The 61,907-nt window shown below is 37.1% G+C and overlaps 1 protein-coding gene across 5 annotated transcripts; it reads right to left on the bottom strand.

The window, feature by feature from the left end:
• Positions 1-9,075: 9,075 nt before the first annotated feature.
• st3gal3a (ST3 beta-galactoside alpha-2,3-sialyltransferase 3a) lies at positions 9,076-61,296 on the bottom strand. 5 transcript variants are annotated; one of them, XM_053497827.1, is made up of 12 exons: positions 61,076-61,296; positions 51,419-51,564; positions 44,645-44,698; positions 39,640-39,682; positions 35,791-35,883; positions 29,779-29,873; positions 26,840-26,903; positions 26,611-26,706; positions 26,071-26,257; positions 17,061-17,207; positions 13,954-14,100; positions 9,076-12,576 (listed from the first exon to the last, which is right to left on the bottom strand). In XM_053497827.1, exons 2-12 carry the CDS (start codon positions 51,534-51,536, stop codon positions 12,487-12,489), a joined length of 1,134 nt encoding a protein of 377 aa, XP_053353802.1. In that variant the 5' UTR covers positions 51,537-51,564; positions 61,076-61,296; the 3' UTR covers positions 9,076-12,486. The 5 variants fall into 5 exon arrangements, 2 of the variants coding, with proteins under 2 accessions (XP_053353802.1, XP_053353804.1); XM_053497829.1 differs by lacking the exon at positions 44,645-44,698; XR_008360783.1 differs by lacking the exon at positions 9,076-12,576 and having other exon boundaries at positions 17,061-17,559.
• Positions 61,297-61,907: the final 611 nt, after the last annotated feature.

Below are 61,907 nucleotides of genomic sequence, written 5' to 3'. Positions count from 1 at the left end.
AAATAAAATGGAAAAAAAAGAGGATTAAATCTGCATATATCAGAAGGCCATGGCCTTCAGGTATTCTGGAAATGGGCAAAAAATTATCATTATTATTTTATTATTATTATTATTATTATTATTATTAATTTTTATTATTATTGCTAAATGATGCATAATTAGATCAAATACATAATTCTGAAAGTGAGCAATAATTAAGCGACAATTTGTTTTTAAAATTTAATGTAATTTATATTGCTTACTTTGTTTCCCTTCCTTGTAAGAAGCAGGTTGGAGGATCTACCGGTTTGTTGGAAAAACTGTTATAATATACCAGGTAATACAGTAAATCAGTTCTGTAATTATATGGTAGTTACATTTACATTTACATTTAGGCATTTGGCAGACGCTCTTATCCAGAGCGACTTACAAAAAGTGTTTGTGTAGTTTGTGCCTTTGATGTTTCCTCGAAACTGTTATACAAGAGTGTAGTATACAGGTTAAACTGTAAAAATGAAATATTAGTTTAATTTAACAGATGTTATTAATGAGATGAAAACGGAAAAGGTTTTCTTGTTCATTAAAAACAATATCTTGTCTGTTCAGGTCACTTTCAGGAGTAGATATTAGATTGGGGGTGTCACTTTCCAGCTCACCTGAATGGCTCTGCAGTACATCAAGTAGATTTAGTTTCAAACAGCTCCAACTAGACTAAGTATAAATCAGTTATAAAACATCAAAATATTTAAGACATCCTGTAACTATTATAACCATATCAGGTCTGTTTATCCACTGAACAGAATTAAGTAATGCACTTTTGTCTACTTGTATGATATCACTGACTTAAGTGAAAACTCGATTTCTTGTAACTGTAATAAAATTACACTAGTCAAAGTTGAGACCATATTCACGCTATGGGAATATTGGCTCATCAAACATTTCAGCACAGAAAGTGTGTCAAATCCATCCAGCTGTACATTATACATATTCTGTGTAGTGTCACTGGCTCCAATTTTTTTTTATTAATTTAATTTTTTAAATTGTTTATTGTAAAAAAATTGGCACAAAAGCAGATTTTTTTTCTAAATAATCTCTATTTTAATCAGTTCAAGAATCCCCGCTAGCTTGGTCTGACTATCTGCTGCTGAAGCACAGGCTGAGGTGCTCAAACTGGCAGAGCAGATGTTAACTGACTGAAAAAAGCTGGGGGATAAGAATGACTATTTAGGTTACACAGTAGCCAAGTAATTTTTATTTAATAAAAATAGAACAAAAGTAAAGCAAGATAGGCAAGGCAAGGCAAGGCAAGTTTATTTGTATAGCACATTTCATACACAGTGGTAATTCAAAGTGCTTTACATAAAAGAAAATAAAATAAACATGAAATGAAATAAAAGATAATAGCAATAAGACATTTTAACAAAAGCTTTTACATTTCATTTAAAATAAAAATAAATGCAGTTTGCAACAAAACTTTAAACTAATTAAAATTTAATAAAAAAAATAAATAAATAAAAGACTAATTAAAACTAATAAAAACATAATTTAAAATAAAAATAAAACAGTAAAAAAATATATATATATTTTTTTAAACATAAAATAGTACAGTCAGTTCGGACGTAGCACAGTGCCCATTAAATAAATGCACAGCTGAATAGATGAGTTTTGAGTATCTGTAATGTATTTAGGTTCTAGGCCATTAAGTGACTTATAAACAAGTAAAAGTACTTTAAAGTCTATCCTAAAAGATAAGCAACTTATCTTCTGTTACACCTATAAAAGATATTTTTTAACTGAAACCAATAAAACTGGCTGAGCTCTAGTGATTAGTTTAGGTCATGAACATACTGTACATTGCTGTAAAATCCAACATGCACTATATCATTCAAATAATTATAATTATAAAACTATATATTTTATTATAAATTATATAAAGAAAAATTTCGAGTCCTCTTCCAAGGTAACAATATTTTAGTTTGACACCACCTAATTAAACTGTTTCTGGGTGGTCAGTGCTGCTCAGATGCTCAGATGTGCAGATGTCCTGGAGTGAAGGCCAAACTATTACAGGATGCCTTTCACGTTCTGAATTCCTGCAGGATGAGATGAAGACCTACCTTTATCTAGCCAGAGATGATTTCAAAAGCATTAAATTTGATTCAAATAAGCAAATATTTTATTGGATAATTACAGTAGTTATGTTTCAGGCAGCAATTATGAACTGAATAACTAACTGAAACAGGGAGTCATTTCTCAAGCAATCAATCAAACAACAAATAAACAAAATAAATAAATAAAATCAATTAAATAAAAAAACAACAACACATAACTAAGGAGATTGTTGAAATTAAGGGAACCTGGATGACCATTGCTAAACAGATTAATTGCCTTAATGGTGTGATCTAACTTTCCAGTCATCAATAAAAGATTTCAATAAAAATAATCAGTTAACATATGGTTGTAGAAACTGTGCCATGGTGAATACCCGCCATGATGACAGATAAGGGTGGTCCAATTATATTGTAGAGCGTGCACCATGTTTTTGGTAAGGAAGTGTACCATTTTCACATTAGAAGTATCTGACAGGAGTGTGCACTTGGTAGTGAAGCAAGATTGATGTAGCTCAAGCATTTTCTTTAGGAACTTACCAGCAGAAGAAAGTAATTCAGTGTGTCTGCTGTCATTTAACAGCTCAAATTTATTTCAATCTGCATTTTCTCGCATGCAAAAATGCTTCGTAAGTATGGTTATGCCATGTTATTGAACATGAATTCACACAAACACAGTGGCTGTCGTATGAATATTATGTGATCACAAGAAAATAAATGAGTGGTGCAACAATCACATGATTAATGAATATTGGAAAATATATGGATTTTTAGATCAAAGTCACAAATGGGTTACATAAAAAAAATCAGGTGACAAAAACATACACATAACATATACACAAAAACATAATGTGTATAAACCCAGCATTGTGAAGTTGATATGCACTTAACCTTGATTTCCCACTAACCCCTTAAAATCAATCAATACACACTGACATGTTAGATCTGTTGTGTGTTCTAACCAATATCAGGTCATGTTAGAGCACAGAGCTTAATATCCCCAATTTGTCATAGTGACCTGAAGAAGCACAATTATCCTCTACTGCCCAGATCTTCTGATGTTTCACATCTGCGCTGTGAATAGATGGACACAAAAACCCCACATGTATATTGTCAGTGTATTATTGCCGAGCTTTCCTCAGAGTAATGTTACACAGCTTCACTAATCAACAAGAGAAAAATATTTAGTGTCTGGTTCCTCTCAGTGTTTCTTCCTGTTGCCATTTCAGGGAGTTTTGCCTCTGCTGTTCTTTCCTTCAGCTCACACATTAGCAGTTGAGTTCCTTTACTCTGTTCTAAACACACTATACAAATAAAATGCAATCAAATACAATTTAACAGGAACTCAAAGGAATTGAATTAGTGCAAATTAAGAGGCAATGCAAGCTGATCTTAGAACCACCAGAAAACACAAAAAAATATTATAATGGCTATAAACTAGTAGGAACTAATAAAAAAACAACATAAAACTCATTCAGGAATTCACTGAAAGATCTAACCTGGCAGACAAGGAGAGTGAAGCGAAATGCACATATAGTAAATGAACAATGACGACTTCAAATTTAGCATTAAGTGTAAACAATACTCCATGAAAACTATTATACAATAAAAATGTGGCACAAACACTTCTAAGATGGTAGAGAATCTTAATCATAGTGTATTCAGGGTCACGGGGGGCCTGGAGCCTATCCCAGGAGGTTTAGGGCACAAGGCAGGGTACACCCTGGATCTAAGGGCACACACACATGATGCGGGCAACTTGGGAATGCCAATTGCATCCTGCAGGTCTTTGGACTGTGGGAGGAAACTGAAGTACCCGGAGGTAACCCACCAAGGAGGGGAGAAGATGCAAACTCCATGCACGCAGAGACAGGAAACCTTGAACACTTTATCAAAGCCTGGAAGTACTAGGCTGAAAAGTAAAAGAAAAAAATGCTAAAAATATTTTATATATACACTCACCTAAAGGATTATTAAGAACACCTTAAAAGGTCTAATCAACCAATCACATGGCAGTTGCTTTAATGCATTTAGGGGTGTCACGCCAGGACGCCAAGACAATCTCCTGAACTCCAAACTGAATGTCAGAGTGGGAAATAAAGGTGATTTAAGCAATTTTGAGCATGGCATGGTTGTTGGTGCCAGACGGGCCGGTCTGAGTATTTCACAATCTGCTCAGTTACTGGGATTTTTACTCACAACCATTACTAGGGTTTACAAAGAGGGCCGACTGATTCAAGCTGATAGAAGAGCAACTTTGACTAAAATGACCACTCGTTACAACCGAGGTATGCAGCAAAGCATTTGTAAAGCCACAACACGCACAACAAAGACCCCACCGGGTACCACTCATCTCCACTACAAATAGGAAAAAGAGGCTACAATTTGCACGAGCTCACCAAAATTGGACAGTTGAAGACTAAAAAAATGTTGCCTGGTCTGATGAGTCTCGATTTCTGTTGGGACATCCAAATAATCCCAGTAAACAGAATGAGAACATGGATCCATCATGCCTTGTTACCACTGTGCAGACTGGTGGTGGTGGTGTAATGGTGTGGGGGATGTTTTCTTGGCACACTTTAGGCCCCTTAGTGCCAATTGGTCATCGTTTAAATGCCACGGGCTACCTAAGCATTGTTTCTGACCATGTCCATCCCTTTATGACCACCATGTACCCATCCTCTGATGGCTACTTCCAGCAGGATAATGCACCATGTCACAAAGCTCGAATCATTTCAAATTGGTTTCTTGAACATGACAATGAGTTTACTGAACTAAAATGGCCCCCACAGTCACCAGATCTCAACCCAATAGAGCATCTTTGGGATGTGGTGGAACGGGAGCTTCGTGCCCTGGATGTGCATCCCACAAATCTCCATCAACTGCAAGATGCTATTCTATCAATATGGGCCAACATTTCTAAAGAATGCTTTCAGCACCTTGTTAAATCAATGCCATGTAGAATTAAGGCAGTTCTGAAGGTAAAAAGGGGGTCAAACACCGTATTAGTATGGTGTTCCTAATGATTCTTTAGGTGAGTGTATACACATGTAATATATATTTAAAAAATATGGACTATTTAAAAGCAAAATAACTGGTCTTTGAGGGTCAGAAATCTGGCTGATAAGCAAGTGATCAAATACTTATTTGACACAGTAATTCATAAATTAATTGTTTAAAAAAATCATACAATGTGATTTCTGGATTTTTCTTTTTAGATTCTGTTTGACACACACACACACATTATATATATTGGCCACATCTTATTCAGTGCATTTTCTTTATTTGAATTTTCTTCAACATTGTACAGTATATTACTGCTGAAGACAATGATATAAATGGTAAATAACCCAGAATTTATATATATCATATGATATTTATGTAATTAGTCACATTAATCAGTAACATCATATTTCATGATTAGTTTCTTAGGTTCGAGAACAACACAAGTTAAAGCTGTTTGTGCAACACTAGTGATTATGTTACATGGCCATTTAGCTAAAGCTATTCTGTGGAATTGCGAGTGCCATGAGGCCAAGGACGCAACAGACCTTTCATTACCGTAAGGATCTGCTGTGTGTGTGTGTGTGTGTGTGTGTGTGTGTGTGTGCGTGGTCTAAGAATGTGTCATAAGAAATCAGGGCATCGAGCAGTGAGTCTGCACAGACACACACAAATCTCCAGATAAACCCAGCAGACAAAAACACATCCTTGATTGAATCCAGTTCAATTGCTCTTGAAAAACAAAAGAACTCATCAAAGACTTCGGCTGTCACACTGGGCCACCAACATGGACACACCTGTTAATGGACAAGTCCCTTCCCCCCACAACGAAGTCAAAGTACACACTGTAGTGTCTGTATTGTTCTGATTATGCGGTGATACAACAAAACAAAACAATGTACAACATATGGATTTCTGCATCATAAATCACTTGCATTTTTATAATATAATACAGCAAAGAGTCACAGGAAGCCTGGAGCCTAACCCCGGGGGACTTGGGGCACTAGGCAGGGTACACCTTGGACAGGATGCCAGTCTATTGCAGGGTACTCGGTTAACTGTAAAATCCTTTTGTCTCTTGCTAAATATAAGACAACTATTCCAAATATTAATCTCATAATATAACTGCGTACTATTTATTTTAGCCAGAAAGCTTTTTGTTCTTGAAATTTCTGCCAGCAAAAAAACACATTATTTATAGCCCCTTTATGTTGTGAACAGGATGTCACAGCTCAATGGCTAAGGCAATCATACAGTAACCCACCCTCGCACATCTCACACTCACTCACTCACTCACACATACACACACACTTGAAGTGCAGAGGTCAAGGCTCTATCCTGAAATAGGATCCACCTGCTTGTTGTGTCCATACCTCAACTGTCTCTGATCTCACACCACTTTCTATATCAGTATGTTATTTACTGCAGACAGCACTCTGAGCACATTAAACGTTTCATCAGCTACAGTGAATGGAGAACTGATGGGGAAGAAGAGATAGATGGAATCGTACGTGTTCTGTGGTGCACATTCTCACGCTTGGGGTTTATGTTCACACCAAGCTTCGGACAGATTGTTTCACAGTTTCATATCCCACCATCAGATGTCCGTGGCTTTTATTACTCACAGTGCATGTTATAGTAGTTTGTTTGAATAATCTATTGAATAATATGGATCAGGATGCTGATGAAGGAATAATTCAGCAAGATATTATCCCATTACATGTCTTGTCAATGAGCCATGGTCTAGATTTGCACTGGGGCAGACTTTCTAGATTTGCAGTGCCCTTTACTGAACAACTCCGGAGATTTCTGAAAATTCTGACACAGTCGTGGCCAAAAGTTTTGAGAATGACACAAATATTAGTTTTTACAAAGTTTGCTGCTAAACTGCTTTAAGATCATTTTTTTCAGTTGTTTCTGTGATGTATTGAAATTTAATTACAAGCATTTCATACGTTTCAAAGGCTTTTATCTAAAATTACATGACATTTATGCAAAGAGTCAGTATTTGCAGTGTTGGCCCTTCTTTTTCAGAACCTCTGCAATTCGACTGGGCATGCTCTCAATCAACTTCTGGGCTAAATCCTGACTGATAGCAACCCATTCTTTTACAATCACTTCTTGGAGTTTGTCAGAATTAGTGGGTTTTTGTTTGTCCACCCGCCTCTTGAGGATGGATCGCAAGTTCTCAATGGGATTAAGATCTGGGGAGTTTCCAGGCCATGCACCCAAAATTTTAACGTTTTGGTCCCCGAGCCACTTACTTATCACTTTTGCCTTATGGCACGGTGCTCCATCGTGCTGGAAAATGCATTGTTCTTCCCTTGGATGAGAAGCAACCCCACACATGAATAGTCTCAGGATGCTTTACTGTTGGCATGACACAGGACTGATGGTAGCGCTCGCCTTTTCTTCTCAGAGTCTTAACTTCTAAAGTCTTCGCCTCACTGTGCGTGCAGATGCGCTCACACCTGCCTGCTGCCATTCCTGAGCAAGCTCTGCACTGGTGGCACTCCCGCAGCTGAATCCTCTTTAGGAGACGATCCTGGCGCTTGCTGGACTTTCTTGGACGCCCTGAAGCCTTCTTAACAAGAATTGAACCTCTTTCCTGAAAGTTCTTGATGATCCTATAAATTGTTGATTTAGGTGCAATCTTAGTAGCCACAATATCCTTGCCTTTGAAGCCATTTTTATGCAATGCAATGATGGCTGCACGTGTTTCTTTGCAGGTCACCATGGTTAACAATGGAAGAATGATTTCAAGCATCACCCTCCTTTTGACATGTCAAGTCTGCCATTCTAACCCAATCAGCCTTGTGCTCGTCAACATTCTTACCTGAGTTAACAAGACGATTACTGAAATGATCTTAGCAGGTACTTTAATGACAGCAATGAAATGCAGTGGAAAGGTTTTTTGGGATTATGTTAATTTTTATGGCAAAGAAGGACTATACAATTCATCTGATCACTCTTCATAACATTCTGGAGTATAGATTATAAAACTATTATAAAAACTTAAGCAGCAACTTTTCCAATTTCCAATATTTATGTAATTCTCAAAACTTTTGACTGTATACTTGTATGAGCACCCAGTGTGAGATTATTGTCTGGCAAAAAAAAAAAAAAAAAAAAGGCATGTGAACTTGTGCTTGGCTCATTGTGTTTGAATTTATAATACCACCAGAAGTAGCATTTAGTTACTTAATCAGCTGGAATGATGTTATTAGACTATATATGCTAATTCAACTAGATTTATGTTACTGAGATTTGTGTTATTGAAACACACCATCAATTAAAAATCATTCTGGAATGAAAAACTTGTATAGTTCAAGGAGCTCATTTATATAAACATACACTACCAGTCAAAAGTTTGGACTCATCTTCTAATTTCATGGCCTTTCCAGATTATTATTTCTTTAAAATTGGGAAGCAATGCTGAAGGCATTCAGAATATGCAATATTCTCTTTTGAACAGTTGATATCGACATGTATGTGCTACTTATGCTATATATGTAAAGCCTTCAGAAGGGCTCTGATATTAGGTGATGTTAACTGGTGATGTTTGAGGCTGGTAACTAAATCCACTTCCCCTCTGTAGCAAAGGTAAGATTTGGTCTTGCTTTCCTGGGATGCTCAAGTATGAGTCAGTTTCATCACTGTGCTTAATGGGTTTTGGAAATGCACTTGACAATACTGTTCTGGCAAGAACTATTCCAGAACAGCTGATCTTTATGTCATAAAATAACCACCAACTGTTGCCGTTACTTAATTACCTAATGACATATACTGTATGATATTACATAGTTATGAAAAAATGTTGTGATGAACCAATATCACTCCAGATTGGCTACATCAACCCACCTCTATAACAAGTTTGTGGTTGTGATTAAATGGATATGAGCATCTCTGTATCAGGTCTCTGTAGTTGGTCCTACTCAAACACCCACAAACACACACACATTTATACACATTTCAGACAAGAAGGTAAAAAATTCTGTATAGTTTAATTATAATGATTTGTCATGTACTGCACAAGACTGAATCACAGCTAAGTAAAAAAAAAAGCGGTGATTTAACACTGTAACACAATCCACTGTGGTCCTGCTAATCGACATATAGCAGGACATAATGAGGAAAAACAGTCCTGTGTGCTGTAGCAGCATCCGTGCTGGAACACTAAAGACTGCAGAGAAAGCAGCCGAGTGTGAGGTGAACAACAATAAAGCTATAACTTGGGTGAAAGTAAGCATGAACTTAAAAATGTATATATAAATATAGATATTTTAAAACTAAACAAACAAAAAAAAAAAACGTACACACACACCACACACTTACAAGCGTGCACACACGCTCACTCTCTCTGGTGTACATACTGTACATCTTTCAGGTTAAAAGGCTGCAGGGACGGATAAGTATGAACTGGATATGCTGCTTCTGATGCTGCTGTTTGTTTCTCTTCACATCAATCCCAGTCTAACTTAACACAATGTGAGGTTTGTAAGAGCAAACTTTTTAAACTTTGTTCAGTTCTATTTAGATTATTTAATGACCTTATTCCACTATTGAATCACTTGCACATTCTAAAAGGACAGTAAACTTTTGTGGCATATGGCAAAAATTTATCTCCTTTGCAGTGTAAAATTGGTGAGCCGTGTCACAAGACTACAATACTAGCATTTCATTTGCAAGAAGCATACAGATAGCACTGCAACCTTCAGCTAACCAGTTTGCTAACCTAACCGTTTTTTAGCTCTTAAACAAATAAGCTGGGGGATTTAACTCTCTGTCACTCGTGTTTACCTTTTATATCACAAACAGATTAACACTAAGGATGTCATGGTGAATTAACCGCCTTGCATCCCAAGAGACTACACTGATCGCTACCGAAAACCTTTATTGATTCTTCAATGGTTTTCCCATGTTCAGCATTCTGACTGTATTTTTCATCACTAAGTATTATTTCAGCTGTAACATTAGCAAGGGAATTTTTGATCTCGGGGGCAGATGATAACAGGAGAAAGGGGAAAAAGGAGAATAATATGAGACATTTAACTATATCAGCCCATTCAGAGCTGCTTAGAGCCAAACCTTCCATCTGTATAATGTATTTGCTAATTCTAAACCTGGCCTTGTGATCAAGGCAATAATTGTACAATAGCTTTTGTATATTTTAAACCATTTTAACAGATTTAAACCTGCAGGTTATATTATTTTACTAGTTTTACATGGAGATGTTCTTTTTCTTATTATTTCACATGTGATGCAACCAACCAATTATGGTAAATTTAAAATTTATAGAAGGTTGGAAAATGTAAATAAATTATGGCTATTTCTTTTTTAATATAAATGTTTAAAAAGGAAAAAAAACAATAAAACAATATAGCATACAGTGGGGCAAAAAGTATTTAGTCAGCCACCAACTGTGCAAGTTGTCCCACTTAAAAAGATGATAAAGGCCTGTAATTTTCATCATAGGTATACCTCAACTATGAAAAACAAAATAAGGAAAAAAAAACAATCCAGAAAATCACACTGTAGGATCTTTAATGAATTCATTGGTAAATTTCTTGGTAAAACAAGTATTTGGTCACCTACAAACAAGCAAGATTTTCAGCTCTCACAGACCAGTAACTTCTTTAAGAAGCTCCTCTGTGCTCCACTCGTTACCTGTATTAATGGCATCTGTTATCAGTATAAAAGACACCTGTCGACAACCTCAAACTGTCACACTCCAAACTCCACTATGGCCAAGATTGAAGAGCTGTCAAAGGACACCAGAAACAAAATTGTAGACCTGCACCAGGCTGGGAAGACTGAATCTGCAATAGGTAAGCAGCTTGGTGTGAAGAAATCAACTGTGGGAGCAATTATTAGAAAATGGAAGACATACAAGACCGCTGATAATCTCCCTCGATCTGGGGCTCCACGCAAGATCTCACCCCGTGGGTTCAAAATGATCACAAGAACTGTAAGCAAAAATCCCAGAACCACACAGGGGGACTTAGTAAATAACCTGCAGAGAGCTGGGACCAAAGTAGTGAAGGCTACTATCAGTAACACACTGCGCCACCAGGGACTTAAATCCTGCAGTGCCAGACGTGACCCCTGTTTAAGCAAGTGGATGTCCAGGCCCGTCTGAAGTTTACTAGAGAGCATTTGGATGATCCAGAAGAGGATTGGGAGAATATCATATGGTCAGATAAAACCAAAAGAAACCTTTTTGGTAAAAACTCAACTTGTGTTTGGAGGAAAAAGAATGCTGAGTTGCATTCAAAGAACACCTTACCTACTGTGAAGCATGGGGGTGGAAACATCTTTGGGACTGTTTTTCTGCAAAGGGACAGGACGACTGATCCGTGTAAACGAAAGAATGAATATGGCCATGTAGCATGAGATTTTGAGTGAAAACCTTGTTCCATTAGCAAGGGCATTGATGATGAAATGTGGCTGGGTCTTTCAGCATGACAATGATCCCAAACACACCGCCCGGACAATAAAGGAGTGGCTTTGTAAGAAGCATTTAAGGTCCTGGAGTGGCCTAGCCAGTCTCCAGATCTCAACCCCATAGAAAATCTTTGGAGGGAGTTGAAAGTCCGTGTTGCCCAGCGACAGCCCCAAAACATCACTGCTCTAGAGGAGATCTGCATGGAGGAATTGGCCAAAATACCAGCAACAGTGTGTGAAAACCTTGTGAAGACTTACAGAAAATGTTTGACCTCTGTCATTGCCAACAAAGTGTATATAACAAAGTATTGAGGTAAAATTTTGTTGACCAAATACTTATTTTCCACCATAATTTGCAAAAAAATTCTTTAAAAATCCTACAATGTGATTTTCTGGATTTTCTTTTCTTATTTTGTCTCTCATAGTTAAGGTATACCTACAGTATAATGAAAATGACAGGCCTCTCTCATCTTTTTAAGTGGGAGAACTTGTACAATTGGTGGTTGACTAAATACTTTTTTGCCCCACTGTATGGGATCTTGATGTTTTTGTGTATGTAGATGTCTGATGGTCTGTTACATGCTGTCTTTCTGTTGTCACTTAGTAACTGATTTTCACAGACGTGGTGCTGATGCAGTTTTTGTTGTCCCTGCAGCCATCGACAACTACATTAAAAACAGAAAAATAAATAAAAAACGAAGCAGTGTCCCTCAGTCTGCACTTAAAAATGGAATTTTTTAAGACTGATATAGTGTAAAAGCATGCCTTCGTGTGGCATTCACACTAGTGTGTCCTCTTCAATGCATCTTCAAGAACTGCAACAGGTGGAGTCTTCCAGTAACCACGTTCAAAAATCAGCTGAGCTAAAACGTGAAGTCCGCACACGCAGGTTCTATTTAGAAGCAAGTTGCTAATGGCATTTCCATATTTGCGATGCGTGTGAAAGAGATACTCAGATCCCGTTGGTCAGATCCTGAATTACACTGGCCACCACCAACTTCCGAAGAAACTCCTTTTCTTTTGATATATTGTGTGTCCATGACTGCAAAGAGAGAGAAAAAGAGAGAAAAAGAGAGAAAAAGAGAGAGAGTAAACATTAAGATCTGTGTCAAATGCGCAAGGCTCAAGTGTCTCTCTGTTCACTGAGCTCTGTATTCAGCTTCACTGACATGCCTGTGAGCTGGATTACAGTACACTCCTGCTGCTCTATAGCTTTGACTGTATACATGTTAACAATGGAAAACTGATCAGCATGTCTAAAGTAAACATGTTACTGGAGCGGGAATACAACAGAGACAATAGGAGTGGCCCTTCGAAAACACTTGGCAGATTACAGAAATATTAAGTGAGAGAGCTTCTTCAATAACAGAGAGTGAGAGAGAGAGAGTGTTCAGAGAAGAGAGGGAGAGAGTGAGAGAAAGACTACAGATATGGATTGACATTTTCTGTTTATCTTAACTGAGAAAATTCTACTGTGATTTCAAGATCTCACAGATAAAGATAATTGGTTAAGTTATTTTTACTCTTAAAAACTATGCTTATGGATTTGCCAAGAATGGAATAAAATAACCCTTAAACTTCAGACGAGACATGGACTCTAGTGTCAAATGACAGCAGCAATTAATCAGGATTAAAATTCTTGTGAATAAATGTTTATTTAAATGTTCAAACAAGAAATCCTTCCAGAAACAAAGCTGTACTTTAAGAACGGAAGTTAGAGAGATGACACAGATTACAGAGGATCTTTAAAAACTCAAAGACTGCAGTCTTGGAGATTTGCCTCATATTGCAGCTGCAATAATGCCAAAGCACTGAGTCAAATAGATGATAGAGCAGCACAAATCTCTGTGATGGATTGGCACCCTGTCCAGGGTGTACCCAGCCACGTGCCCTATGCCTCCTGGGATAGGCTCCAGGTTCCTGAGACCCTGAATACAGGATAAAGTGGTATAGAAGATGAGTGAGTGAGCAGCACAAATCCGGCTTTGAGCTTTAATGCCATCACCTCACAGTTAAAAGTCTCAAGCAAAAATTGCAAATAAAAGTGATAACTGCACTTTCCCATCATGAATTATTGTGTGCTTTTAATCATAATCTCTATCATTAGCTATGTAAATTTCATAGGAATGAGTCTGCATTGATCTCTTACTAATCCTTTTACAAGTGAAGCATCAAAAGCTATAGTTTTCGCTTTCTCTCTCTCTCTCCATTTGTCTTTCCTTCTCTTCCACACAGTCATTATTGACAGCTTCAGAACAACACATTGCTCAATAATAGATGTGTGGAGGTGGGGGGCAGAGGAGTAGCGATATCACTGCAGACTGAGGGGTCACTGGACTCATTGACTGCTGCTGTGAAGGCAGTCATGGTCTCATGAACACACACACAAGCAAAGAAGAGGAAGTGTGGAGTGCATTACGTCTTTGATAGCGGACATCTTGACCTTCTCGTAGTAATGCAGTGGAGCATGAGGGTTGTTCATGTCATAGCCGAATCCAGCCACCGCCACCTCGTCACAGTTGTGCAGTGCCATTGTGATTGCCACTGTGCCAAGCGTTGGGATATTCTGGGGTAAAAAAAAAAACCCAACACAGATATTTGACAAAATCCTTTAAAAAAACACTATGGATAGTCCAATTTGAATTAATTAATTTATTTTAATTTTCTTTGCATTATTAAATGATTTATAACATAACTGTCTAGAATGTCACTGTATGTGCCTTTTTTACTTTGTACAAACATTACTTTTAAAGGACGACCAAGACAATTACAATTATTAAAGAAAAAGACGACAGTTACAATTATTAAAGAAAAAGACAAAAGTCTGGTCCGTAGACAACGAAAGTGTACAAATGTTGCAGAAGTTGTCAGCTTGTTCTTCATATAAGTAGATGAATATGATAAACCTGATGAAACATTCAGTTTAAAAAAAAGGATTTATTGCCACTAAAAAGGTTTTTGGATTCATAATTACGCCAAATACAGGCTGATATCAAACCTCCCCTTTATCTCTAAGATCCTGGAAAAGATAGTGACACAACAGCTATGTTCATATCTACATAGGAATAGTGTACCCGACATGTATCAGTCATGATTTTACAGCACAGAGACAGAGCTTGTTAAAGTAGTAAATGACCTCCTATTGGCCTCTGATCAGGGTTGTGTCTCTTTGCTTGTGTTACTTGACCTTAGAACAGTTTTTGACACCTGTAATCAAAGTCTTTTCACATTTTACAAAATGTAGTAGGAATTAAGTGAACGGCCCTTTCCTGACTCCTATCCTATTTGACTGATCATTATCAGTTTGTAGATTTAAATGGTGACTATTTTGCATGTTCTCAATGTGTTCCACAGGGTTTAGTTTTAGGCCCACTGCCTATTTCCTCTGGGCGACATAATTCATAAGCATGGTATTAGTTTTCACTGTTATGCTACTAGTGAACTGCTAGTGTCTTACAATCCACCAAGCCTACTTTGATCAAAGTATGCAGGCTTCGTGTCAATGTATTACGAAAAACTACAGCAGGGAGCAGAGCTTTTTCTTAGACAGCCCCAAAGTTATGTAAGAACTCAAGTGTTTAAGTCTTGGCAAAAAAAAAAAAAAATTAGCCAAGCATTTTTGTGAATAGATTAGCCTTAGGTAAAGAAGCAGATCTGGGGGATGTACGTAGAGTATTATGGTGACCCGGTATGTTTAGATGCTGTCTTCCCCAATCTCACTGATCACTCAGGTTTGTTGATGGTGGATTGACTGGTTGCGTTACAGTTCAGGGAGTCCTCATGTCTTGTTTCCTTCTGGCTCTCCCTTTTAGGTATTCTGTCATAGTTAGTCCTGCAGGATTTCATACACTTTCCATAATTGTTTTTTGATTCTGTAAAGCTGCCTTTGCCACAATGACCACTGTTAAAAGTGCTATACAAATAAAATGTAATTAAAAAATGTAACTAAATAATTAGAGAATACGGGAAAGTGCTCCCAAAGCAAATAAAATTATTTGTATGATAATACATAACTTATTCAGACAATTTATGTAACCCATGAGCCAGACAGCAGTCATTCCCAATCTGTTAGTGAGTGTGTGTGTGTGTTTGTGGTGTCTCACCTATGCGGTTTGACTATGGAAGGACCGACACGCGGAAAGATGGAAACCTAATCACAGCATTAAAACTCATGGTGAGTCATAATGAACTGTACTTACGGCCACTGCGAGAAACAGTGTAGGTGATATACGGCTATTAGTAGTTAACAGATTATGGGCCAAGCTTCGCTAAGTGATGATGGTAGAATATTTATAAAGGTCTTGACTAAAACAACATGCATGAGGAATCACAAAAGTGTTTTCATTTTCTGCAATGGAAAAGTACTCCAACTAGTTACTTTTATCAGAAAGTAACGCTTTAATGTAAGTAATTACTTTTTGAAGACAGTAATTTTGTAATGTAATAAGTTACTTTAAAAAGTAACAACCCCCAACACTGCTAACCGAGGAGTAAGCTAATTTTAAGTTTAAATGATTAATATCATTTTCAGCCACTGAAGTTTGAAAAAAGTATACAGTTATTTATGAGATTTACAGTACTGTGGCAAAAGTCAAAGGCACCATACTGTATTTATGTTTTGTCATGGCTGTGTGAGCAGGTGCCAGGTCATGTTTGAAAATTAAATCTCCATAAAACTGGAGGTAAGGATGAAGTGGTCTAAAACCTCCTGGTAGAGGGCTACTCTGACCTTGGACCTGATCAATTACAGTGGACCAACAAGCAGATGACACCAACACAGACTGTGCAACTTGGATTTGGTGTCTCTCCTCTCTTCCTCCAGACTTTGGGAAACTTGATTTCCAAATTAAATGCAACATTTGTTTTCATCTGAAAAGACGACTTTGGTCCACTGAGCAACAGTTCAGTCTTCTTTGTCCTTAGTCCAGGTGAGACACCTGATGACACTGTCTCTGATTCAAGAGTGGCTTGACACAAGGGATATTTGTAGCCCATGTCCTGGATACGTCTGTGTGCAGTTGTACTAGAAGCACTGACTCTGGCTGCAGTCCAGTCCTTGTGAATCTTCCCCAAATTCTTAAATGGGCTTAATTTCACAATCCTCTCAAGACTTTTCTTTTTATTAATGTGCTTGGATAACAGCACTCTGTGAACAGCCAGCCTACTGAACCAATCTAAGAGGCCATTTACAGGCTCAGGAAACCTTTGCAGATAATTAGAGTGTGACAACATGAGTTTCCAATATTAAAATTTTTTACAACATTCAGAATTTGGTATTTTCATTCGCTGCAAGCCATAATCATAAAAATGAAAAAAATAAACACTTGAAATATATCAGTCTGTGTGTAATGAATCTATATAATATACTGGAATAAATAAACTTTTCACCGATATTCTAATTTACTGAAAACTAATTGCTGCATATTTATCAAAGTGTTTCTCTCTGAGCAGGCAGAACGAGTACCTTACAGAACGTATACAAGACATGATCTTGAAAAAAAAGCCTGGTGTGTGGCCTTCCCTCACCCCTCGACCCATGAGGCCGTTGTTGTGTGGCAGACCGATGAACTGAAACGCTGCCTCTTGAATAAAATACGGGTTCAGTATCCTCATGTCTGCTGCTTCCCTGGGCACTTCACGCGCCACTGACTTCCAGAATCCATCTGTCCCACGCTGAAACCATGTGAGAGACAGAGACAGTAAGAGAGAGGGAGAGAGAGAAAGAGAGAGAGAGGGAGAGAGGGAGAGAGAAAAAGAGATAGAGACAAAAAGACAGAAAGACAACAAGAGAGAAGAAGAAGTGAAAAGCAATTTGGTGAGCTGTCAAAGAACTGGAAAGCAACCCAGGACATAAAGTGGAAGATAGAGGCAAACAGAACAGAAGAAAGAGGGACACAGATAGGAAAATAAGTAAGGAACAAAAAGAGAAAGGTAAAGAGTGACAAGAGAAAAAGCAGGTATGAAAAAGGAGGGGGAAAAAAAGCAGAAAAGGATAGAAGGTTCTCTTATTTACCCGTCTTTTTTGCTATGGCGATAGTATAATTTATAATTCACGCCAATAAAATATTTAGAAAGAGAAAAGTACATAAAAAGAAATAGTATAAAGAGAATTTGAAAGGGACGAAACAGACATATGAACAGAGAGGGAGAGAGAGACAGATATAGAGAGACAGAGAGAGAGACAGAGGGGGAGAGGGAGAGATTATTACTACATATTACATGTTGACTGCATGTACAACAAACAAATGGCAGAATGTTAAAACTATAATTACATAAACAACTGGAAACCGAACAGATTCGAAACATGCCATGCTTAGATGTATATGAACTGTTTCGAGGAGTGCCCCCTTCATCACACCTGCCCTGTTATGCCACAGTGGGAAAGTCTGAGTGATCGAGCTGCCAAGACTCTCAGCTGTGTAAATAAGCCTCTCTGACTGGCTTTGATGAACAGCACGGAACATTTCTGACAGTCTGCCAAACCCCAGCTCACCTGTCTGTCAAAACACAGCCTACTAAATCATGTTCCTGTTCATCAAACAGATAACTGAAGTGTATCCTGCAATTAAGAGCTGCTTAGAACTCCAAACAGACACTTTCCACAGAAACGTAGACAACTTTAGGACTGATCTAAAGTGACAGTATGAGAAAGTAGATATACATTAGGAATCTGCATCTGATTTATTTCTTACAGCTTCATTTAAAAACATTACAATTACTGTTAACAGGTGGTGCCAGGGGTAGCTCAGTGGTTAAGGCATTGGACTACGGATCGGAAGATCCCAGGTTCAAACCCCACAACCAAGAGTTGCCACTGTTGGGTACAAACACCGGCTTTAAAAGTAAAAATTTGGATAAATATTAATGTTATACCGTAGCTCAAACATGAAAAGTTTATTTATGAGAGTAAACTGTACTGAGACGCTTTTCTTATACTGTATGTGGGTGGAGTCTACATGCAGTTTATCTGGCTATAAATCAAGTTAATGCAGTGGACGTACAAACCAGATGCCAAACCAGAACTTGGCTACCATGTGATGAATCCAAAGACGGTAACATCACCACCTGCATCTGGCACAACACTGCATCTGCAGTGCACTGCCCGCTGACTGTGATTCCTATGACTGTGATTAAACTGTTTGACTGTGTAGTCAAAGAACATAAAACACACCAACAAAGTGGACGTTTTTGTAACTGCTTAATCTCTGTAAATTTTGAACGTGTTTCAGTGAGTGAGTCAAAACACTCTGGATGTAAAATCTACTGTAATTTAATTGACTTAAAATAATTTTTTTTCAACACAATCGCCTTGCTTTTCAATATAATTTGTCCAGCTGGCAACAAGCTGTTGTATTCCCTCTTGCTGCGAGAAGTGAATCTTGGTCCTTGTTGGGCTGCTTTCAGTGGACCAAACAGGTCAAAGTCTGCGGAGCAGGATCAGGACTATACGGAGGACATTTTAAGACCATAAAACAAAATTTTTGTAGAGTGTCGACAGTGTGGGCAGAAGTGTGTGGACGTACATCTACCTGAAAGATCATAACGCACTTGGATAGCGGTCCTCTGCGTTTAATCCAAAGTTTAGACTTCAGCTCTTTAATAAACATACCGCTGTAGCAAGCACTGTTGATCCCTAAACTTTTTTCCTGATAATGTTCCAATACTGGCCCTTGAGAATCTGAGAAAACTGTATTATCTTTTTAGACGATAGTTGACTTTTTAACTTTTTTGCAGATATCCAAACACTTAAATATGTTGTTTATGCTCTTTGAGTTATTTTAGCACCAGGTACATTCTCACCCAAAAAAGGAACCATTTTGCTCACACTGCAGTTACAAATAAACTGATGTAATATATTTACACCTGCACAGCAGAGACTGGGGAGACAGTATCCTTGAACAGAAAGCACTGATACGACCAATAATTAATCAGCACTCTTTTAAGTTCATAATCAATCATTTTAGAAATACAGTTATGCCGAAGTCACTACTTTCTCTAACTACTACTCATTTCAATCCAAAACTACCAGCACCACCTACACCAAACCAAGTTCAGACAAGTTCAGACAAAAGACCACTGTCGTACCAGGATATTTGCAGCACTGATCATCACTAATTGCACAGCAAAATAATAAAGAGGAAATTCAACAGGTTAATAACAGGAAAAGCAGACAAACACAGGTATCATTGCCAAGTATCTAATTAAAAATAATTTACAAATCACATGCTTTACTAACACACTTTTTCCTTAGGAGAAACCAGATGCATGAGTTTATTAAGGAGACTTAAATGATTAGAAAGATCATTAACAGGTTATGGATGGAAATTGTGATTGAGCTGAAGGAGCAGAAAATTACACCAGGAGTAGTGTGTGGAGTGGGCTTTTAAAACAGCTGATAAAAAAACAAGAAGGGCAAACAAAGCGCTGAGGTGCAGGAAGCCCCTGTATCAATATCATTGAGGCCATTAGAGTAATCAGGAGACAGGGTGATGTGCAAAACTACACTGCCCTACACAAAGAGTTACCTGTATACCTGCACCTGGGCTGCTTTAAACAGCCACAACATGATGTCGATACAATCTAGTTAGACAAACAGTCAAGATGAATTACTAATGTGCTACAGGGTTCATGGAAAATAATAAACAACTGCATCCTAGCCTAGTGTGTTATTTTCATCACTTCAGCTCTTTCTTTTAATAATACACTGCACTATAGATATTAAGCTAATTTATTGTGTTCCTTTAAAAGGTTATTTATTAGCTCCTTATGTAGTTTATACTACTAGCTTGTGTAATTGTTTAATTTTGGTTAATGTTCATTCTAAAGTTTGCATTCTTTGACTTCTTTAACACCTTGGATCCGATTCTGTTTAATTTGTAAGTGACTCAGAAAAAAGGTGCCACATGATTCAACTTTGGTTTGGAAACATACAGAATGAGATAAAATTCCTCTCATTCATCCTCATAGACTCTTTCCTCAAAGTTCTTCCACTATGCCTTCATTCAGCTATGAAGAATTCTTGCTTTGTCACATTTTTGTGTAATGATGCTGCCCTCTGATCTCCTCGTCTGATGAAGGCACGGTTTCTTTGCTTACAGAGAATTGCAGAAGAGACGTCCCCTCGGCAACAATGATTGCAGTCAGTAAGAGTTTATCTCAGCCCGTATCTCTCGCACACACTGTCGTTCACAGTCGGGGACAGAATCTTTTCATAGTTAGTGGTGGGAAAAAGAGGAAAGCTCCTCGTCCCACCTTTCACCCTAGTTTAAATCATTAGCTGCTAATGTTTTAAACTTTATCTAATAACTCACCAAAGTAACGCAAGCCTGTGGACATGGCGATACAAAAACATCACAATATCTATCGCATGGTCTTACAATACATATCGTGAGGTCATCAGTTATTACATTTTCCAGAACTCAACAAATATATAAACATTAAACCAGTGGTTCTCAAACATTTTCTGTCATTCCCCACTTAAGGGGGTGGGCGAATTTTCAAGTTTCCCCACTTGTCAACAAAATGATAACGAAAACAGCCAAGTGTACTATTTATTGAAAAATAAATTTCTAAACCAGTAAGATCAAATAACACCAAGTTCAAAACAAATAAAATACACAAGCAAATGTTATAACAGGCTTACTTTGTCACTTATCTAGAGCTTTCTTTGAAAAAAGTTAAATGGCTTATTAACATGCCTGGGGTGTGTTGTCGATAAGTGTCTTCCTACTTTGTCTCATGCTGTCTGCTGCCAGCGGTTTAAGACACAAAACACACAGAGGTCTCTCCTCTGCCCCACCATGAATCCAAGCGCAACATAGGCTTCATCATGTTTTTCTTTCGGCTGGCTTTTTGGTTGATTAGGCTGATAGGACTGAATCACCTGCTTATTTGTGGTCCATGTAACAAATGTATCCATTGATGTTATTATGCTCACTACATACAGTACGCTACTGTGTTATGGTCTAAAATACCCCCGACCTAGGCCACGGATTGCCCACCTAAATTCATAGGTTTATGGTTTACAAATTACAAATTATAACAAATGAATTTAATTATAAAGTAAGCAATATTAAAAAAAAGGTTGTATAGGGGGCAAAATATATAAATTATATATTTTTTTCATATACCACATGTATATTTTTATATTGCTTATTTTATAATAAAAATCTTTTCCTGTAATTTTTCACCACAAACAATATTTATTTAGTGTAATTTGTGATAAATAATTTGTTATTTGTACATTGACAAACCCCTGCAAAATAAATGTGCCATAAAATAATCACTTTTGGGGATTTGTATTAATCGTCTCGACGAGTGTCACGTGCCTAGGGTTAATTATAATAGTAATAATATATTTGATAATAATAAACCTTTGAATGTATGTCCTAATATAATATTTGATATGGGGGGGGGGGGGGAATCCGTGGCAGGAGGGCATTTTAGCACATAACACGTGTTTGTGTCCGCGGTAAAGTTAGTTTGATATTCGCATCTCCGAATTCAATAGCTGCGTAAATAAACCCGTGAATAAGATACCCACATACATATATTTCCTCTCTACACTGTCTTTAAGCTCCATCCGCCTTAAATTATACATGTTTAAAAGCATAAACACCATTATTCTCTACGGCGCAACGAATGATTTAGGGATCATCACAAAATGCCGCACAGCAACAAAAAGCGTAGAACGATATTGATCTTCCCTTCTGTTCAGCGCCTGAAGGATCAAAAAGCAACTTTGTTTCTACACTGGAAACTAGAAATGCCAGACTAGTACTGCCTGAAAAAATAGTAATGTTTAACAAAAATACGGAAACATCAGCATACACATAGGAATAAATGAAATGACATATATAATACCGAATGTTTCCTTATATATTGTTCCTCTGGAATTAACATGCCGACGTTAAACCGTAATTGTTGCACTATGGTTCCACTTTTTCTCTGATGTTATTTTAATTTACTCATATTAATGATCCATTTCTTTGTGTGTCATTATTTAGTTTCGAGTGTCCGATAAAGAAAATAAAGAATAAATAAATCAATAAAGAAAAGCATGAATAAGAATAGGTACTTTCCTATTATTTTCCACTAATTCCCTCCCGTTCATTGCGCCCCACCTGTCATGTCTGTATTCCCCACTAGTGGGGCGCGCCCCACACTTTGAGAACCACTGCATTAAACCAACATAAACAAACATACAGCAATACATACCACTATACATTTGACTTATCCTTAACCAAAAAACTATGCTGTAAATAGCCAGTATTGGATTATTAGATTTTTTTTAATTAGCAGAATCAAATTATTTGTACATACAGTAGCTGCAATTATAATTGCCCTATACATTCAATCAAACCAGTAGCCAGTAAAGGGTAAAGTAGGAGGAATAAAGCAGAACTGTTTTTCATGCAGTCATTGCTGTTGCTGAACCTTTAATTGTATTTTATCAAGGTTGTATTATATTGTATACTAATAAATATTTAAAAACTTGTCAAATGTTGTTTCATCCTTATTTCTTATTGTGGCATCACCACAGAGCCTAAATACTTCCAATAAATATAACTGCATGGAAAATGTGCCAATGTCTCCGCGCACCTGTTCATGTCTTATATTACTTGAAAGGGAGAGAAAGACAGAGAGTACAAAAGCAAGAGAAGCTGTAGCATGTCTGCCTCTTCAACAGCTGACACGACCACAGGCAGCGGACCACACAGGAATGTCTCTAAACAACCTTTCGACCCTTTTTACAGATAATAGTACCCGTCCTTGCTTGCTTTCCTGTTTCCAAGTTTCCAATTGTTCTCTTAGTGAGCTCTTTTGTCTTCAAGACTAACATTACTTCTGAATCAATCAATAAGAACAGCAGGGGCCCTTGGAAGGAAGCTTCTATAAATTTATGTAATTCTGATTACTGCCAAGCATCACATCCACATTTACTTTTTATCTTCTAATTATCCTCATCAGTGTTTCAAATCAAAGAATAATATGCAAGGTTTCCAGACTGGGATACTTCAAAACTCAATTGAAAATGTTCCACTCAATTTCATGCATAAATACGTCTTCTGATTACAGAATGGACGAGGACATGAATGAACAATGGTTTAACTGGAAGGGTCAACGGGAGACAGTGACCTGAGACGGAATAGGGTATCCAAACGAAAAATGGTTATCTTATAAGACCGCTTCATTTATTTTACCTTCTTTCGGTTGCACAAAAGTAAATCTTTGTTTAATGATGGCACCTTTAAGAAAAACAACAGCTCGTTCCAGTAAATCAGCACAATGCATCAAATTTGACATTTGCCTGATTTTGGACTGATGAATGTTCGACATTTATTGATTGCTTCCCAAATAAACAACTACATACAAGGCCATCTCTCAGTGGAACACCAACACGCACTCTTTCTCCTCCCTGGGAACAAACATGAAAGGTTTAATGCAATGGTAGACAGGATCACTTCATGCATTTTATTATCTCACTGTATTCAGGGTTTCCAGATTAGATCAAGGATTTAATATTAAGTCACCTTTAAAATCAGTTCAAATTGTAACCAACTTCAACTGCATTAAAGCTACCATCCCTAAACGCTAGACATATTTTAAATCTCTCTGGAGAATAAGCCATGCAAAAGTTGTGCACAATACTCAATTGCTTTAGCTGGCAAAGGCAGGTGACATAGTAGATACAGTCTGGAGCACCAACTTATCTCATTATTCCCGCTACTGAAAGAGAGAAGAACCCTAAGGGAAGTCTTGTTTAAAAGCTCAATGAGTCTGACCCACTAACCTTATCAGATTATTGTGAGACTCGGATCGTCCTGCTGCTATTAAAGGCCTTTCTTTGAGCCGTGTGTGGGCATTGTGTGCTCACTGAATCGGCCCATCCTCTCTCAGGAGAATGTCTGAGCTCACTCTTATCTCAGCGTGAACTGTATCTACTACACTTTCACTACTTAATTATGATATCTGATGAGCTCACTCTGTTTTGATCCAAACAAATAAAGAGATGTTTGATCATTTAAAAAAAAAGGGGCACAGAGTACTGTATATATTTCCGCCAGTGTAAGGGGTAAACTGCTGTTATGAATTCTTGGTTGCTTGACTGTTACATCACGCACCTTAATCTTTTACTGCTTACCCTAATTGCTATGAATTGTCGAAAACTGCTACATTTTCTCTCAAACATCCTTTTCTGACTTGCTACAGTACATTTCTTTGATTGTAAACCATATAAAAGGGAACTCATCTTCAGAGTTTTTCTTTCATGTTCTGTCAGAATAAAGCGGATTTGTGAACACATTGTTCTGACAACATTGTTCTGCTCTGGCTCAATGGAACACACGAGTAATAATGGTATTCTGAAGTGTTCACGATAGGAGTGTGCACGCTACTGCAATATCTGATCGTCACATGCCCTGTGTCCAAGACTGTGTTGAATTGGTGAAATCAGCTTTAATGATGTCAGTTATCTTCAGAACCCTCATCCAAACAGCAGCTAACTCGAACACATAAAAAAAAATCTTGTTTCTTTCTACCACTATAAAGAAAGCCTTTGGACACACATTTAACTAAAAACGTGAAACATTCCGACTTCAGGGCCCGAGATAGCCCGCAGACAGCTTCGCTACAAAATCTCTCTGTGACAGATCTGTAATTACTTCATTGTAAGCATGTTGGCGCTTGTCCTAGATGTTTGAGTGGAGCCCTGAAGCAGCTCTCAATTAAGCAGCTTCACGTCATCAGGGCCAGGAAGAAAGCTGAAAAGATCATCATTGATCCCACACACAGGAAGCCATCTGTCCCACACACTCTTCTTAACTCTCTCTTAACTCCTTCTTTATAATAGCCATGCCTTTGTTCAAGCCTTACTATTAGGGCCTAATTGAAAATGACATTTCCATTTAACAGTGACATGCTACGACTGCACAGAACAATACCAGACACAATATTTATGTGATCAGCTTCAGTGTCCATAAGGTGTACAGTTGTTGTCTTTTTTGTGTGTATAAACATACTTATAATTATCTGATCATAGAACAACAAATTACTTTTTTTTACTGTTCAATTTTTAAATATAACAAAAATAAAGCCAAAGAAGAAAAAACAAAAATCACGTGGGCAATACTAGTGTAAGTACCCCCATGATTCAAGAGTTTGTAGATCCACCTTTACCAGCAATAACTATAAGTAACTGTTTCCTGTATGAGTTAATACGTCTCCCACATCATTGTGGAGGAATTTTGGCCCATTCTCCTTTACAACAAAAACGTTTGACAAGCAAGATGGGACACAGGGACACTCTGGCTTTCAAAATTATCAATGGCTTTAGGATTATTCGGATCATCCTGACAGCATCTCATACATCTCCAGCTGCTTTACACAGGAATTCAAAAACCTCAACAAACCGGACTTTTAGTAGCTTGTCATTATTTAATATCATTACCATAATTGTTTTTATTATTGTTATTAGTATTAGAAAAGACATGCAACTGCTTTTTTTGGCTGAGGTTTTAATACATAAGGTACCTACCAGTTTCTCCTTGAACACCATTTGCCTGAGCCATTTCAGGTCGTGTGGTTTGAAGGCAGAAAGGACGAATAGAGAGTTCTTCTCATACTGCTTGAGGTCTTGAATAGCTCCCTCTGGATATGTGATGCGCATGGTGGTCCTAGATCCCACATCCTTCTCATAGCCAGCCACTGGAGCCCCGTTCAGCCTGCAGCAGAAAATAACCCAGTAATATCAAGTCAGGGGTGGAAAATGGGGTTAATATGAATATTATAGACAAAGCAATTAGATCACAAATTTGCATGACAGCCATGATGAAAGTTACAAAATAGCAGCTGAATCCTACCATCTTGTGGCTGAAACCCATGAAACATAACTACAAAATGTTAGCCACCTGTTTTTGAAACATGCCTTATGCATACTACACATTACATGAAAACTGCTGGCAAATTAGCTGCAAGTATATTTTTTATAAAAGAAAAAGTTTATTATTCAATTATTATAAAACACTAAAGCAATTTTTTTCTATTGTTGTCCACTCTTTATGCGTGCTTCTCTTACCTTATGATTACATCGTACTGATCAATTTTAGAGCCCAGTGACTTGTTGAAAAGGATCCCTCCATTGCCAATGACGATACACCTTTTACAGCCCAAACTTCATATAACAAACACAGCATATATATATATATATATATATATATAAAAGTACAAAGTTAACATTGACTGAAAAAATGCCTGATGATACAATGATCATGTAGCTTTATAACAAACAGAAAGAAGAGGAATACTTTTCCAGTTCAGGTCCAAGCCCGTAGTTCCTCGCCTCAGCTAAAATGATGTCGATGATCTTATCTGTGGTGAGAGAACAACATTTAATGGAGTTCAAGTCCCAGATCTCTCATTCATACATTCAAGCCAAGTCAGGGCTTTTAATCAATTACGCTCTTTCATTACTTAAGTAATTATTTACACGGCCTGTCAAAGCAGGGAAAACCTTTTCCAAAATTACTGTTGTAGCTTTTCAGAAGAAATTGAAGTATACCGAAGATCATTTGAAGATGATTATTGCTGAATTTGGTGCATTTTTGTTTGGCTTACTTCTTGAAATCATTAACCTATGATTTATAATATTGCAGGAAATACAGTGGTGTGAAAAACTATTTGCCCCTTCCTGATTTCTTATTCTTTTGCATGTTTGTCACACTTAAATGTTTCTGCTCATCAAAAACCGTTAACTATTAGTCAAAGATAACATCATTAAACACAAAATGCAGTTTTTAAATGAAGGTTTACGTTATTAAGGGAGAAAAAAAACTCCAAATCTACATGGCCCTGTGTGAAAAAGTGATTGCCCCCCTTGTTAAAAAATAACTTAACTGTGATTTAGCACACCTGAGTTCAATTTCTGTATTCACTCCCAGGCCTGATTACTGCCACACCTGTTTCAATCAAGAAATCACTTAAATAGGAGCTACCTGATACAGAGAAGTAGACCATAAGCACCTCAAAAGCTAGACATCATGCCAAGTTCCAAAGAAATTCAGGAACAAATGAGAACAAAAGTAATTGAGATCTATCAGTCTGGTAAAGGTTATAAAGCCATTTCTAAAGCTTTGGGACTCCAGCGAACCACAGTGAGAGCCATTATCCACAAATGGCAAAAACATGGAACAGTGGTGAACCTTCCCAGGAGTGGCCGGCCGACCAAAATTACCCCAAGAGTGCAGAGACAACTCATCCGAGAGGCCACAAAAGACCCCAGGGCAACATCTAAAGAACTGCAGGCCTCACTTGCCTCAATTAAGGTCAGTGTTCACGACTCCACCATAAGAAAGAGACTGGGCAAAAACGGCCTGCATGGCAGATTTCCAAGGCGCAAACCACTTTTAAGCAAAAAGAACATTAAGGCTCGTCTCAATTTTGCTAAAAAAACATCTCAATGATTGCCAATACTTTTGGGAAAATACCTTGTGGACCGACGAGACAAAAGTTGAACTTTTTGGAAGGTACGTGTCCTGTTACATCTGGCGTAAAAGTAACACAGCATTTCAGAAAAAGAACATCATACCAACAGTAAAATATGGTGGTGGTAGTGTGATGGTCTGGGGTTGTGTTGCTGTTTAGGACCTGGAAGGCTTGCTGTGATAGATGGAACCATGAATTCTACTGTCTACCAAAAAATCCTGAAGGAGAATGTCCGGCCATCTGTTCGTCAACTCAAGCTGAAGCGATCTTGGGTGCTGCAGCAGGACAATGACCCAAAACACACCAGCAAATCCACCTCTGAATGGCTGAAGAAAAACAAAATGACTTTGGAGTGGCCTAGTCAAAGTTCTGACCTGAATCCTATTGAGATGTTGTGGCATGACCTTAAAAAGGCGGTTCATGCTAGAAAACCTCAAATAAAGCTGAATTACAACAATTCTGCAAAGATGAGTGGGCCAAAATTTCTCCAGAGTGCTGTAAAAAACTTGTTGCAAGTTATCGCAAACGTTTGATTGCAGTTATTGCTGCTAAGGGTGGCCCAACCAGTTATTAGGTTCAGGGGGCAATTACTTTTTCACACAGGGCCATGTAGGTTTGGATTTTTTTTCTCCCTAAATAATAAAAACCATCATTTAAAAACTGCATTTTGTGTTTACTTGTGTTATCTTTGACTAATAGTTAAATGTGTTTGATGATCAGAAACATTTTGTGTGACAAACATGTAAAAGAATAAGAAATCAGGAAGGGGGCAAATAGTTTTTCACACCACTGTATAATAATGCTATAAATTGTTTTTTTCAAGTGTACCACCGTTATGACATTTTAACCTTTAGACACTCAATTTCATATACAGTAGGAGTGATAGACGCACAGACAGAGTCAGTTGATAAACAACCTTGGCTCATCTCAGAGGTGCTGCCTATGTCACAATACCTGGCTTTGCATCATGTGTATGTGTAGTGTGCACACCCATGCAACACCAATCACCTACAGATGAGGTGCGTGCGCGCACACACACACACAACAATCTTTCACCTGGAGAGACCCCTATATCCTGCTTATAAAAGTAAAAAAAAAAAAGAAAATGTATAGGAAATACTATTTGGTGAGCCACAGGCAATGCTGAGCGAAAAGAGCTGTATTTATGTAATCATGTTTGTGTTTAGTTTTACTGTTCCTAACAACCATTTCAGTATGACCTGAGGCCAAAAAACTTTTTACAAGCAATATTACTCGCCATTTTTTTGCTCATGCTCTCACCCAAACAGATAGTGAGCTTGATTCAGGGATCTGCTGCATTCGAAAACAGATGTGTTTCCTCTTGGACTGTTCATGAAGCAGGACACTGAGGGATTCACACTACATACTTAAAAAAACCTGAGCCTCTGCAATCTCTCAAAACTACATGACCTGTCAAAGAGTGTGTGTGTGTGTGTGTGTGTGTATAGACACAAAGGGCCAAACTGCTTAAGATCTGGCCTAAAATCTGGCAGTGTGCACTAAGATTAAAATAAGGAAATGTGCACATTAGAGTTTGATACAATTTCAACTCTTACAAAGTTTATACAGACAGACAAGGGACAGACTTTTAATGTTCATTAAACTTCCTAGGTCTTACAAATCTCTATCACAGCATGTACAAAGAGCAATGAATGACATTTTTGGAAAAAAAAAAAAGACTTAAAAGGTTTGCTGTTCCTGTGTAAAATAAAGCCATGGGTTTAGGAAAATACACTCCCACCTTGTGATTTTATCCCAAACGGTGGTGGGTAGGCGCCAATCTTTGACAGCCGTTTAAAATTCATATCAAGGAACATGGGGGCCGCTTTCATAAACCTAAGGACAGAAGATTGCATAAGTAAATACAGAGAAAGAGAGAGAGAGAGAGAGAGAGAGAGAGAGAAAAGGCATGAAGTGGACAACATGATGCACAAGGGAGTTGGAGGTACTGCGGTGGCCGTCTGTGTGTTTATAAGTAAACAAGAAAAAATCTGAAATTTGACTACGCCTTTCCAAAATCAAAGGATAACGTGCCATCACTTGTTAACAGTAGCAAAAAGTCTCAGTGTTTTGTGTGTATGCCTTTCATTTGCATATATTCAATTTCCCCTCTTCTACAGTGGTGGTTTTAATTGACACGGTATTGGATTTACTCCGTGGTTGTACTGTAGCATTGAACACGACATTTCAGAACTTTTCTTACCGGGATGAAACCAGTTTGCAGCACAATATCTGTACAATTAATTTTTTTATAAATATATAGATATTTTTTATGGAAACAAAAATCCAATGCTGAAAAACAAATGAAAGAAAATAAACCCTAATTAATACATCAACAAAATGCAACTTTACTGACGAGCTACAGAGCTCTCCGGTCTGAAGACTTTCTCATGTCAGGAAACTTTCCCTCTGATTGTTAGTATGCTCCCACACTGAATGGTCATTAATAAATTGCTAAATAAACTTCCCCTGATGGGAAACCTCCCTGTATTCACAATTATATGTGAATTTTAATCTTATTACGTACAGTATAACATCTGCCACACATGTGCATGTAGGAGTTGTTAATACAGCAAAGAGAACATTTTTGAAGTGGTAGCTCAGTACATTAAGGCTCTGGGTTACTGATTAGGGAGTCGGCAGTTCAAGTTGCAGCAGTTGGGCCCTTGAGCGAGGCTCTTGATCCCCAGCAAGAATTTAACAGCACTTCAAGTATTGATTACCACTACACATAAACCATCACTCCCTCTGCTACAGGCTGCCAAGCGGAGGATAAATTTAACCACTGTGCCCTAGTGTGTGAAGAGCTAGCAAAAGCTCCTTAATACGCAGTTCACCTGCTATTATAATTTTTAGAGCAATAGTACAGTATGTGGGGCATTGCTGTTATAGTGCTGTAATGTTGTTGTGATCACACAAGTCTAAGCCCTGAAAGCCAGCATGCTTTTGGAAAGAAAGCTTTATGCCAGATTGGTGGCTTTTACTGTGAATTACCAAAAGCGAGCAAAGGTGGCATGCTAAGGGGGGTCTTGCTATGATAGTCTTGATAACATGATCTCTGTGTGTAAGAAAACCACAGAACCATAGCACAGTTATCACTTCAGCTGACAAGTGAGTTTTTCTACTGAAAAATGCTGCAATATGAAAATGTAATGCACATGTCTAATACACGGGTGCGTTATTAACAGCAAGTGCTGTGTGTTACTCGTTATTTACCAGACAGCCTCTGTGAGTCATTACTGCCCTGACCCTTTAATCAGAACCGAATCAGTACTGCCCACTTCGCTCAAGCACGATTGTAATTATCCAGCGCTGTTATGAAACCAATGACTTGTTGGCCTGGAGAAGTCCTTTCAGCACGTTAGTTATGATATGCAGAAATCCGGCCTAGACATAAAAATGTGGTAATAACGCAGGTGCTCTCTATCCATTCCCACAAATGCTGAGAATAAAACACCAAAGAGAAGCTCTGGAATTCTTCTTAGCTCTGTGCTGTAAGTGAGGAGGACAAGGGTTCAGCAAGCGCCCAATGACCCTGAAGATCACCTCCACACACACACACGCGCACACACACACACACACACACACACACACACACACACACACACACACACACACACACAGAGGATCTTAGTCCTAGATACACTATGGAACTACGAACAGATATAATACATTTTTAGCTCTGTTCCTAAAAAGTGAATGCAAGTTCATCAAGTAGGACATTTTTCTGGAACAACCCGATTTTGAATCAGTCAAAGCTGTCAGATATCAATTTGTGCCATCTACTCCTCTCGTTTCTGAGCTGCTTGGAAATCCCCTTAAGACTTGCCAGTAAGTTTGCAGACAGATACACCATTATGTAGCTCTACGTTTTAAGACATGTTTTCTCCTGATTGCCTCCATCAAATATTTAAATTCAATTCAATTCAATTTTATTTGTAAAGCGCTTTTAACAATTGGCAATGTCCCAAAGCAGCTTTACACAATCAAAAGAATTATTTAAGTTTGTATGGAATTTGAATGATTGAATAAGAACTCTTACTACTTCATAGGATTATAAAAAATTATTAGGACTGACAAATTGATCCAACACTATAATATACTGTATTTGTATATATCTGCATGGTCGACCACCGCCTGCACTACCATGTGCCCGTTTACTTTTACTGTATATTATACACTACTCCAAAAACTCTGAATTACTTAAAAAAAATTCCCAATTACCAAAAAAAAAAAATTCCAAGCCACTTTTTGATTTTTTTTTTCTATTCAGTCAAATAATCTATTTTATGTCCTCACCATTTACATTGTTTTAAGCCTGCACTTTTTTTTGTCTGCAGGATGCATGACTCCCCCTAGACGTCCTCTAGAGGGTGCTATGATGTTCACACCAACCTGAATATGTTGTTTACTGTAAAAGGATGCATCAGTCTGTTAATCTATCATGGCAATAATACAATGCTCTGGTATCAATTATTATGAGGGGGTACAGCAATATTGAAACTAGCACAATAACAAAAACTGAATCTTCTTTATTAGTTCTAAAAGAAAATAACAGTATTACAGCATATGTGATCAAAAATACACACTCCTCATATAAAGTTAATGATTAAGGCATTAGGATCAGAAAACATTTAACCAGATAATGAAACTACACAAACTTAATACTCAAGTAAAAGTACTTGCCTAAAAATGCACTCCACTACAAGCAGAATACAATTTAAAGTATTTTAAAAACAACTAAAGTTGATTCTGTTAATAACACACAGCAAATGTTTAGGTCCAGTACAGATTTGTCAATTTTTTATGTCTCAGATGTTCAAATTTTTTTAATACCAGAAAGCAAGTGTAAATTAATAATTAATAAATAAATTTACAATTCACTGGCTGTTTAGATGCTTTAAAACCTGGAAAGCCTTGCAGGTATTACAAAAGTTACATTTTTTTAGGCTTAAAAAAAAAAAAGTTAGTTTATTTATGACTTTCCTGGATTGTTTAGACGTGGCTGGACTGAGAGGATTGAACACCACATAGTATTTGGCATAAGACATTGCAGCTACAATGTTGCATAACTTTTAGCACTGCTGAGTTTTACAGATAAACAAGAGTTTAACTGGCAACTTTGCAATATAACTTTTATTTCAAGAGAGCTTTTTAAATGCTAAAATAAATCGTTGACTAACTTTTTTTTTATTTAAAGGTTTCAGATTCTAACAGCCAATGCTGCAGAGTTCATGGCAAAATGTCTTGATAGAGAAAGAGAGAGAGAGAGAGAGAGAGAGAGACAAAGAGATTAACCCAGTAGAAAGGATGCCTGGACATGATGCCATGACTTGTTGAGAGCAACAAGATTTGACATTAATCAAACAGATGTTGCTTAGCATTGCACATGTTAGCTAGCTAGTTGCTACCATTGTTACTCTGTGTATTGGAAGTATTCCACATAAATAAACATGGGCATACTGCAGTATACAGAATACATTATGATTGAAAGATGTGCCAAGCGTGTTATACAAAAACTGCATTGTTATTGGTGTGAAACACAAACCAAACACAAAAGACACGTAAAACTCTTCTGCTTAGTATGTTAGCTAGATCACATTTAGTCTTACCTTAACAAGTGCGCCCACTGAAGAGGCTTGAAAATAGTCTGGAGAATCCGCAGCCCAGAGACTAAGTGGGCAGGATACGTTGGCCAGGTAAACATCACTTTGGAGCGCTAACCATTCTGCGCTTTCAAAAAGACCTGCTAGTCATTTCTGTAAACTAGGATGTTTTGTGATCGTTGTGAATTAGCCCTTCCCAATAAGTGGATAGCTTAGGTAACGGTGAGGTGTGAATGACAGTATAAACACTTCTGCTTAGAACAGAAAATCAATGCACTATTGATATGTAATCATTAGACTCTTTTTAAAATGTACATAATTTTTTTTTTTTTAAATACATTAACAAATGAATGAAATACATTAACAAATGATACGTATTTTATTACTTGCCACCTCTGCATTTAACCGTTGGTGCAGTTAGTGCGGGACAGAATGACTACATGCTGTATAAACATAACTTCTACAGTAATACACCTTATACACAATGTACAATGTGTACTGTCTGTATCTCCGTCATATATAATTATGCTTGTCTGCATCTTCCACTCCAAAGTGTGATAAAGGATAACTAATATGTCGGTGCTTGCGCTGTCTGTAAAACTGTATATAAAAATGAACAATCAACATTCTCAGTGCGATCGATATTGGGGAATAAATTGTACACAATTTCACAAGTGTTGTGTGCATCATGCACTGTAGGGTGCAAGGTCGAAATACTCTTCAGCAGTCACGACTCTTTATGCCCCAAAGGCTTTATGCTTAATCCGTTTTGTTTTTCCACGTCCGCAGCTCACTTCTGAAGTCAAACTCAGTTAAAGCGCACTTAGGCCACGTTCAACTACGCGTGTCAGATGTAAATTATATGGCTAACTAAGCTTTGTAGGTTTAGTGTCTCAACAAACATTTAAGAAGTAACGGCCTATTTAGTGTTACCATCTGGATCCACTTAAAGGCCCCACGCTCACACTGGCCCGAATCACCTGCACCAGCTCCTGTTTCTGCGCCAGTCTGACGTCACCTGGCATTTTTATAAAGTGTGGGAACGTTTGGCTCCAAGTTAAGTTTTAGTAAAAGCCCACACTCTTCGAGTTAAAAGCTTATTGCATTCAGCAATGTGCTGGAGAACCGACACCTAAAGTGGCCTTAAATGCTGTTTTAGGAAATAAGGAAAAAGCTTTTCACCAGCTACAAACTACAACAGAACAAGCTTATAATTGACCTTGGGCTTTTACTGGAGCAAAAACAGTTCCATTTGTGTTGTTATTAGTACTGATGTAGATGATCTAGAAAAATGAAGATGAGAGTTTAATGACAACAGGTGGTAAAACATTTTGCTCACATACTGTACACATGCTCACTATAATAGTGAGAGTTGGATTAGACAGATACCCCAGAAATAAAGCCAAGAGATAATACCTTCAGCTTCAAACACTCAAAAACACAGACAGTTTAGACCGAAGAGAAAATTTTAAGAGACCCTGATTACTTTCTTATCCGGTAAAACAACTTTTATAAATGAAAATTAGCAACAGAGGCACTACAGCAAATAACTGTATCTACACAGAGCGCACCCGTGTGTAGCTGCATACAGTAATATTATAAAACTTTCAGAGCGACTTCTTTATGTAAACTAAAGTCAACATGAAACAGCTTCTTATCTGTGAGCTGATTCTTTTTGCTGATGCATTTCCTTCCAACACAGGAAGTCAGAGGCGATTCATGTTGAATGAGTCATGTTGAAACTGCTTGAATAACTTGCTAATGAGCTAATTTTATTGAGGATATGACACACCAGCAGCTCTGTAAAAACCTGACCGCGGCTTTTGGTGATACTGGATATACTGTATAGTGTGCAGATAGTAAAAAGGTATGAGTATATTCTAAATCCAGTGTACTGTACATGCTCCAGTAAATTAAACTGCTCACTGTGCGTGTCTAGCAGTTGGTGCATGTCAAATGGTAAGATCAGAAACACAAGCCACAACAGAATGTGCGTGTGTATGTTTGTGTTTCTTAAGTTCTGTGTTATATTTTTGCAAAAGCATTTTAAACTCACTAAGCAGATCAAATCTCCAAGGTAATCATGATGTGCAGTAAGAGTGAGTGTGTGTGTGTGTGTGTTGATTCTTGTGTAAAAAAAAACTTACTTTGGATAGATTGAGCTCATCTTGGCCTCCGAATAGCCGGGCTTACATTCTCCTTTGCTCAGATTTCCATACTTATACTGGAGCTCCAGTGGCCTGTGAGAAAAAAAAAACAGAAAAAGGGGGGGACGACAACCTAAGTACTTTGACATAAAGGAACTGTAACAAAAAAGTAACACACAAGCAATAAAACATAACAGTCTGTATAACATGTTACATGAACTATAAATAGTTGTTCTTCCACTTTTTATTAATGTTTTTCCTCATTTTTTCTTTTTGATTTGATTTTCTTTTTGACTGGTGGCTCCCCTTTCATTTCTAATGCATTACAGGTCATGTACTGTACATTTGGCAGCAGGTGCTATGTGCACTTTTTAAACTAGTTTAAAATAAGGCGTTATTTCAAACCTTAATTTCTATTTGTCCACTTGCCTGAGCTCTTACTATGGTATCAAATATGTTCTTACTCGTAAGTACAGTACTGGTTGATTTTAATGTTCAAGTGCACTGCACATTACAACAAACAGTGCCAAGCTTTTCCTGCACCCTTAAAAGTTTTCTTGAGCAGCTTGTTTGATTCAGAAACGATTCATGATTTAATTGCTGACAAGCTTAAATTATTTTTAAAAAACATCAACTTAAATAAATATCTCTCGCTTGCTATGCAGAATTAATGAGTTCATGGCCCGGAGTGGAGCCTCGTGCTCCACTTCTATTCTCATATTAAATGATTGAAATCAAATGTCTCGAGTTTTATTCTCATACAAGATTCAAATGATTTGTGATAGAATATTTAAAAATGTTAATATTTTCGATTACATCCCTATTCAATGCTAAGCAATTTTTACTACTAAAGCCAAAAGACTTGAATTTAAAATGGACTGCAGCACATCGTTCAAGCAGGAACATTTGTGGAGACGAGACCAATGGCACGATGGGTGAAATGGGATGAGACTCTCATTCAAATGTATATGTCCAAGGGCTGAAAAGCCATTTTAGCATTTGTGTTTTGATGAAAGTCAGACTGGTAAGCATTTGATCACAATGTTTAAGGATTGCTACATTAACAAGATGATAGAGACAGGGATAGAAAACATTAACTAGAGATAGGGAAAAAGTTTACAGTTATATGTAACTTGTTTGTGGCAATTCATGTATAGTCACTATGACTGCAGGCTGTGTGCTTAACTTTTCACGTTACTTTCTGTGTAGTATGAAAATTATTTGCCAAGTTTGCTTAGAATTGTAACAAAATCTTAAACAATACTCAATCGAAATATTTATAAAATTGGAATACTTGGAAAATTGCAATACAATTTTAATCAGCACCTACCGTGGGTAACGTGATATCATATTGCTGTTACTTGGTGATTCTTATTACTAGTGTTAACTTATTCTGCTTGTTTCCAACATTAACCAAACCTCAAAGAAAGAAAAAAGGTTCTGACTTTAAAGAAGACGAGAGAATGCATGTGGAGTCTTTTCCCATAGACTGTAAAGGCCACGGACCACAGATCGTAAAGGCCTTGGCCCCCTGACCATAATGAACATGGCACACACACTATAACAAACATAGCCTACAGTATAGACTAATACATGCTATGGCCTCCAGACTATAATGATTATATACCTGTAAGTCTAGGGAACATTTCTAAAGAATAAAATAATTGTTCATTGCTAATTTAAACGGCCACAGATTAAACCTTTTTGTGAGCATCAGTTTGTAAAAAGGATTCACAGATTATACACTAAACCTATAAAGAAGCAATAAAATATACATTTTTTATTAACACGCTAAGAAAAACCCTAAAGATTTAGGGTCAGTGAGACCTGACCAGTGTTAAATTATTGAAGACCCAGCTGCAACATGTTCCCACAGTCCCTCTCCTCTAATTGGTACTGTGTCTACAATAATAAAGCCAGAGTGGGTGAGGTACTGTTTATTTTGTATTGGCTGTCCTACATGTCTGCTGATTCAAACAAGAGCTCTCCATCAATACTCAGCCAAGCCCCGTGCAATAAGACAACTTGTTGATGGACAGCATTTGTTCAGGTGGACCTCACAAGGAAAGTCACATTTTTCTTTATCCCTAAGAGACCTCCCATAGAGAATTGTAAGAAAGAGGGCAGATTTATAATCAGAAATTGGGAGGCAAATTAAGTTGCAGTTAATTCATCAGTAATGTCATGTGCAAAACACACTCAACAAGTTCATTTATAATCTACATAGCTGTGTACTGCTCAAATAAACATGGAGCCAAGCTCGAAGAAGAGATATATTAGGGGTTATTAGAGGTCACACTGATTAAACAAGTACTGGTAATTCTCAGTGGGTCACAAGAGGTTCTCTTACCTAAAATCTACTTAAGACTAAAAGATTAGGACTGGTCAGAAAAACAATGTGTGTGTAAATGGAAAGACCCTGATCCACAAACATTTAGCCGCTGGATAAGGGAAGTGATGTACTGTCTTTAACTGGAAAAAATTAGGTATACAGTTAGAGGGTCTACTGGCACATTTTATAGTATTTGGCAGCCTTTCTTAACTTTTGCTGAGGGCATGAATGCAAATAATATTGTACTGTAAAGGAAGTGTGTGTGAAGATTACTTATTATTATTATCTTGATTAAAAAATTTTTATGGACATCTGATTGTTATGGCATCCTTGTGTTTGTCTGGTGTTGGGGGGATGGGGGGATTTGGTTTTGTGTTCTCCTTTGTTGTGTTTTGTTGTGTTTTTTCTGTAAAGTTTGAAAATAAATAAAAAAAACTTCGATCAAAAAAAGAAAAACAATGTGTAAGAACAGAAGGTGGGTCATGAAGTACGACAAAGTTCATACATTATATAGCAAATTGTTTGTGGAAACCTAACCACTACATGCATGTGTGAGCTTTTGAAGCACATAATCATGTGTCTCAAGTCTTTTGAGTATGAGGTTGCATTACAATTTCCTTCAATGGAATCCAATTCCCATATAACAGGTGCATAATGTCCCCATACACAAAGTAGAGGCCATGAAGACATGATGTGGGAGATGTCCAAACTCCAGTGCCTGAACTCTCTACTGATCTTCTGTCTAAATGAGGGAAATCCCCAAAGCCACAGTTCCAAGATATAGTGGATAGCATTTCCAGAAGAGTGGAAGTTATTATTACAGCAAAGTGGGAACTAAATCTGGAATTTAAGTGTTCGACAAGCACAATTGGCTGTGATCACTGTGATTGACAGATGAGTGGAAGCATGCCACTTCTCCCACTTTGAGAGCATGGGCAAATACACAGGACTTGAGTTTGTGTGTATGTATGTTTTCAAGCGCAAATGTCTCAGCATACGCCACATCCAGACAAGGATTGGCTTAAATCAAAAAGTGATTTAATCACATAGCAATTAGGCTTCACTCACCATGACACATGCCAGACCTGTGTTGGGTTCCATTCGGACAAGACAACCAACATGTAACCTTGCAAGCATATGAAGGTCGTCTTTTCTGCCCACAACACTTGTAGAAATTCTCTTGAAATTAACCTTAACCAGTATTAGCTTGTGAGTGTTCATTTCACAGCGCAAAAAAAAGTAGCAGTATGGTTACCATGTGGTCTCCCATATGGAATGAGTTCATTTGTTATCTAGCTTCATAATCTACGTCAAATACACACGGTCACACACAGACTGATACACACACACTCACAATGTCATCATTTCTAACACAAAATCTGTCTTCAAAGTCCTCGATCAAATTCTCTCCTTATCCACAATTAAACTGAACATTTTGACGTTTGAAAATTTGATACAAATAGTAATATCCTTATTCATATATATACACACACACATTACATTTAGTTGTTACTTACAGTTTTCCTTCACCCCTAAGGAGGAATCCCTGCTTGTCATACACTAAAGAGAAAACAAACAACACAAATCAGTCCAGTATACACACACACTTGAAAAAGAAAAAAAAAGACCAGACTCAAAAAGCATTATTTCATATTCAGAGTGTCTGAGGGAAATTAAAGCAGGAGAATTATGGGACGTTTTGCTCCAGATGTGCGAGGGAAAGGGTAAAGCATGAATGCTTAGTTGTTTAGTGCATATCAAGACATACATGCAGCAGCATCATCATCATGCTTTCATAATTCTGCACAACTTCCCATTTAAAGATTCAGAATTCTTATAAATACACAACAATCATCTAAAATCACTTTGCCCTGAAAAACAGCAAATTTGCTTCAGAAAAACAATAAAAAGAGATTGTATACAGGGAAAAAACAAGTGTTAATGCAACAGCTATGGACCAACAGCATAAAAACATACAACAGAGTTATACAGTTCTTCAGTGAGTAATAAAACTATGTAATAATTGCTGTTTACCAGAAATGGGGTAGACAATCCCAACATGAAGTAAGGAAACATTTATTTATTTATTTTTATTTTATGTGGTGCCACACACACACACTCATGTGTGTGTATTAATTTCTTCACCACTTGCAGTTCAGGTTATGCACAATATTCCGCACTATACGGTATGATTAGTAAACTCATTTTTTTAATAAGGACAAAGATGAGCTGTGTTTTTGACTGTAAACTACTTTTAAAGCACTTTTTTCACACATAACCAATATTGTGTTGCTAAAATCTTCTTAAATAAAACTTAAACTGAAAAAGTGCTTGGTACTTGGTACCCAAATTCTATAATTCATGAGTAAAAAAAAGTGCTTTTATATAAAATCTTCCTAAATTACAAAGACTCATTATGCACTTATGTTGGTGTCTTATTACTATTAGTAGTAGTAATAGTATCTGCATGATGAAATTGTTAACCTACATTTGTGTTTGGTCGATTAATGTGTTTGGATAAGTGGTGTTCTAGCAGTGCTGATATTTTGTATAACAGCATTAACACGTCATGGTTTATATCACTCTGCTTGCCTGCGTTTACTCTAGCAACAGATTGTCATACTGTTCCTGGCATGTCACTTACTCAATATTAATTTCTTTTAGTAGAACTGTTGTATAAAATCCATAATCACAGGCATGATTGATCAGGACCAATCCTCAACAAACTTTACTATTTTTTTTTACGGCAATTTATCATATGACAAAGTCTGATCCTAATGGCTTCTTATTGTTACCTGGTTGTATGTGATAATAACACATTTAGCACGGATAATAAGAGGACTGTGGGAACATCAACATTTATACACATATACAGTGCCGCTGGAAAGTTTTGTTTGCAAATTTTCTTAGGTCTCACACTCATCTTAAAAAAAAATTCCTTACATCATTTTACACACAATATTAAACAATGACAAAAAAACAGGTGTTCTTTTTATTTTTATTTATATACTTATTTATCAAAAAAATGAATACTAAATTATATGTCTTTAACAAGAGTATTCAGATCCTTTCTTATGACACTTGCATTTAAGCGCAGGTGCATTTTACTCATCTCAATTGTCCTTCACATACTTCTAAAACTTAACTGTAGTCCACCTGTGCCTAACTGAGTTCACTTGTGGAGATGGGAGAGCCTTACAAAATGACAAGCATCACTGCAGCACTCCACCAACAGGCCTACTGTATATTATAGAGTGACAGAAGATATTCTTCACTATACAGTAAGTCACCGTCAGCTGCGAGTTTTCAAAAAAAGCACCTGAAGGACTCTCAGACCATGAGAAACAAAATCCTCTGGTCTGATGACACAAAGATTGACCATTTGTGTTTAAGAAACCAGGAACTGCACATCACCTTATTAAAACCTAAAGTCAAACATTAGACAGTGGGGAAGTTTCTCTGTGACTTGAACTGGGAGATTAATCAGTATTTAAATTGTATATAAAATGGATGTGGAAAAATAAAGAGATATCCTGAGAGTGGCCCAGCCAGTGTCTGCATTGAATAGAGCATCTTTGGAGAGACCTGAAAATGGCCGTGTACCAACACTGCCTATCGAACCTGGCCGAGTTTAACTGATTCTGCCAGGAAAAATTGAAGAAACTTCCAAAAGAATGCTGTACCAAGCGTGTACTGTAGCATCATTCACAAGTAGACTTGAGGCGGTCATTGATGCCAAAGCTGCCTTGACCAAGTACTAAGTGATGGGTCTGAATACTTATCTAAATGGGATATTTTAATTTTTATTTATTTATTAACAAAACACTTAAAACACTTATTTTTACATTGTCTTTGTGAAGTATTGTGTGACAAATGACAAGGAAAAAAAGATTTAATGCATTTTAGGATTAATGCGAAACATGGAAATTTTGAGAGGTCCCCGAAACTCCATTGGCACATGTAATTTATTATTAACTCAGGAAAGCTACATTAAGTGAAAAAAAAGTGATCAGCAACAACAATAAAATATAACATTCTAGAAAATAGAGTCAGTCTGCACAGAAAAGAGAGACAAAAGCAAGACAACAGTGCGACAAAAATTCGCCTCAATTTTTATGAGGAGCAAACTGCTAGATAAAAACCAGATGTGTAGTAACAGTTCACATTTTCTATATAAAGCACAAATCACCATATATAATAATAGTAATAAAGACTGTTCTATAAGGGCAATTCATACTTCAACTCCTTTTTAAACCAATAGGACTTCTTATCCAGGAAGTACATGCAAAACCATTCACAATCTGTGATATCAGGAAGAAGAATAGAAACCACACTTTCTGTTTTCCAGTGCTTAGAAAGTACAGGACATACAGTACAAACATTATGTTACACTGTTTGACAGCAAGAAAAAGGGGCAGGGACATGGGTGGTGCTGGGAGGTTTGAGCCATTTAGCATTTGCGCATTGAAGATTAGCATCCTGGCTAAGAGCTAAGAAAAGCAGCAGGTTTGGTCTTTGGTTAAAAGCAGCTTAATCTGTGCAGTGCGCGTCATTCATTGTTACAAAGGCCACCGTGCTTCTGTCAGTAATCTTTTGAAGGAGTAAGAGTTATACAAAATCAGTAGCTGTGCCATCATGTTCTCTCTTTGTGTACAAGAGAAACAAAGCTCACCCAAAACATGTCAGGAAAAGTAATTGAATTAAAACATTCACTACTAAACCTAGGCACCATGTAAGAGTTGCAAGATCCACTCATAGTGAACGTAGTCAAGACCTTACACAAACAGTGCCTAAACTGACATATCATTAAAAAAAGGGGGAGGGAAAGTGTGTGTGTGTGGGGGGGGGGGGTGTGTCGGGGGGGGGGGGGGGGCGTGTCGGGCGGGGGGGCATTTTTCTTTAAACCATTTTTAGATTTGGGGATTTAAAGAGAAATGCAGCTCACATCAGACACCAAACACGTCTCTGATCAGTTTCATGTGGTTTAAGCATAAAAGATGATTTGTAAATATCTATTTTGTTCACTTAAAAAAGAATATTAATAAATCTCTCGAGAAGAGTCATTACTGGGACAGAAGCACTGTAAGCAGCTTTGTAACTAGGAGAGCAGGGCTTGTGTTTCTGGCTTGTGTTTCAATGTGTCAAAGTGTTGGGGGTTAGCTTTTATGTTGGCTAACAGTTAACCTCTGTTCAGTAAACATGTATTCAAATCTAAAAAAAATTAAATAAAATAAATAAAACACATTTATAAAATATGATGAGCGGGTCCAAAAGTCATCATAATTCATAATAAACGTTTTAATCTGAGCTTCGTCAAAGGAATGCAATTACATAATTTTCCACAATTCACAAAACGATGGGTTTGTATGTCATATGTCAGATAACAGATAACACTGTGTTACTGGAGTGTATATCTTGCTTTTTTCAATATGTTTGTTTATTATTTTTCAACATTATTGTGCTGACAAAATACAAGTACTTTTGTCGGTAGAAATGTTTACTTTATGACTAAATTAAAAATCGTAACTTATAAAAACATTTCATATTTCCAAACAATCACCTCCTTCAAAAGAAAAGGGATAAAAATTCCAGAATGAAGGTTGCTGGATTTTCCATGCTAAAAAAAAAAAGATAGGGTGTTTTTAAATAAACTGTAGCAACTGACTTTCCTTAATTTATTAGCATTAAGTGCTCTTATGTAGATATGTAGATTATGGATAAACTTTTTTTGTTTTGTTTAATTCTTTTTTAAAGCCATCAACGTCAAATAAAGATTAACATTTACATTCGGACCCTGAAGTTTTGGACACTAATGTAGATTTAGATTTCAATATATTTAAATTAATAATAAAATGTTTACCAGCCTGGTTTAATCATCATGAGAACTTATACTTCCACATGGTCCGCCTTTACTGAATATGTTTAAGATGCATTAAACAGAACATTAGCTGATTCGATTGCTAGGAAGAAATTTGGATTAATGTTGAAATGCACAGCATATGACAGCTGCTTCATATTTACATTCGCTTACATCAACCTTATAGAATTAGCTATAGAATTCAGCACAACTACTTTAGGTAAACAGTCTTAGTATTTGATAAACTGTTCGTTTTGTTGGATTGGATTAAATTCTGTATCTTTTTTTTTTTAACCATTCAAAACCGCAATTACATTTCAGGAGAAGCCAGTCTAGACAGGTACAAACACCTCTAAAATAAATTTTAACCTCAGTTCACAATAAAGTATAAACTTTACATGAGGTAAGAATGCAGCCCAAATAAAAGGGGAAATCTCAACATCGTAGTATTCATATGGTTTAAGCTCATACTGTGATCATTACCATTACGTAATCGTTATATTACATAAACATTAATTCCTGATTCCACACTGCAAATTATAGAGATGTCAAACCAGGCTAGTTAATTGTTAGCCAAAACACAATGTCATGTGCAATTATGCTAACCCCCGTACCACCGAGTTAACCCTGTGTTTACCCTAAAGATCACGAGGAAATCAGTTTACCTATCCCTGACGCTATTATCCGTCCCACGGAGGATGAGCTGCCCAGGTCCACCTCTGAAACACATAAATGCATGTTAAGTGTAATCCCAGCAGCAGATGTGCGCTGAGACCTGGGCTTTGTGCAGGAACAAGTGATGTTAGTGACACACCTCACCACCATTCCTAGGTGAAAGAGGCCGCACATCCCGTTCTTCATCCTACAGTACGCCATTGGCTGTAATGATTCACTGCAGATACTTACCTCTTGCCACATACTTCGTTTCAGAATCTAGAAAGTGTATCCAACCTTGTTAGACATTAGGGATATTATTTTTATCATACACATTGTTGGGAAGCCAGTAATCCTGAAACCTGTGTTTGACAAAAAAAAAATGCAATGCAATCAGCAAATCCAAAAAAAAAATCAGGGCTAAAAAGAAAGCAGTCCTTCAGACTCATGCCAAAACGTGTGACTAAACCTAATTAATTCACTGAAAAACTATAGTGGTATCTAATTAGAACACATTTTACTTTCTAACGAACACTAAATCTTAATCAAAATAAAATATTTTCATGGCAAGACAACTGTCTACATTGGACCAATAAAAGACGGTGTGTTTGCTTTTCATAGCGGCGGCCGTTTTCATGATTTAATGAGCTCATGCGTGCCGATGTAACCCTCGAATACTTTCATAACAGCTCTGTAAGATTGCTGGATAAGATTGCTTTCCACTGTGTGCTTTAGTAACAACTTCTCAACAGACTAAGAAAAATCCTCACCTCTCAGTAACCTATAGTTACTATAACACTGTCAAGGCTTTACAATGATTATGACAAAGCAACCAGGAATACACAGAGACGGTGAGACTCTGGCTAATCTTTTAATGAAAAAATGCAAACTCTCCAAGTCAGGCCAAAAACATGCTGAACAAAAATCAATGGGCTAAATGAAGGCGTGATTCAATGAAGGGGGTGATGTCTTGACCTCATGAGAGCGTCCAGAAATTCTCCGTAACAGTGCTTTGGGTCTGGATTCAGGGGCCTGGCTTTTGGAAGAAAGGCCGCTTGTAGAAAGCTGCTTTTCAGACAGCTAAGTGTAAGAGACACGGCTTAAGAAGCCTGAGACCAGACCTGACTTTTAGTGTCAGTACTGCCTGGCTTTCAGCAATTAGGTGTCAGAGAGGCCCAGCTCAGAGAGGCCCCACGTTCTTTCAAAGGCCCGGCTTATGGGGTCTGACGTTTTGTGGCCTCGAACGGAAGATCAAGCTTTCTTTTCTGATTTAGAAGACTGGCTACAGTATCTGTTGTTATTTTAACGTTATCCGGATGGTGATCATTGTCTCAGCATTTTGTCTTGGTGATAAAACTATGGCGTTCAAATCCCTGATGTCACTAAGTATTTGGTTCCTGTATAATTCTTTTGATTGAGGATCAACACAAGCATTTGGTGATGGTAGAGGGTCTTTTAAAGAGGGTGTTTAAAGCCTAAGCAAAATCTCGGCTTTCAAAAAGGTCTGACCTTTTATGGCTTTAAATCCAGGCAATATTTTCTGTTAATGGCATGTCTGTATCTCTTATGATGGACAGGTACAAAATGCCATACATTTGCATTCATTTCCTTTAGCACATGCCTTTTTACAGAACAGAGCGACCTAAGCGACCAACAATGAAAACTTAGGGTGCTGGAACCTTCCAAACAGGAGGAAGATGCCTGAACAACTGACCTACCCCTGCTCTATGCAGATGTATTTAATTTATACAACTAAGCAGGATCTTGCTAAAGAGCCCAACAGTGACGGTTTAGTCTCTATATCTGACAACTGAAATTGGGATAAGGGAAAAGCAAGATTCTGCTGAGGATCACATTCGGAGAACACTCTAATATGTTTGATAAAACATCCCAAAGACACTCAACCAGGTTTAAAATCAAGTTGCAGTGTCATGTTTATAAAAGGCTGCAAACCTGACCAAAACCATTCCAAATTGGTACAAGACCGAGTATGAGATTCCTATGAAGTATGAACTGAAAAAGCAAATACAGTGAAGTTATTAGAGTGACGCTATCGCACTGTGAATTCCTCATCCTGCTATGGTCTTAGCATAGCCGGTTTTTCCTTCATCTCCAAATAACTTAGAGATCAGGATGTTAACATGCAATCTGTGAGCATTTTCATATCGATGGGAAGCTGGCAGCGGTTTCAACGCCTAGAGGCTGTGAATGCCACAACACAATGCCAACAAACATTACGGTTCTAATTGCAGGCCAACGCTGATCGATGAGCCTCAGTTACAGGAATCACTTCCAGCTTTACTGAAAGCACCTTTTAGAAAAAAGGGTTTGTTTTTAAATAGAGCAGAAGAAATTGACTGATCGAGTTTCGCAACAGATCTCAAACAATGCAAATTAAATGATTCTTTAAGCCCTACATTGGAGTCAGAGATACAACATCAATGGCCAGTTACATCAGGTAAAAGTACATTTGATTGCATGGCACTTTTGAGTTAGTCAAAGAAATTGCACATAGCGAGACTTGATACGTCTCTCAGGACAGCTTAAAACCTAATCCCGAAATACCCTCAGCTCCCCAGTACTCATCCTGCAGTTTCTCACATTACATTATTATTGCATTAAGCAGAGATAGGGGGAAATCGATTCGGTTTGACAAATTCTTTTGTGTGCTGATTCATGTATCATGTATCAATAAATATGTACCCGTTGATCAACCAGTCACCAGAACATTTTTCAAAAGTTGCATGCATTAAAAGCTTCCGATCGGCCATTTTCCTCCAAGCTCTACAAGCAAATGAGTCTCAAAAACCATTTTAATTGAATCGGCACACAGGTATTGTGATCATATTATATCGGGTGAGGACTGTTGATTCCCATCCTTAGTGTTAAGACGTCTGATAATACTGAGGAGAGGTAAAAGCACATGAAGCAATTAAAATTTTTTTTTAAGCTTTCAGTAGACTTATTGAGGTACACCAATCAGCCATAACACTTTAGTGAAGAGGAGATACACAATATTAGGCTGTTTTAATATTATGGTAATCCATTTTAAAGCTTCATGCTTTTGAGGCTCTTTATGCTTCCTACAAATTATTCTGCACCATTCACGGTAATCAAGATCTGAGTTAGTGATCAAAAGACCACCTGAGTTTAAAACAGAGAAGCGCTGCTTGGACCCTGAGCAAGACCTTTAACCCTCAACAGCACAGCTGTGCTCGGCGCTCTGTATCCTGTTACCATTTTAAGTCACTTTGAATAAATGCTTCTGACAAACAAAATATTGTAAATATAATGTAAAAGCACCTCATTTTCAGCACTTCTCACAGCCATGTACTTGGAATGGATTAGCCGTCACTGACAGTCGCTTTGAATAAATACATCTGTCCACATTAATGAATTTATATTGCAGCTGTGTATGATTAAGGATCGGTTAAGCCAAAATAAATCCAATTTGGCTTATTCACATATGTGTGAGTTTTTCATCTGCCAAGCAATACCATTTGTACATAAATATGTTTTCATAAAATATCAGGATAAATCTGCAATAAAATTGTATTTAATTAATTGCAAGGTATTAGTAAAAACTGAGGTTAGTGATGACTGAATAAACAGTTATACATTTCATCTTTTGAAACAACAAAAATGATTTTGTTATAAATTAAATAATAAAATAAATGCATAAATAATATAGAAAGGATTATTAAAATTTTCACAAATTCTTGCTATATCGGAATGCAATCCGTGCTGATGTTTTTAACACATAATGTTGCAGTATAACATTGGAAAGTCTATACTGAGTTCCCACATGACTTTTAGTTTTTGTATAAAATGAATTTTGGCTCTATGCAACCCCCTCAGACATTGTCAATTTTCTTCTATTTACACACACTTACACACATGCGCACTTACACGCACTTACATGCACACACACGCACGCACGCACACACACACAACATAGCAGTTATCCTAAATCTTCATGATGTTTTTTTTTACTGAATTGCATGATGGCCATTACTCCAGACACAAATATCAAAAAAGGATCACTTCAGTGTTCAAAGGAAGGCTTCAGTGACGGTAGATGAGCTCCCTCCTCTGGTCAGCGCTAGTAAACCTTTCCTATACAACTTTTTCAATTTCCAAATGGGAAAAATCCAACACATAAAAACAAACAAACAAACAAAAAAAAGTGTTTAGATGTGCAGTCTCTACAGTTCTATCAGGTGTCACTCACAAAAAAATCAAACTGAAATAATAACCTAAAGAGGTACCTCTGAAGGAAGCAAACAGACAACACTCTTTACCTTGCCCTAGAGTGTCTGTGTCTCCAACGTTTATAGCTGTAAAATGTTTAACAGTATGGAAAAGTCAAGGTTTAGCAAAAATAATGAAGACTTGCTGCATATGTACTGATAGTACGTCACGCAAATGTGTGTAGTTCCCAAGCGCTTGGACAACAAGGTTGTTTCTAAATCTGAAATCCGAGACTTCTAGTTTGTTTACACATAATTAAACAAACCAGAAAACAACTGAGAGGCATCAAGATCTCTAAACTGGATTCATTCTGTGGTCAAAAATACAGTAAACATCTGTAAACGAATCTACACCGAGAGTATGAACAAAGAGCTAGCACCGAATTACTAAACAGATAAATACATCATAATTACATCATACATTATAAATACATCATACATCACACCCACACTGCATATCACATGCAGCTTTTATTTTCATATTCTGGCTGTGAGATTAAACTGACCAGAACACATTACAATTTCTCTGTGCTACAGCTCAGCTCTTTGCCTTAGTTCTACTGAGAAAAAACATGCTTCCTGCGGCCCAAAATACGCAGCATGTTTACTTCACTTCCTGCAGCTGAGTTATTTCAGGATAGAATCGCTTTACTCACTGCAACTGATCCAAGCTAAAGGTCAGAAGAAAGAGGACAGAGCCTACCTTACTCAGACGCAGTTACACATGTTTCACAGCAGTGCGTCACTGCCGAGTTCTTGTCAGGGTGCTCGGCCCCTTATGTAGACGTGAAAGGAACTTTTTCAATGCTCTATTAATCATTTCGATGCTCCCAACTTGACTGTGCACCAGTGCATAAACAAGATTCATAAAGACATGGATGAGCAAGTTTGGTGTGAAAAAACTTGTCTGGTCTGAGTCCTGACCTCAACCTGATAGAACACCTCTGGAATGAATTAAAGTGGAGACTATGTGGCCTTCTTGTCCAACATCAGTGTCTTTGTCTTTAAAAACTACAAAATATATATCAAGCATAAAAATAAAGTATAAAAATGTCCAAAAAAAAAAAAAAAAAAAATTATATATATATATATATATATATATATATATATATATATATATAAATTGCACATCATGGCGGCACTGCAATTAACTTTTTTTTCATATATATATATGGTAAAGTGATGACAGTGCTAATAATATTAATTGTGCAAATACCTAAGTAGAGCAGCATGAAAATAACAAAATTGAGCCTGTGTAATGGAAAAATATGCAATAATTGCAAAGTAACTGCAGTGGTGGCTCAATTGGTTAAGGCTGTGGGTTACTGAGCTATAGATCAGCAGGTCAAGGGGTTTATGCTCCAGCACTGGCAAATTGTCTTTGTTGTGCCCTTGAGTAAGGCCCTTAATTCTATCTGCTCCAGGAGCACTGTAACCTGGCTGACTGTGCGCTCTGACCCCAGCTTCCTAACTGGTATTTGAGAGAAAGTTATTTTTGAGAAAGTTATGCATGTAACACTATGATGTATATAGCAGATGAGCCTTAGCCTAGATGTCCCAGTCTACATTCCCATGCCCTTGTAGTCAGCCTAATAGCTCTGGTAACTAAGCCTGTCAGTTGAGTAGCTCTGCGCCAGAAGTCTTCCACTGAACACACTCGAACCAGCTCTCCTCACCATCTTGTCCCATTGTGTGGCATACCTGCTTTTGAGGCTACCCCCAGCTCGTCACCGAATAGAAAGGTACACTGGCAATGACCAACTGATAAAAGCTTATTACAGATGTTAAAGGATTCTAGTCTCCTCAGGAATAACACAAGGCTCCGGCCATTCTTATAAAGATAGTTAGTGTTCACTGACCAGTCCAGTTTGTCATCTCAACATCCATTTTATCAATGGAGAGAGGTAACGGGAGACCCGGACCGACAAAAGTAAATAACTGTCTCTTTGGTCTTATTGATGTTCAGCTGTAGCTGTTTTAGAATGCACCACGCCACAAAGTCATACACTACTACTGTACTGAGATAGTCTTGTGATTTAGATCACCAGATTTGAATCCACCTGCATGTCAGTCAGCTTGTTTATGAGAGCTGGATTATGCTGAAAGCACTGGTAAAATAAAAGAATAAATAAAAAACCATGATCCTCACAGCAAATTAAAAAAGGTAGTATTAGCGTGACTCTTTTGTCTGAGAGGCAGAAGATCTTCTCTTCAACAGAACAGAAGAAAAGATTACAACTAGATGGGTTCCATATCCACAGAATAAACTATTTAAAAAAAACTTATGAATGAGAAAAAAAAAAGTAAAAAGCAACAGAAACCAAAAAAAATATAAAAAGAAAGAACACACATACTAAGCTACTGAATAGGTTGGCACTCACGTCGCCGCCTGGAAGTCAATAATTAAACTTGTTAACAGTAAACATAATATAATAAACCTATAAATGTAAATCTGCAGTAAATTGGGGGGGGCAATGGGGGGAATGGGCGGAGTAAAATGCAAAAACGAAGAAAGAGAAAAAAATAAGTACTAACGTGGTCTTTGGACCCAGATGAGGAGGTGCAGTCTCACAGATGAATAGTACAGGAAGCCGAGCACCAGCATGGGACAAAGCACCAGCATCACATTCCTCGTGGGCTTCATCGCTCTCATCTCTCATTTGCCATCTTCAGATCATCATCTGACAGAAAGAGACACACATGATCTAGCCACATGAACCAGACACGTGTCACAGCTGAATGTTTAACTTAGTATTTTTAGGTTTCCCAATGTGTTTTAACATTTTGGTTTTGAGAAAGGAAATGTTAGCAGAGTGAGCTAAACAAGCAAATCATAGCAGCAAGACAGGAAGACACATTGGCACACACCCAAACACTACTGTTTTTGTGTGTGTGTGTATGTGTGTGTGTGAGGGACGGTGGGGCGTGATTTTTATGCTGTAGTTGTTTCCTTGAACAAGTGCAAAAGCTAATTTTTAAAAGAAAATTCTAGAATTCTAGCAAACTCCTTAAATTTCTTGTTTAGTATAAAATTAATACTTTATGATAAATACAATATTCTTATACTAAACAAAAAATTGCCTTTTTTTTTTTAATTTATCATCTTAAAATTATTTAAAAACAAACTATGCCTATATGCATATTTTATAGGCCCAGTCCCCTATACAATATATTGATTCTTGGGTGGTTATCCGATTATAATTGCAATTCTATGAGTATCGTGATTTTATATAAATCCCAACTGTAATAAATTATTTTATTGCATTTAAAAAAGTTTAATGATTAATTAAATGTAACCCGTTCCTTATAACATTACTTTTCTCACAGCAGCATTTAAACAATACAAAGCAACTTTAAATACAAGAGTCCTTCAGGCATAATTATTATTTCTAAACAAACATTCATATAATTCACTTCTAACACGTGATGAAAATTGTTAATTTTTGAGCCGTAGGATTATAAAGAAATGTTTTTCCTCCTCAAACGCACCCAAAATATATGAATCACAGTTCAAACTCATAACTGAACTGATCCCTAGTATTTTACCTGTAATTAAAATTTATTGCAGCCTTTTGCAATTAAATAACTGGTCCATAGTGGATTTTTCTATTAATGCTGCTAGATGTATAGCACAATCTTTTTTTAATTATTTTTTTAATGACTAAACAAAATATCTAATCTTACTCTACAAATAATGTTAATCTATCCCTCTGTCCATTCAAGCTGATGCCTTTAACAGTTGTCCATAATGACCTATGACCTCATACCTTTGCCCTCATACTCTAACCCTAACCATAACCCAAGGGAAGCTCAGTTGCTGAGGCAAAACCGCAGGCACTGACACTCAATGGCTTTGGGCTGTGGGAGAAACCAGAGCACCCAGAGGAAACACACACTGCATAAGAATATGCCAAATCTATGTGTGTATCAGCTGACAGGAAATGAGATTTAAACTTTCCTGAAAGTGAGAGTCGACAGTGCTAACTACTATGATGTGGTGTCCTAATGTTAATAGTGATTGAACAAAAAAAAAAAAAAAAAAAAAAAAAACTTTGTTTCCTGTCCTGTGCATACAATTAAATTTTATTTGTATAGCGCTTTTAACAATTGTCATTGTCGCAAAGCAGCTTCACACAATCAAAGGAATTATTTAAGTTTGTATGGAATGTGAATGTGTATGAAACCATACACACCTGGTACTAACCATGCTGGAGTCTTCTTAAACTTAAGAGGGAAACAGTTTTAGTCTCTATTTTCTGTGGTAATATTTCTGGATTTTTAAAGAGCTTATCCTGATTATTTTTAACAGTAAAACGCAGAAGAAAAAAATCTATATGACAAGTATAATTCGAATTACCTAAATATTGTTTAATTAAATCAAATTTCCTCTAAACATTACCGTTGACATTAAAGTTAACCCTAAATAAGGTTTGCTTATAAAGTATCAAGGAGATGTTCCTGAGCACTGCCCTACCACCAGATGTTGTTCTAGAATAAGGGGAAAACAATCCATGAGCAGCTAAGGAAGTAGCATCGATAGAGATACATCCACTAACTAAAAGAAAGACGATGGTATGCCTTATCATATAATGCAAATTCCTTACCATAGTTTCTCCTTAAGGCAGCTTTTACCCCTGGCTGAATCCAGTAAGGCGGTGTGAAAGGTAATATTTACCTTAAACAACTGAAGTAATCCTGAGCGTAGATAAAACAGCCACCTGCCTAATGATATGATATACATTAGCATACACATGTGTTTGCTTCTGAGAATGTACACAGTTATTTCTGCGCTTCATCCCTGTTTCAGCCACTGCTACAGTTTCACTGTAAACCAATAGCTCAAGATGACTCCTGTATCAGCTCCTACATTACAGATCAAACTCTCTCCAAGCACAGCCTCATCACTCAATACCACAAAACAACAAGAAATAAGATGCTCCCATCTAGAGAAGCACCAACTCCAATTTTCTTGGACGATACTGATTTTAATTTTTTCAAGTCCTACCTGTCGATTCAGATTTTCTTTTTCCTTCAAGATCTATACCTGAATAGATCTATACCAGCATACAAAAACACACTGTAACTTTCAAAAACAAATTCACTTATACATACATGATAAAACATGGCAAATTAAACAACTTTTACTTTTTCTTCAAAAGATTACTCGACTTTCTCAAGTTACTTATGAGGATTTTTTATTAACTGAAAGTTAATATTCTACAGTAAGCCTAAGGGTTATGATGTTTTCTGCTTGAACTGCCATTTACCTTTAAGGGGCGGGAATGAATCATGATTGATGGGGTATGCAGAGATGAAATAATATTATATATATATATATATATATATATATATTAGTGCTGTCAATCGCTATTTTTTTTTTTTTAACTAATTAATCGCACAATTTTTTGCAATTAATCGCGATTAATCACAATTAAAAGATTGAAACTTTTTGGACATGTAAATGTAAATAATTAATGTAAACTCAAGACAATGAAGCTATTTAAATTTAAATATGATTGTTTATTGGAATTTTTGTTTAACATGTAACACAGATTTTCTCATGTAAACAACATACCTGCAATAAACCATCAATATCCTCCAAATTAACTGTTGGCTTGAAAGCCATATTTATTACAGAAATAAAAACACAGGTATGTGCCATTTGTGTCATTTGAATTTTAAAACAATCAATGCAATTTACATTGGCGAGGCCCTGTAGAGATTGTTTCGGTGGGGTGTTTTGCTTTTAAATGATATGTCAAAGACGAATTACTTCTGTGGTATTTAAATTCCGCTTTGCAAAATGTACAGACTACTTTTGTTTTATCCACAGAACCATCCGGCAGAGTTTTATACTGAAACTTTCCGTCTAAAAGTCCTTCCTTGGTCTTATCCATACTTCTTTGCACGTTGAACACACGTCGGCCACAATAGGAAATTTAAAATTAAAAAAATTGCGTAAATTCAACATACAAATATTATGAAAATTTCAATATTGGAGACTCATGGTGTCACAATCTAATCAAATAATTAACTCAAAACACCTGCAAATGTATCCTGAGCCTTTAAAAGGAGAGTCCTTGTGTCTGGTTCACAAGGAGTGGACTGCAGCTGGAGTCGGTGCTTCAAGAGGCATCACACACACAGATGTATCCAGGACATGGGCTACAACTGTCGCATTCCATGTGTCAAGCCATTCTTGAACCAAAGACAACATCAGATGTGTCTTATCTGGTCTAAAGACAAAAAGGAATAGATTGTTGCTCAGTGGACCAAAGTCCTCTTTTCGGATAAACATAACTTTTGCATTTCATTTGAAAATCAAGGCCCCAGAGTATTGAAGAAGAGAGGAGAGACACAGAATCCAAGTTGCTTGAGGTCCAGTGTAAAGTTCGCACAGTCAGTGTTGGTTTGGGGAGCCATGTCATCTGCTGGTGTTGGTCCATAGTGTTTTATCAGGTCCAAGTTCAGGGAAGCATCTTTACCAGGAAGTTTTAGAGCTTGTCATGGTTCCCTCTGCTGACCAGCTTTATAAGGATGCTGATTTCATTTTCAAGCAGGACCATACAGATTTATGAGGTATTGTGAAGAGGAAGATGCAAGACACCAGACCCAGCAACGCAAAAAAGCTGAAAGTAGCCATCAAAGCAATCTGGGCTTCCATAAGACCTCAGCAGTGCCACAGACTGATCTCCTCCATGCCACACCGCATTGCTGCAGTAGTTTATGGCAAAGGAGCCCCGACCAATTATTGAGTGCAGTACATGTTTATATTTTTTAATAGTCCAACATTTCTGTGTTAAATTTTTATTTTTTTTTTATTGGTCTTAGGCAATATTTAATGTTACAATTTTCTGAGATATTAAATTTTGGATTTTCATTAGCTGTAAGCCATAATGATTAAAATCACAGGAAATAATTTCTTAAAATATATCAGGCTGTGTGTAACGAATCTACTGTATATATGAGTTTTACTTCTTCAATTGAATTACTAAAATAAATAAAATTTTTAGACAATATGCACATATTGACCCTTTGCAGAACCTTAATGTAATTGTGAATAAAAGTCTTTGACACTTATAAACTACTTAACAAAAGAGCTAATAAAGATTTGGATATTTTTTTATAATTGTTTTTTTTTTACTTCATCCCTATCACATTGAAATATGTTTTAATTTAATAGAACATTTAATTTGATGTTATCTAAACATTCCAGTCTGCTTAAACGAAGACTTCCTCACTTCCTGCTATATCGATCCCCTTCTCATAATGACCTCATGGGTATTTCCCTCAGGATTCATTTGTACAGTTCCAGCTACATACATTTCCTTGCGTACAAAAGGTCGGAGACGTAACTACCAGGACTGAATAGGAAGATTCGGCCTATTTTGCTATTTTACCAGAAATTATTAGTTTACAGCTGGATTTAAAAAACATTGAGTGGTTTGCTTCGGTTATATTGTTGCGTTTCAATTATTGTCAGTGGTATAGACTTTGATGATTTGAGATATCCGTTTTAAATAGGGAGGAAGAAACATGCGTACAGCTCTATTCAATTTTCATTCAACATTCTCATTTTTATCAGAGACTTCTGCAACCAATCCATGTAGTCACTCACATTATCCAACCAGAAAGAGGAAAGAAAATATGTGAAAATATTTGTTTCTCCCTTATTTTATCCTAAAAAAAAGTAAACATTCAGAAATCTGTAGTTTAGTGGTTATGACTTGTGCTCGGTGGGGTTGGGATTTAAAACCCTCATTAATAATCACAGTTGAGCAAAAGCTTACGTATACCTTAATACTACATAATCTTCAACGTCTGTTTGTTGTATGTTTAAATGCTAAAATAATAATGAAACTCAAATAAGGATTAATGCAAACATTGTACAGAAAGTAATGCAAAAATAGCAATAAATCTTTATTAACTGAAATAGAATGTTCAAATTGTAAATGTTGAGTAACTTTTCCTCTATACAAGGGTACTACTCAACATAGTCTCCTACTTAAATGATGCATTTGTGCCATCTTTAAACCAAGCTCTCTAATCCTCTGTGAAACTCCCAACAGTTGCAGGTGATGTTTGCGGAGATTAAACCAAAAAGTTTAAAGAAACCGAAACTAAAATGATAGACCAACATTGCATCAAAGGGGAGTTTCAAAGAGGTTTCAAAAGTTGAGTTCAATGATAGCATAGAAGAAAAGGAGTTACTCTATCGACATGTGCAATTTGAATGACCTATGTCAGTTAATAAAAAGATTACTGTATGTCCACTTTTGCATTAATTTCAGTACAGCCCTCTTAATAACATGTGAAGCATTGGAAAGTAGTTGAAGCTTTCAGATGCAAAAAGTAAACGCACACCCACAGTTTTATGATCAAACGTACGTGCCAAAATTTGCTGCATTATTATGACTAGTTTTTCGTTTACTAGTTTTGAGAATAGAATATACTTAGGTTTAAAAAATTCTTTATTTTCAAAGAGGTCGGTTGATGTCGAGTCTGAGACTTTGTCCACAGGTACACTGGGTTTTCTGTGCTTTCTGGCTTTTAGTCCACACACGAAATCCATTTGAGGTAACTAAAGAGTGACATTCTGAAAAACCATTTTCAAGGTTATCTTCAACACCTGCTGGTTAGACGAATTTTGAAAGCACGTTTTTTGTATTTTCATGTGGTTCATGTGGGGGTTTTGTTTGTGGGTGGGGGAAAAAAAAAAAAAAAAAAAAACACAGTTTAAAAAAAATTACCTGTGTATGTGTGGACTAGGCCTGAGGGAGGTCTTTCCCAGAGACAAAGAGCTATGAATCTTTAAATCACCCCCCCCCCCTTTAAAGTTAACAGAATTATATTTTAGTTTAAAAAAGGGTAAAACAATCAGATGATCTTGTCGACCTGGGCCTTCTGAAAGCCGTTTAGAGATCTGCTGAGAATAATAATTCTCTCTTTCTTTGCCTGGGCAAAGTGTTACTCTTGAAGTAAACGTCAACAAAGTATTAATGATTTATTAAAGGCTAACCCTTACTTGCTGAAAAAGAGTATGCAACAAATATTTTGGTGCATAGATTTGATCATACAACGCATGTTTGTTTAGCAGGAATTACTGGTTTGTTTTAAAGATGAAATACTGAAACAATTTTTTGGTCTAAATATGGCAGTGATATGTCTGACAACTGTTAGCTATGTGAAATAACTCGAACATAATTCAATATAAACGCTTTACCTAACCCAAAGGGTAAGTCAAAATTATCCGCACTCCGGCTGTAGAATTTATTTAAAATAACTTTTAGCAAAAACAAATATATAATTTATCGATATAATCTCCTTGATTTTTAATACACTTTGTCCTTGTCAACAAGCTTTCATATTCCCCTTATTAGAGATGATTTAGGCTGAGCTGCAAGCCAGGAATGCTTTGCTGTCTTTACTTCTTTCTCAAAAGTAAATCAAACAGGTGAAAGGCCGATGAAGCAAGATCATGACTATAGGGAAATTGCTTCAACAAAGTTTTTGCCATGTCGACAGTATGGGCAGAAGTGTGTGAACGTGCACCGTCACTGTGTCACGGGTGTACTTGTGCAACATTTCTTGAACTTCTCTACAAACTTCTTCATACAAAACTTTCTTTATACTGCGCACAAAGTCTCCGATAAATACCAGCAACAGATACACCCTCAGAACACAAAAATCACTGCACTTTGCCCTTTTTTTATGTAAATCACAAGTGGAGCATCCGTTTCTGTTCGTAGTTACATATGCAATGATGTTACACGGTCACACCTGCACAGCAGTGACTAGGGAGACAGTAGCCTTGAATAAAAAGCGCTGATAAGATGACTTCTGTTAAGTGCACTTAACAGAAGTTTTAATATACCTGGAGTGCGTACAACTTTTGACTCATCCTTGCACATAAGACCCTGCAAAATAATTTAAACAACTTTAGAACAAGGTACAGGCACATTAGATCGCTAGAATTATTGAGGTTCTGGTTGATCAGTGAATTAAAGAAAACACATATGGATTACACACTAGATCGTGACTGAGCACCATTGGGTCAGTTATCTAATGAATGAATGAATAAATTGATTAATTAATAAAAGCAAAGAGTCAGTGGGTGTAATCCTCTGGAGTACATCTGAAGCAGTGATATCAGACCAATGACCAGTAGCATATTCACACCTGCACAACAGTAACTGAAGTCAGTCAGACAGCGGATGAATTTGACTCAGCCTTGTATGTGTGTGTGTAATTATATATAAAAGATACGATATGCGCCAAAATATACAGTATTGAAACTCGCGCATCTCGGATATGCATTAATGTTTGTCAACAAGGCATAGCTCAAGACACATTTGTTCCCTGTAGTGAAAAGGAAAATGTGTTGCAGATGGGTCTCTCAATGTTGGAAAAAATATTTACAGTTCAGTATAATTTTCACATATACGGAGGTGGTTGTGGCAGAACAATTCCTTCCCATACCCGCCCCATTCCTCCGGTTTTACACCACCTGATGCCTACATGTGGGAAATGTTACAGGAAACTGTAATGTTCAACTGTGAAGATCTGCCAAGAACCATGCCTGCATTACACAAGCAAATTGTCTTCTTTTGCATGGGTCTGCAACAACCTTTGTTCCGCAGATTCTCAACCAGCACGATATGAACGATATGAACACTGACTACAGCGAGGTGGTGCACACACACTTCGAACATTTACATTACACATACCGAGTTCAATTAACATGCTAATAGTGTTAGTTTCTTTCAGGAAAAATAAACAGATAAAACAAAGGTAATATTGTATAACTTTTCATTTCAGAACTGTATAGTTTGGCACACACACACACACACACACACAGAGGTGTCAAGTAACGAAGTACAAATACTTCGTTACCTTACTTAAGTAGAAATTTTGGGTATCTATACTTTACTGGAGTAATTATTTTTCAGCCGACTTTTCACTTCTACTCCTTACATTTTCACGCAAATATCTGTACTTTCTACTTCTTACATTTTAAAAATAGCCTCGTTACTCCATTCTCCATGTTTATTTCAGCTTGTCATTCAAAAAACAAAACAAAAAACATTCGGATAAATCGCGCCATTCGGATGGAGCAAATTCAATTGTGGTTGGATGAGAAGTATAAACATACCATTCTGACACCCTATTGGTTGGTACGCGATCCATCGCACCTGCACATGACACGTCACACACTCCAGCAAGGACGTTTGAAGGAAGGTAACAGGAATGATATATATTTATATATATATTTATTTATTTAGTATTATTTTTTTTGATTAATCTATTAATTAATTTATTCTGACAGCCCTAATGTTTACTGTAAACAACCATACAAGGGTAATTGTTACTAAGCCTGCCCTGGGTACACTCATTTTCTTGTATAGAAATGTCTGATCTCCACACAACTGTCTAATCCCCACAAGCATGTCCACTGTCCAAATAAGTGTCTGATCTCCGCCATAAGTGCCTGTCTGAAATCTGCCATAAGTGCCTGTCTGAGTCCCCAGGCCCACAGAGATGCCTGATCTCCACAGAAGTGTCTGATCTTCTTGCTCTTCCTATTTGACAGGAAGTTGCATTACCAACACAAAAGGTAAAGGCAGCAGACACATCTTAAAATCAAATGTTTAAATGAGAATATTGCATATTTTGTAACAATGTACAAGAAATAAACATCAAGAAAGACAACTGAATTAGAAAGGGTTTTCAAATTTTGACTGTTAGACTGTTAGTGCACACTGAACACTTGGTCAGGACACAGTCGGTTCCCAATTCACCATCAGAGATCCCCCAGTTCTGCTTCATGTTTAACGTTGCAGTAATAATGTTAAGCACATCACACTCACATGTGGCTGTTTAATCCTTATCTTCCCCATTGTTGCCTAAACAGGGAAACGGGGCTTCAGTCCCAAATGACGCCGTCCTCCCTATCGAGGTGCCTTAAAATAAAGGCTTCTCCAGCTCAATAGACAGCTGTGTGGTGTTTAACCGTTTCCCGATCCCGTTATCTACAGTATACTGTACGTACACAACGCCGATACACACGCCACTGCTTTCACATTCAACTTCAAACCGTTTTGTTCCTTTAATTCGTTGGTAAATGTCCTGACACAAAGTAAAACCGACACAAACAAGTGAAGTTGAATAAAATGTTAACGGTTTATCGTTTACCTTGCGTCGTTTTCTTCTGAAAATAACACACGGAGTAAATGCTGAAAAACACACCCAGGTGATGAGAACACCGTGAAACACACACGGTCATCTTGTTCGCTAACCGTCACAAGTGATTAAAGAAAGGCATTTTAAATCGCATTTTTTAGTCTTCATGCGCAAAAGCAAGACCTATTCCTAACAATCTTCCTCGAGTCATACTCGGTTTTCCCCCTAAAGCAGTACTGCGCATGAGTTAAACCAGCGCATGCGCAATGAATAACAGGCTCGTGAAAGCGGTTCATGTGTGGCTGAGGTGAACTTTAAAAAAAAGGGAAAAAAAAATCTCGGTCACATTTCAGATAGCAAGGTCATGCTTAAAACAAATAAATAAATTTAAATCTATGTATTCAAATATAAACATACACTATAAGCCTTTAAGTACAATACTCTAACATATACTGTATGAGCATCTCACACACATATTGTGTGAACCTTTTCTAAACTGTTGCCACAGGAAAAGGAAGGACACAATGGTCTAATGAGTTTGTTTTCTCTAGATTTAATCTCATTTTACTGCCACTAAGTAGCCCAAACGTGTTCCAGTATGTCATGCTTATTTGCACAAAGACACTGTTTGCAAGGTTTAAGTAGAAAAACTCAAGTGGCCTCCACAGAGCCCTGACCTTCACACGGTAACTCTGACTGTACCACAGGAGTCCTCATCCACCCTCAGTGCTTCTCCTCACTAATGCTCTTGTTACTGAATGATCAAACCACAACCACAATTATAATTAAAACTGAAAGCTTTCCTGGAAGAGTGGCGGTTTCTATAAGAGCAAAAAGTGACTAC

Source organism: Clarias gariepinus, chromosome 6, assembly GCF_024256425.1.
Source record: "Clarias gariepinus isolate MV-2021 ecotype Netherlands chromosome 6, CGAR_prim_01v2, whole genome shotgun sequence".
Taxonomy (NCBI): domain Eukaryota; kingdom Metazoa; phylum Chordata; class Actinopteri; order Siluriformes; family Clariidae; genus Clarias; species Clarias gariepinus.
The sequence above is the reverse complement of the archived record's forward strand: the minus strand, read 5'-3'. Positions and strand labels throughout refer to the sequence as shown.

Coding starts and splice junctions, on each gene's coding strand:
- st3gal3a (XM_053497827.1), bottom strand. CDS start 51,536: ATGAGAGCGATGAAGCCCACGAGGAATGTGATGCTGGTGCTTTGTCCC. Junction 26,707..26,839: donor CTTGGACCTGAACTGGAAAA/GTATTCCTCTTC, acceptor TGTTATATGAAG/TTTGGGCTGTAAAAGGTGTA. Junction 26,258..26,610: donor CAGTACGATGTAATCATAAG/GTAAGAGAAGCA, acceptor TTTCTGCTGCAG/GCTGAACGGGGCTCCAGTGG.